At 45.4% G+C, this 53,887-nt stretch overlaps 1 protein-coding gene across 1 annotated transcript; it reads left to right on the plus strand.

Moving 5' to 3' along the window:
* Positions 1–30,817: 30,817 nt before the first annotated feature.
* tcf21 (transcription factor 21) lies at positions 30,818–32,532 on the plus strand. Its single transcript, XM_061243677.1, has 2 exons — positions 30,818–31,370; positions 32,059–32,532. The coding sequence occupies exons 1-2, from the start codon at positions 30,930–30,932 to the stop codon at positions 32,146–32,148; spliced, it is 531 nt and encodes a 176-aa protein (XP_061099661.1). The 5' UTR covers positions 30,818–30,929; the 3' UTR covers positions 32,149–32,532.
* The last annotated feature ends 21,355 nt before the right edge of the window (positions 32,533–53,887 follow it).

Below are 53,887 nucleotides of genomic sequence, written 5' to 3' on the forward strand. Positions count from 1 at the left end.
CGGACGGAGGGCGGGCCCGGCCGCAGAGCGCACCTGCAGCCCCCCGGGGCCCGGGTTACACGCCCGCCGCGCAGTAAGAGGACGTGGATTTACGACCCCGGGGCGGCCTCGTGGGGCGGGGGGGGGGGGGGGGGGGGGGGGGACGGACACGCAGGAACCTCGGGACACTTCTATAAACAAAGATGTGGGAAGCTGTCGGTGTTTACACCAGCCGCGCTGCACAGCCCCCTCCTTACGACATATCGGAGGTGATATCATGAATTACACTAAGCCCCGCACATGTCATTGCACTAAGCTCCGCACATGTCAGCGCTTCCACTGGGCCGACGCTCCCATGATCCCTTTCACCTGGGGTGGGGACCAGGCCTGCACATACAGAGGCCTGCCTCATATGCATATATACACTCAGTGGGCACTTTATTAGGTATTTATTAGACATACACTCCACGGTCACAGTCACTTAGATCATATTTTTCCCCCATTCTGCTGGTTGATGTGAACATTAACTGAAGCTCCTGACCCGTATCTACATGATCGTACGCACTAATATGCATCAGATAATTGCATTAATAAGTAGGTGTAGCAAAGTAAGAATGTTCCGAATAATATATATGATTTTAGACAGCGGTTAGTTTCGGACCGCACATTATGAGTGGCCGAGACACATCCCATGTGTGCTGATGTACAGTACAGCATCACTCTGACCTCATCACCAGCCCAGATCAATCCACGCCGTTTACGCGTAGTACTTATGACCGAAGCACAGCCGTGACAATATGCAGTATAACGGCACTCCCTCTCGTGTGATATTGCTTAAGTGTAATTAAAATGTGTCTTTGATAATGAGGAGCGAATACATTGCATCATCACTGAGCAACTTAATGAGGCACAAATGTGGGACGGGAATTTTTCCAGAAAAGTTTCGGTTTCAACCTATTTTTCGCTCGTTGTTCACTGCTCATCGGAGGGTCGGTGTCGAGTGAAAGTTCATGTCGAGTGGGCCTGAAATATGTCCCAAATCCTCCCGCCACCGCAACTGTCAGCAACAGACACTAAAGTATGCATTTCATTTACATGTATTTACATTTATTATGTTCTCTGGTCCTCGTCTTAAATGCATTTTTTCCTGGTATCTGCAGTCAATTTTGTGGCAAGTGAGGGGAGAGTCAGAGGTAAGAGGTTAGCATTGCTAACGCTGGAATGCAGTAGATTTACACAGCAATAGCAGCCACAGGGGTTAGCATTGCTAACACTGGAACACTGTTGAGTTCCACAGCAATAGCAGCCACAGGGGTTAGCATTGCTAGCACTGAAACACAGTAGATAGCCACAGGGGTTAGCATTGCTCGCACTGGAACACAGTAGATAGCCACTGGGGTTAGCATTGCTAACACTGGAACACTGTTGAGTTCCACAGCGATAGCAGCCACAGGGGTTAGCATTGCTAACACTGGAACACTGTTGAGTTCCACAGCGATAGCAGCCACAGGGGTTAGTATTGCTAACACTGGAGCACAGTAGATTTCCACCGGGATAGCGGCCACAGGGGTTAGCGCTGTTTGCCATTCCCCAGGCTCTGTTTACAGCGCTCATGAGACACCACAGATTGTTTGGAGCGATACTCTTCTCATATCATCCACGAATCCTCCGCATTGTTTGAAAATGTGGCCACAGAAATGCAAACAATTGAAATCCGGAACACAGGCATTGTGTTCTTTACACATTTACATAATGAAACCCACAAGACTGCTGTAAACTCTTTTAGGGTCGTTCACACTGGTCCACGTGAGAAGCAAAACAGGACTGCACTCATGCTGGTTCAGAGCCAGTGTGTGATGTCAGAGGCAAGCAGGCCTGGATGCTGAACTTTGACCTGTGCATAGCGGGGGCACAGGTTCAGCACGGCAATGCATGACTGTGCAGCTGATGCCGGGCATGCAGGCTGCTTCCGCCCAATCAAAACCCTCCCTCTCCTGTAAATGGATCAGCATTTATACAGCGCCTTTATCCAAAGTGCATTCATTCACCCATTCATACACACGCACACACACACCAACAGCAATTGGCTGCCAAGGCACCAATCAGTTTGTCAGGAGTAATTGGGGGTTGGGTGTGTCTTGCTCAGGGACACTTCGACACACCCAGGGCAGGATCGAACTGGCAACTCTCTGACTGCCCTTACCTCCTGAGCCAATGTCGCCCCTGACATCTTGTACAATCAGCTCTGGTACAATCCTGTTTTTACAAATTCCCGGGTTTAAAAAAATTTCCTGCAATTCCATATATTCAAAGCGGTTAGTTGAAAAATAAACATCTTTACTAAATAATTTAGCTACTTAACCTTTATTTTGTTTAACTGTCCCAGGCATCAGTAGTGACCTTTGAACTCGAATGATGCTGTAGAGGATGACATCATGTGTTTCCATGATCACAAATGGAAAAGACAGCTGAACATGCACCTGGAATTAATAGACGTTTGTTCAAAATTTTACGTACTATAAACAGCAAGTGTTAATTCATTTTCTTCACAAATTCAGTTCAGCGATTTCAGCCTGACCACCGAGTTGACTCTGAGTAACGACCAAAACAAACACCTGCATGTGATCGTGAGTCAAACTGAACAGTGACTGAATCCAGGTCCCAGTCTCTCCTGCGAAGAACAAAGAGCCGTAAAGCGCAGGAATGGCTGTCTAAATAAAGACGCGTGACGCTGTTGAAAGCCTTATCAAACCACCGGCCATCACTCGCAGTGTGCAAGCAGTCAAACTACCTGAAAACAAGCAGCCAAACTACGATACATCTCAAAAACATTGTCTCTGACTAAATTAGCTTCAAGTTTGGACCGAATTTGGACCAAATCGTGCTTCAACTTATGGCTGTCATAGTAATCACCTTGCAATACACTGTCATTTCTTTCTGTATTTAAGATTTTAGTTTCCTGTATTTAAGGGCTGGCTAGATTAATTTGGCTTACCATATTGCATATAAGCTATTAGCCCACACCACACATGGACACACCCATAGACACACACACACACCTATGATAAACATACTCAATGTTAGGAAATCTGTTACCCCAGATATTTGCTTCTTCACTCGGTCATATTCTCAGACATAAACATATACACACACAAACACACACAGAGGCACACACACACACACACAGACTCACACACACAGGCACACACACACACAGGTACACACACACACACACACAGGCACACAAACACACACACACACAGGCACCACACACACACACACACACAGGCACGTGGGTCGTATTCAGACATAAACAAGCTGTAATTCTTCCGACTGTCTTCAGCCTTTTTACCCAAAAAAAGCAAGAAGGGAAGAGGAATCCGGACAGATGGGCTTAACCTGTTCCCTCCTCACAAATAAAAACACGTCACTCTGATTCCACACATCAGTATTAAAAAGCACTCTTTTTTCCCCCCCTTTTCCTCAGAGAGGGAGAAGGATGGGTGCGGGGTTAGGGATAGGGACAGGGGCCTACGGTATCACTTGATTAGCTGATTGCAAGACGACCTCGGATCTCACAACAATTATGCGCCTGGTCACCCTCTGAGGACCCCGGTGGCTGGGGGAGCGGGGGCTGGGGTGTTAATCTCACGGTGATACGTCTCTGTCACTGGCCAGGAGGGGGCCGGGCACACAGAGGGAGGCTCCGCGTTGATCAACCCCTCCAGACCGACCCCGGCCTTTCCTACGACGAGCACATATCATGTTTAAAAAGAAAATAACCGTCTGATTTAGGTGGCTCCTCTTACATGTCTTACGCCGACTTGAGGAGCTCTTTTTTCCCCCCACATAGCTGTCTAGCTGTCTCTGCAGTCAAGGAATGTTTTGATACCGCTTACTCAAGAAGGCAAATTTTGACGAGGTCAAATTATTGTAATGACCACTGTATGCCTTAATCGTTTATTTATTTCTATTCGTTTTACACAGAAGGAAGCGTTCTGTTGTGCTTCATGGCTGGTGTTTATGGGCACACAGAAACGTGATTGGTTTGGTTTGCTGAAGCTCGTACTGGAGAAAGTATTGTCTGTTGTGTGCAAGCTCATAGCACACATAACTTACGAAGGGGAAAGAAATGACTGCTGGTTTGTGGTCCGGGTTAAAAAAAGAACGGTTGTGTGAAGATTATTTTCTGGAATTTTAAACGCTCACTTGCTGACACTGAGCAGACTAACTGTACACTGAACCAAACACCCTCCCTCTCTCCCTCCCTCCCTCTCTCCATCCCTCCCTCCCTTCCTCCCACCCTCTCTCCCTCCCTTCCCACTCCCCTCCTCCAGTCTACCCTTCTCTCTTCCTGCTCTCTGCACAAGTCAAGCACAGAGTCACTTCTTCAGCATGAAAGATAAAAGACTCTCCGAATGGTTTAATACACCATTATTAATTTGATATGAAGCAGTAGATTTGGAGGGTCAGGCATTCATCATTGTTATCTAATTTCCCTGTTCTGCTGGAAGCAGTGTCTTAAGAGCATATATGAACGCAGGCCGTTGAACACCCTGCACAGACTGTTTGTGTAGCTATCCATCGAATATGATCAGACAAGGACAGTGTCATATCAGTCAGGGTAATGGGTAATGTGGTAATGTTGCTAGCATGGGACAACCAGGACTAGCTGAAGTGTGGTGCAGGAGAAAACCAGATCTGGTTCCATCTGGCATGGAAACAGTCTCATCCAAATCTGGAAGTCTGCCTCTACACACACACACACATACACACACACACATTCTCTCTCTCAAGCACACACACATTCTCACGCACAGCATGCACACCCACAAACACACATACTTTCTCTCTCAAGCACACACACACTCTCACAGGGACTTGTGTGTGTGTGTGTGTGTGTGTGTGTTTGTGTGCATGCATGATGTGTGTCACACACACACACACTCTCACACACACATCATGCATGCACACAAACACACACACTCTCTCTCTCTCAAGCACAACCACACACACAGAGACAGAGAGATGTATAAATATACATATCATGTATATATAAGCTTTTAAGAGTTTTGAAATCACAGACCAAAAGGTTGGCTAAAGATGGCCATTGAGGGTAGCAATGGGGACTTGAACAGTGCCTTAAGAGATACCAGACCATGGGGCCCATCCACACACTGGAACAGAGCCTTAACAGATACCAGACCATGGGACCCATCCATGCACTAGAACAGAGCCTTAACAGATACCACACCATGGGGCCCATCCATGCACGAGAACAGAGCCTTAACAGATACCACACCATGGGGCCCATCCATGCACGAGAACAGAGCCTTAACAGATACCACACCATGGGGCCCATCTATGCACTAGAACACTGTTAACAGGATGAGCCACCCAGCAGTCCCTGATCTTGACCTTTTAACATGAACTTGCCCTGCACCAGGGACACCAACTGATCCCGCACAGTTAGATATTCCTCCTGACACTGCAATAAGGTCTGACCTCTGCATCCAGGGTTGCCGCTGTGGCAGAAGACCAGCTGAACCTTGATCACTAGCTTAGCCTTCATCATAATGGAGCATCTCCTACTGGATGACTCAACCCTTTGAAGAGTAGTTTTTTTTCTTCATATTTGTGGTCTTACGCAGAGTAGGATGTATAGAATGTAGAATGTGTTCTAGAACTCCAGCAGTGATTGTTACATCAGCACTAGAATAATCAGTTGAGAACATTCTAGTCGCTCATTTGTGATAAGGAAACCGCCAGTCCGTAATGCTGGCCACTAGCAGCGCAGAGTCGGCCATTAGAGGGTTTAAAAACACAACAGCTGCTGGATGCCACCGCAGTGCCAGCCAGCAGGAAGTACGAGGTGCCACGTTAGTGTTCTCGCTCTGTGCGTTCGGTCCAGTCCCGTCCTGCGCGTGTTTTTCCGAGGGAGGTTCTGTACTGCGGAGGTTATGAGCTGCTCGAAGAAAGATGGTCTGCTGACTTTTTTAACATTTGGGATTGCATCGCAGCGCTGGATTAATGGCCCCCTTGGGAGTCAGCCAAAGGTTACGGGCCTTTAAGAAAATATTCTTGGAAAATAGGTTCATCATTACAGACCCCGTCTCATCAGTAACCCCAAACGGGCCAAACGCTTAACTAGGGAAGAACTCCCTGCAGGAGAGACGGCCGTCACGACTGTTAATATCGCAGGAAGTTATTAACCTCGCGCTAATAAAGCACGGCCGTGACTCTGCCTGACCTCCAGGGTGACGAGAGCATGATGGATCGCTCACCTCCAGCGTACGAGCGCGGGACGTGATGCGTTAGCGTGAAAACACTCCCCGGTTCTGACCGTCACGCCGAGAACATCTGCACAGCGCTGCACGGAAATAACGCGTCTCGTGTCTTACAGGAGCTCATGGACTTTTCATCGAAGGATATGAACGTTATACGCTGCAGCGTGCTGGAACCAAAAAATTCCACCGTGACGTAATTTCGGCGAACAGTGTTGATAGAACGTATGAAAATACAAGCCCTCCAGATATGTGAAATATTCCAGTTATTTTAACGCTTATGATTTTTTCGCCCCCCCGTTTGTTTGAAATATCGTGAGTGGCTGAAACGCTTGTAATCTCTGCCGGGAAACTGTGTCTGTAAAGGGCAGACGCTGAAGGAGAATTGTCATTTGTTCTCAGGCAGAGAGCGGGAAGGGGGCTGTGAATCTCCTCCAGTAACTAAACGAACCCAGATGACAACGCAAGCTTTTGAGGGAGGGTAAATATGAAATAAAAATAAAACGGGCAGAGTACACAAGGGCTGTCAGATTAATAAGATAAAAGATTCAGAGATATGTCTGAGGTGACCGTTTGGGCCTTTGATGCAGTCTGTCGTGTGTGGGAGTGTGTCGTAGGAGTGCAAGTACACAATGTTCTGCTGCGTACAGACACTTCGAAAATAGCTTTCCAGTAAAACTCTGGAAGGAAGAATAATTACATTACAATAAATGAAGATATTTATACTGCTTATTAAAACCATGTTGGAGTCCTGTAGAGGAAAACAGGTACACTGTACAGTAGGAAATCACATGAAGGTCTCTGGGGACAGCTTTTACAGATTCATACATGAGGCTAACTGCATCAATTAGTGAATTCCTTTAATAAAATCCTGAGTCTGTCTGGAAACCTACGATCTGTGCATCATGCCAGGATGTCTTATTCCATTGGTGAGAACAATTAAACTGGAATTATGGGTGAGGGCACCGACAGTTGACACTTTAAAAACATTTGAAAACACCGTTTATCAATGGTCCTTCATAAGAGATTTATATCACCTTTATAAGAAGTACATAGCACATTCATAAGCAGTTTATTAACATTCAGAAATGCCAATGGCAAAAACCTCACATTGGCAAATGGTGTGACACAATACTTATTTTTTAGTTCATGATATAAGCATTTATGAATGTTTATATGATGCTTATTAATGTTCTATGTAGTGCTTGTGAAAGAGTTATATCACTCTTATGAAAGGATGAACAACTTTAAGACTGCTACTTGAGCAGCAGAGACTCGGCTGAAATGCACGCCTCCAGAGTCGTTCATACAACACCGGCACACAAGCAGCAGGGCTTGCATCAGCAGCACTGCCAGCAGTATGAACTAATATCTTACTCTTTCAAATGTATTCGCCAGAACATAATAGTTAAAAACTCCTTTTGATGTCGAGTATGATATTTCTAAACATGAAAGCTGGAGGTCAGATATTTTTTCTGGATAGTCTAACATTACATTACAGTTATTTAGCTGACGCTTTTATCCAAAGTGACCTACAGTTGGTTAGCAGGGGACAATTCCCCCTGGGGCAATGTGGGGTTTAGGGCCTTACTCAAGGGCCCAGCAGCTGCACTGATCTAATTGTGGCCATATTGATGCTTGGACCACCAACCTTCCAGGTCCCAGTCAAGCATCTTAGCCACTAGGCTACATGTTATGCCGCAGACTTCTGAATGGCAGCTCAATAATCGCTCTCACTGTGCATTGGTTTATATTGGTTAAACATTCTTACTTGTACCATAATAAAGATCTCCTAATGCATCAACACCAAGACCCTCTCTAGTGAACAGTATTAAAATGAAAGGATAAAAAATATCAACTGAATAAAATAGTCATAATTTCACATTATTTGTTTCTTTGGTTCTTTAAGTGTAATTTTTTAAATATAAATATGATTAATATTGTAGAATATTCTCACTTTAAATGTTTATGATTAGCAACCTGGACTACTGGTGTAAGACTGCATCTTTATTAATATTGCAGCTCTGTGTATATATTACACACACACACAAACACACACATGCGCACGCATGCACGCACACATACAAACATATACACACCCACACTAAAATAAATGATATATACCGCTTTCTTTCCTGTGCAATATTTTTCTTGGTGAGGCATAAAGTTGTGTAATGAATATGTGTGTGGGTATGCACTCCGAGCCAGATTCTGCTGCAGGAAAACATTCAACCGTTTATTTAGGCTGATAATGAAATTAATGTGCGCACAAAATAAATATTTTACTTGCGGTGAAATTTATGAATCGGGGGGGGAAAGCATCTTAAAATGAAAAACAATCAGGTACTGTACTGGCTAAAAACGCAGCATCGCTAGCTGAAGAATGCGTTCGCTGTGTTTTCCTATTGTTTGCCCTCCAGCATCCTCAACTTTCGATCTGCGCTCTCAGGATTAATTTATGACTTTAATAAATGTTTTTTTTTTAGCACCTGACAGGCCCTGCTCTGTGCTTCCTCCTCTTTAACGTGCTCCAGACCGTCAGGGCCGCTGCCGAGCTCTGCTCCGTCTCAAGCGCTCTCCATCCCACCGCGCTGTTTACAGGACGGGGGTTTGGGGGAAGCCCAGTTCGGGCCTGGTCGTCTGCGTGAATTAAGCGCGATGGCTTTTGTCCAAGGGAGCGACACGGAGTGGGGCGCTGGAGGCAAGCCGCAGAGACGTTCATGAAAACAGTATTTTTATGAGCACGGCCTCCCCATTACCCTCTCTGTGATATGTTCTGTGTTTTTCTTCAAACATAAATAAAGTTTCCTCGAGTGGTATTTTGTAGGGAGAGGGATCTGCACTTTTCTGCACTCGGAGGAGAACGGCCCATTCTCGTTCCTCACAGCAGAAGGAGCGCTAAGGCCCGGATTCGATCTTAAAGTCAACGGCTTTGTCCTTCAACAATTTCGGAATCACTGACATTTTTTTATGATTTGTGCACATCATATGAAGTTCAGAATGAAAAACTTGAATATTTGTCAAATTAAAAATGATCATATTTGTTGTTCAGAGTCAAGGATGAAGTATACTTTTGGTAAGGACCTCTTTTGTCATTTCCAAATTTGTCATTAAATTGTTAATACAAACAAATATCTTCAAATACAAACAAGGTCAGAATTAAGATGTTAAATCCGTTGGCAGTGAATCAGACGACATACAAAGCAATGAGTTTGGCAATGACAAGCTGTGCACAGAAAGAGACATGTCTTTGGTTGTTTCGGTTTTTCTCAAAAATTGTGAGATGATAATTAGAAGGTTCTATCTGAGTTCTGAGTGGTTTTGAGATATTGAGCTTCGAAAATTCCAAAGTGAATGGGATCCAAGCAGATATGACCTTTAAATTTAACATTTTATCAAAACTTCACACGTGTATGTAGTGCCCTATGAAAAAAAACACATTTATGACACCAACACATTTTTGTCAATTATAATTATAATTCTCAACTCACAAAATGTGAAAGTCTCTATGAAATGGACGCAAAATTAAAACTAAAAAGTGGATTCCCCCCCCCCCCCCCCCGTGTCCCAAATTCTGATGTCTCTCTGTTCATTCATCCTTAGCTCTTTTTCTCAGAGGTAAGCTGGTTTTTATGGCTGTGGAGTGCAGAACAGAATGACTGTTTAAACACTCTGTTTACAGGTTCCCCTGTCGGAGCCAAAGCTATCAGACCCTCCAGTAATCTGTGCTCATAAGTGCTCCACTCTACGTCTGCCCGCCTGCATCTCCTTGAGTGGCGTACCCCAAAAGTTCAACTGTACCCACAAACATTTTTTTTGTTCCCGGGAATATTCCTGGAATGTCCAGTTTCCTGAATGCTCACAGGCACCATTCCGAAAATGTTTCATTCATTTCTTTATTTTATTTACATGCAGTACGGTCATTGATGTTAAAAACATCATTTTAATTATAGATGGTTTATTGATGATTAATGTTGAGGTTTGCATGCATGCTTGAATTCTTTCATTCAGAACATTCTTAAATGTATTTGACCTGCAACCTCCATGATATTTTTTCGCCAGAATAAATAAGAATGATCATTGGAGGCAGCCAGCGAATTTGTATGCTTGACATGCCTGGAATATCTATTTTTTCTGTGATTTTGTCAGAATTTATTACCAAATGTAATGTTCCCCCAACGTTCTTGAAACGCTTGGTGTTAGTTCTGGTGGCTGCGATACGTCGGCTGAGGCTTTCACCGCTGCACGCTGGACCTTTCCATTTATCAGGTGCAGGAGTGGCGGCCGCTCGGCGCATGTTTGAAAATTCCTTTGGCTGTGCGTTATGCTTGCTCTTTGTTCCTGCTCGTCATTCATCAACGGGGTCCGCTTCCTAGCGCTGTTTTGCTTTCGGGGTCTGACAACAACTTCGCCTCGCTGCCAAGCTCCGAACTCTCGTTCGTGTTCATCAGCAACTTCCGCACGCTTTGTTTTTTTTTTTTTTTAAAGCGCTTTCATTAACAGCAGTTCGGGATCGCGCACAAAACCGCTAATATGTATTTTGAGGCCCGTTGGAGGAGCCTCGTTCTCAGGTCCGTTCCCATTTGGCTGGGAGACTGGACCATTTGCTTGTTTCGTTTACGCTACGCGGGCCAAAAAGAATCTAAGGCTTCACGTGTGTGCTGATTTGTTTTGATGTATAGGTGAATAGACCAGTGGCGAGAGATAATGGAATTAAACCCTTCCCTCCAAGACCCGTCTTTTCCGTTGCTCCTCACGTTTAGATTTGAAATACTCTCGACCCCTTTGCGCGAGACAAATGACATATTGCTATGTGCACTGTCTAACGCTTGCGATGTACTGTTCCGTGATTTATTCTAAAGCGCCGGAGCATATATTTTCTTATCGTGATTAAAGGCATTTTGGAGGACATGGAATAGCTAAATCACAGAACAGGATGGTGAGGGGGGACATATATGGTTATCTAATTATTTTAAATACGGTAATCAAAATATTAATGTACAGGATATATGCTGACAACGCCATTCAGGGGCATGGTTTGTGGTGGTATTTACCATGAGATAAATAATAGAGAATATGAGATGAAGACCGAGGTTTCTGAGCATGAAATCATCTGCAAGATGAAGTATGTTTTAAAAATGCAGTTATGAATTATAAGTGCAACCAGCGCTTTTTCGTACGACGGGGATGTTGTTTGTTTAGTAATGGCGACTAGGAGACCAGAATCAATAAGCCCAAACCACTTTATCTCAATATCAACAGAAATCGGAGGTCAGAGTTTGAGAATTTAAGAATTTAAGAGAGGAAATAGCCTTTGCATTAAGAAAATGGAGGCCTGGAGCCAAGCACTTGAGATTTCAACACAAGTGACCATAAACAATTTCTGATCGCCTATGCGCTGCCAAAACAAATAGTCAAATAAAGCGCATGGGGAGGGCAATTAATCTCAAACGACTGTTTTTCCTGTTTGGGCAGAGGACAAGAGAAAACTACAAAGCGTATAGATTTGTGAGCTGTAAAGTTTTAGATGGGGAAGCCTGGAAGAGCAGAGATTTCAAAGGGTCCTTTTTGCTTTAATTCACTCTGTGCAGGCTTCCATGTCTGACTCACTCCATACAGTGTGTTGCATAAGAAGAGTCCATATTATACTGTTATATTATTAAAAAATCACATGTGGACACCCAACATGTGAAGAGTACACATGTGTACTGTAAAATGAGTGTACTCATGAATTTCAGGTTGGACAACATAATGACCATTTCAAGTCAAATTTCGTGTTCGTGTTTCATGTCCCATTTTGTCAATGACGTCAAAATGTCCAGTTGCCATTTTCTGTTCACATGTCAAATTCAAAGGCACATTTCACATGATATTTTCGTAAGGGAAACAGCACTCATGGTGAGGTCTCTCTTCATTCTATGCGCAGATTGTTCAGACCTCCCTTGTCTGCAGTCCAGGATAATCCAGGATTGAGCGCTCCACTCAGTTGATCCGTCCTGTCTTTAGCTCTGTGTGGCAGACATTTTATAAACAACGCTGAACCTTCCCTCTGTGCCACTTTTGTTTTCCTAATTAGCCAATCAGCAGACGGGATCAATACACGGGATTACTCACGGCAACACACGTACTGCAACAACAAACACATTGGGCTGGTTTCACAGACCCAGATAAATCTTAATCCTGGATTAAATGTAATTTTGTATGGAGAATCTGCATTCAAAATTGAATTTAGTCTAGGCCTAGGCTTAATGTGTGTTGGCAAAATGGGTCCATTAGCTTAAATCCTGTATGGCCAGCCACATACATCTCACACCAGCGTTACTCTTCAGGGTGCCTGTGTGTACTCACCATGGCGAATAAGCAAGCCCCTTGGAATAAGTGTTATTTACATACAAGCTGTTTTTATCATGCAGGATTCAGACCAGAATATCCATGCAAACACACATGCTCACACACACATATACACAAACACACACATACACACACATGCATGCAAACACACACACACACACACACACACACACACGCAAGCCCTCTGTGTCCTACAGCCTTCTCGTTGCACCAAACTCAAGATAACAAACATCTCCCTCCACAGAGTAAACACTGGCCTTCTTTCCAGTTATCCCCGGAGATGCTCTGTGATAACGTGGGACGAGGGGTGGGGGGGGGGGGGGGGGGGGCAGGGTGCCGGTTTGGTATGTAGCTGTAACAGCATCCGCAGAGAAGAGCCCCCAAAATTAAGCCCCCAGCTTTTCTGGCCCCCACGTTAAGTGGGCTACCAGCAGAGCAACAAGCGGGGTTGAGTTACAGCACTTGTCCGGGTTCCTGCCCCGGATGGAGGGGTGAGGGGGCGGATGGAGGGGGGTTCCCCAGGGGAAGGGGGGCTGGTGGAAGCGAGTGATAAATACTCCTGGTCACCCCGCGCTTACTTCAACACCTTCTTGAAGATCCTACACCACAACCCCCCAAAAAGCACTTCCTAAGCCTGTTTCTTCCTGTCGCGGGACAGGCTGAGGCCCCATGGGAGGGACCCCCCCCCCCTCCCCCCGGCTCTCCGCACCAGGAGAAGCTCAGCTCCAATCCCAGCGGTCAGCCCCGTATCTAATCTCACACGCCCTTCACCCAACTTTAACCCCGGTGCATGGAGCAGAGAGGCAGAGCGCTTCGACGGTCTCCGCAGGCCGGGGAGAGCACAATCCCGGCGTTTGTTCATTGTCTGAGGCTGTGTATCTCCCCACGCCTTCACGGGCGTGAAACCCGTGTGTCTGTTACCCGTCACGCCAAGAAGAACCAAAAAACAAAACACAGAAACACGGAGGCACCTACGAGAACTAGATCACATAGAGAAGGAATAAGGCTGCTCACGCAGCATTGGAAATTTCTACTGTTTTTGGAGAAACATACCCTTTTCCATTAATTAAAAAAATAACGCAAGGAATACTGTATGATTTGAAGTTGTTATTGTCATCTACAATCCTAGGATTATCTGTTGTACATACTCAGAAGGTGCAAATGCTTGTCACTGGGGTGGGAGACTAAAAGCTACATAACACTGTACCCCCTAGCAAGCCATATATAATTAATCTGTACCTTTTTTGCTTGTAAAAGATGCTTAAGAAGAGTCCCGTTTATATTGTCCCTTTCATGTTCATGAACACCCAACAAGTGAAGAGTACACATGGTACTGTAAAATGAATCACACTTATGAATTTAAGGTTGGACAACATAATGACCATTTCAAGTCATGTTTCATGTTCGCGTGTGAAAATGTGGTATTTCATGTCACATTTTGTTTTTGCCTGCAGAACTTTTAAAAGATGCTTATTACTACCCCAATAGAACATTATCATCCTTTCATTGTGCAAAATGTACATCCACAGTGCCTTCATTTCTCAGAATGTGTCCGAATCTGCACCCCTCAGACAGATACAGTTTGCCACTCAGAAATGCATCCTTACAAATTCCTTCAGCTCATCCATCTTCTGTTCTTGTTTGGATCATTTCCTCAACATCATTGTCGGTGAAGAGCAGAATTACTCTGTTATCACGTGTTGTGTGTGTGTGTGTGTGTTGGGGGGTGGGAGGCATGGATAGCTCTTACAAACAGCTTATAAAACCGCTGAAATGCAGACTCCTGGAGAGGATTTATTTTACAGCAGTCTGTTCCCACAGCCCGCGCTGTTGGGCTTGAGAGGTGGCGACGGTCGGACAGACACAGTGCAGGACACGCAGTTTACCCTTCAGATGAGATACAGGCCACTTCAGCCCATTGTACACACATTCAGCATTACGCACACAGGGATAACAACACTCGCGCACACGGACCAGACATGAACTTTTCCCCGGAGTCTCACAGTTTCTCAGGGTATGGCTAAGCAGAGCGGTCAGGAGAAGTGATTTCTGGAAAGCGCACTTTCCCCCCTTACCCCTGTTTGTGTTTTCTCTTCTCCCCGGGTTCGGTGGGGTGTTCTGAAATGTAACAGGGAACAGGGGCGTTCCCCAGGAGCTGACCAGCTGAAGGTTTGTCATCCTCATTCTCGGTGATGAAGCTCCTAACTCTGGGGATAACGCGGTGTGTCCCCCCCAAGACCGCCGCGGCCCACACCTGTGTAAACAAAACATTCATCAGGCCTGTGTACAGCAGAGAGGTAGCGGAGGCTGGTACCAGATTATCTTACCGCCAACCTGAGGGAGCGCTGCACTAGCTTCGCTTACTGCTAACCTGAAGGAGCTCTGCACTAGCTTAGCTCACTGCTAACCTGAAGGAGGTCTGCACTAGCTTAGCTTACTGCTAACCTGAGGGAGGTCTGCACTAGCTTAGCTTAATGCTGACCTGAAGAAGCGTTGCACTAGCTTAGCTCACCGCTAACCTGAGGGAGCGCTGCACTAGCTTAGCTTACCGTTAACCTGAAGGAGGTCTGCACTAGCGTAGTTTACTGTTGACCTGAAGGAGGTCTGCACTAGCATAGCTTACTGCTAACCTGTTGCAGCTTGCTGCAGACTCTCTGTCAAGTAAAGCATGATAATGTTTGTTTAAGATTATGAGCATTATTAATATTTCTGTCACTTGTTATCATTATTATTAGGATTGTTATTATAGGTCTTTGTCTTTGTTACTACTACTAGTTAGATCATAACTGATTTGTGCATGGCAGTGCAGAGGGTCGTGGGAGGGCTAAGGTCAATTGATGAAACTAACACTAACACCATCCAGAATCATAGAAAGCCAGAATTCTCCCAGCTAAACTCACCCCATAGGAAGGATCGTTTTGTTTGTTAAACAGTCGTAATAAAACTTGGACGGCCTTTACTCTGCAGAGCTTTTGCACAAACAGCCGTGACCGTCTGATCTTGGGGGGTGGGGGGGGGGGGGGGTTCTGGGGCTGTGGGTCACATGACGCAATCTGCTTTCCCGGGTGGCGACCACGGACAGCGGGAGACGTCTCCGTATCGCCGTTATCGTCGTTATCGCGAGCGCGTTCGGGAACCCGGGAGTGAACGACGGGTCTGGGGCCATGGCGTTGTCTGGCCTCCCCTCCGTATCTCTCCCACCGGAGGCCTGTGGCGCAACCACACCGCCGATACGCCGCAGTACTGATGGCGCCCCCTGGGGGTGGGAGGGGGAGGGGCGAGTGACATGGTGAATGTCATCCGGCAGGAAGCGGAGATTTTTCACATTGAGTCCCGTCAACACGTCGGGGGTATATCGGCGGATTGCGAGCGTTTATCTGGCCACGGCTTTGAGCTCATAACTGGAACGGCACCAGTTCCGCAGTGCGAGTCCTCCCCAGCATGACACGGCCCCCTATCGCAGGGTCCTGTTCCCCAGAACACGGCTCAGATAACGTTTTTTAAAAAGTTCTGTTTCCTCTCTGCGATACGCTAATAATTAAGACAGTGTTAAACTGGGGCCGTAGAATATTCCAGATTAATTCAACTCTTTTATGTTGCGAATCACACGTGGGAACTGAGCGAAAAATCAAGGAACTGCTTCCAAAGAAAATAAACATATCTGCCCGTATGGCAGACAAGCAGACCAAAGAAAGAAACCAATTAAAAATGTAATAAACTCTGCTAAAAGTCTGATAAGCTAAACTTAGTAGAAGTAAAGTAGGCAGTAAAATCATGTGGTTTCGCAGAGGAAAAAAAACAAGTCGCCAGGATTACCAAGAACAGTGCTGCTGGGTAAAATTCCCTGGGCCAGGATGAAAGTATATCATGATATTATTCCCAGGCCCAGGACAATAATATTCACCACAAATTCACAGACCATTGGACCCATCCTCCAGGGCCTGAGACCAGTCACCCAGCGGGCCCGCCCGACAGCGTCCGTGACTATGGTCACCCTTCCACAAACTCCAAGCACAAGCACCCCAATAAGAGTGACATTGTGGTATAGGGGGTACGCACCTGGGGCTTGAAGCCCAAGGTTCTGGGTTCGATTTCCAGGTGGACCCACTGCCACCGTGCCCTTGAGTAAGGCTCTTAACACGAATGCGTCCAGTAAGTGTCCAGCCGAACAGATCGGATCGTATGTAGAAGCATAAGCGTGGGGAGTTACTGGAGTTACAGAAACGGAAAGGGACAGGGGCCCGGGTAAGACACCATTCATCCAGCATCACTCAAACGTTCGGCCGCCCCCTCACGGGCCCTCAGATTGCGGTGGTTTTACGGAGTAAACGCCGCTGAATGGGTCAGGGCCGGCGGAGACTCAGCGAGGGAAAAACACGCCGAAGAACAAAGCGGGAGAGGAAGGACAAGGTTCTGCTAAAAGTACTGGACAGTGTGACCGGCCAAACAATTATGGCAAAATGACAGTATAATCTTTTTTTCCTTAAATAGGTTTTGCTGGCCTAGCTGACTGTATTTCTGTTCTTTATCAGCTTACGGGGCTCAGTTTTCTCTCAAGCTTATCAAAAATAGGAAATGAATTAGAAAAGTTGGTCACACTCCTTTGTCCACTTAATCAATATGGTATTACTTACTAAGAGTGACTCCATTTCTGACAGAGGTAACAGACAATTACTAGTAGTAAATATGTAATGATATTTTTGCTTTGTTTGTCACTCTCTCACACACTCACACTCTCTCACACGCGCACACACACACACACGCACACACACACACACACACACACACACTCTCTCACACACGCACACACGCACACACACACACACACACACTCACACTCTCTCACACACACACACACTCACACTCTCTCACACGCACGCACACACACACACACGCACACACACACACACACACACACACAGTTATCCTACATTTACAGCAGTGATGGCCAGCTCCAGAATCGGCGGAGATGCGATGCCACAGGCTGTCAGACACCGACAGGAGCGCATGAGTGACCAGGAAGCCTCGTTCCCTCCCGTAACTGGTTAACGGGGAAGTGTTCTGCATCCGAGGCTGAGAGCAGAGCACTCTCTGACTGGCTTCATGAAACTCATCCGGTCGGACCGCTGTGTCCACCTCCCACACAAGTCCCTGGAACGCTTCCCCTGACCTGGAGGTGACCCACTGGAGTGGTAGCACAGCAGACAAAAAACAACCACAGCACTTGGACATCTTACCCCCTCCCCCCCCCCCCCCTTCCCCTCCTCAGTGTGTCTCGCCCCCCCTCCCACAACCAAACGGACAACCGTTCACTGAACCAACCAGGAACATCTCCGGCAATCTGCACTAATGGATGACATCATCTTAATTCTTTCTGCAGTCCCTCTGAGACAGGATCTGCTTTTCCTTTCTGATATGGAGTTGGAGCGACATCCATTCTCACATGCTGTCCAACACTTTCAGAGTTGGAGCTACATCCATTCTCACACGCTGTTGGTCGGTGCTTGATATGGAGTTGGAGCTATCAATCTTTGAGCGTGGGAAAATGCACGTACTTGGTCCATCTTTGAGCATGAAACGATACACATAGTCGGTCCGTCTCTGAGTGTCAAAAGATATATACATAGCCAGTCCATCTTTGAGTGTGGAGAACTGCACGTACTCGGTCCGTCTCTGAGGGAGAGCCCGGACTCACAGCCCCTCGGCCTACACTGGCTCAGGCCCGCCAAACTAACTGACAATAACTCATCCCTGTGAGGGCAAGAACAAATGCCAGAAAGCACCGTCAGTAAGAGAGAAATCAAACGAATCACCGCAAAAGGACAAAAAAATAAAAGGGTCTTACAGCGATGGGTCTGCCAGTAAACATATGTGTATTCTCACGAGTGCATCTGGCACCGGGCTCCCCAATTCTACCCTCCCCTTGAGAGCGACAGCCCTGACCACCTGAATGTGCTGGTGTCTGGCATCCCCGCCTGCTGAATGACACATCACCTCCACACACGTCTTCGCCTGCGGACCAGACACAAAGCTACGTGCTTCTTTTTCTTCTTCTTCTTCTTCTTCTTCTTTTTTTTTCATATTTCAAGTCGACTAATGTAAACACCGGGGGCCTTGCCTTTCAAACAGCCTTCAACAAATGGAGGGATGACACAGGGCTCGAGCCAAACCCTCGCAAAAATACAGCTTATGCGGCTGATTCGCCGAGGCGATGAATCCTTAACGCCAGACAGGCGCGCGATTGCAGCCGCTCGGAGAACGGCCGCGTGAGCAGCGGCTACGCGCTAACCTCCTCGGCGCTAAATCAGCCGCGAAAGAGCCGCGCTTTCTGATCGCGCTTTCGATCCCCTTGATCCCCTTTCGATCCCTCCTGAGCTAATGTAAACCCCGGGAGTCGAATGAGCGCCGAGCTTTCTCGTGTGTACGAAAAGGAATTATGTTCGAGTCGGGTGTTGAGACTGAGATTCGTATTTGTTTCCAGGAGGGCTGTATGCCTGGCGCTCTGCAGCGCGGCTCTGATTGGATCCGTTATACGGGCACTCGCTGTTATCAGCCAATCAGGATCAAGAGTCTGCAGGGGCGGGGCACATGGAGACTCGTCCCAGGCCCAGAGAGAGTTTAAAGGTCCCACATTGTACACCTTTGCAGCGGTCCTGATATCCATTAGAAGACATTTGTGTGGTTTGAGCAGCTACACAAGGACTGTACCTCTTTTTCAACTCCCGTACGATGAAAAGTCAGTCAAAAAACAAAGAGAATGTTCGCTGCGATTACATAACCGACATGGTACATTCGCCACGTCGGATATGAACTTGCATTTGCAAACTTCGGCTGGAGAGATCAAAAGAACATGGCCGACGCAGCGAAACATCAATCCTGCTGGAGTCCGCTCCGCTGTGACAGAGTGCCAGGAGACGCTCACTCCCTGCACCGGAACTCTCCCGTCTGCAAACGTTCCGGAACGTCAGAGGAACTCTAGAACCGGGTTATCCAGCGTCCGCCAAGCCCCTGTCTCCTCAGTGGAGCTTCAGTTATTCCAGCTTCTGACAGAGATCACAGCACCGTCCACGAGACGACCGGCTCTGTAGCCCCCGGTACCTGGCACACACCTGGGTCCGAACAGTGCTTGTATTGGCTTTGAATACTTTAGTAGTTTCAATATAACGAGTTGCTAACAACGTACTTTTTTAAAGCATATAACAACTTTGAAATTCATGGTTGTGATATTAAAGGATGTGATTTAACTCACAGAACGTGGACGGGACCCATGGAGGAAGAAACTGTCAGGTTGGTCTACAAAAACTGAAATTATCCCAAATGTTGTAAACCCTGCCCATCTGCTCCTCCTTGCAGGCTTAAACGAATCGGGCAAGATCAATAGCGCCCCGAAAAGTGTTTGAATCCAAACCAAAACAAGCACTGTACAATTTTTCAACCCTGGTCTAGTACCTCACTAAGTTTGCCTGGTGTATTGCAACAAATGAAATGATCCCGAATGTGTAAAATCCGCTCAGCTGCTCCACCTTGCAAGCTCACCTGAACCAGGCAAGATCCGCAGAGCACAGAAAAAGTATTTGAATCCAAAACAAATACTATTTCACCCCAGGTCTGGTACTGTACATCATGCCCCCCCTTCCCTTTCCCACTGATGTAATCCTTCCCTCCCTCCTGATTACCTCCCTCCCGGTGTGGCCTCCGCCTTCCCACGATGCACCTCTCCCACCGAGGGATCTCCTCCTCTGCTTTCTCTCACGGCGGCGCTGACTGCAGTTTACAAACACGTCCCGGGGAGCGCGTCAGGGCGCCCGACGCTTCCCAGGGGCCGATAAAAACTCAAGAGCCTCGCTCAGCTAGGAGGGCCCGGAGCGAGGGGTCCCGCAGGACGACACCGCTAACCGTGCGTACAGAACCGCCCGTACAGAACCGTGTGTACGGAACCGCCCGTACAGAACCGTGCGTACAGAACCGTGCGTACAGAACCGCCCGTACAGAACCGTGTGTACGGAACCGCCCGTACAGAACCGTGTGTACGGAACCGCCCGTACAGAACCGTGTGTACGGAACCGCCCGTACAGAACCGTGCGTACAGAACCGCCCGTACAGAACCGTGCGTACAGAACCGCCCGTACAGAACCGTGCGTACAGAACCGCCCGTACAGAACCGTGTGTACGGAACCGTGTGTACGGAACCGTGCGTACAGAACCGTACGTACAGAACCGTACGTACAGAACCGTGTGTACAGAACCCCCCATACAGAACCGCGCGTACAGAACCGTGTACGGAACCGCCCGTACAGAACCACCCGTACAGAACCGCCCATACAGAACCGCCTGTACAGAACCGTGCGTACGGAACTATACGTACAGAACCGTGTGTACGGAACCGCCCGTACAGAACCGCCCATACAGAACCATACGTACAGAACCGCCCGTACAGAACCATACGCACAGAACCGCGCGTACAGAACCGTGCGTACAGAACCGCCCGTACAGAACCGCGTGTACCGAACCGCCTGTACAGAACCGCCCATACAGAATCTCCCGTACAGAACCGTGCGTACGGAACCGCCCGTACAGAACCGCCCATACAGAACCATACGTACAGAACCGCCCGTACAGAACCATACGTACAGAACCGCCCGTACAGAACCGTGTGTACGGAACCGCCTGTACAGAACCGCCCATACAGAACCTCCCGTACAGAACCGTGCGTACGGAACCGCCCGTACAGAACCGTGTACGGAACCGCCCGTACAGAATTGCCCATACAGAACCATACGTACAGAACCGTGGGTACGGAACCGCCCGTACAGAACCGTGCGTACGGAACCATACTAACAGAACCGTGTGTACGGAACCGCCCGTACAGAACCGCCCATACAGAACCATACGTACAGAACCGCCCGTACAGAACCATACGCACAGATCCGGGGGCGTACAGAACCGTGCATACAGAACCATACGTACAGAACCGTGTGTACGGAACCGCCCGTACAGAATCGCCCATACAGAACCATACGTACAGAACCATGGGTACGGAACCGCCCGTACAGAACCGCCCATACAGAACCGCCCATACAGAACCATACGTACAGAACCGCCCGTGCAGAACCGCCCGTACAGAACCGCAAATACAGAACCATACGTACAGAACCGTGTGTACGGAACCGCCCGTACAGAACCATACGTACAGAACCGCCCGTACAGAACCATACGTACAGAACCGCGCGTACAGAATCGTGCGTACAGAACCGTGTGTACGGAACCGTGTGTACGGAACCGCCCGTACAGAACCGTGTACGGAACCGCCCGTACAGAACCGCCCATACAGAACCATACGTACAGAACCGTGTGTACGGAACCGCCCGTACAGAACCGCCCATACAGAACCGCCCATATAGAACCATACGTACAGAACCACCCGTACAGAACCATACGTATAGAACCGCGCGTACAGAACCGTGCGTACAGAACCGTGCGTACAGAACCACCCGTACAGAACCGCCCATACAGAACCGTGTATATGGAACCGCCCATACAGAACCGCGCGTACAGAACCGCCCATACAGAACCGCCCGTACAGAACCGCCCGTACAGAACCGCCCGTACAGAACCATATGTACAGAACCGTGTGTACAGAACCGTGCGTACGTAACGCCAGACCAGCCTGGACACTGTTTCTGCACCTCACACATTCAGTAACTGCTCATTCTGGTGTGAACCCTGAAGCAAGCCAATTACTTATTTATACACAAATACGTATGCACAAGAAGTAGGCCCAGTGACTTACTGTGAGATACTGCCACTGGTGAGCTATGTTCACAGGCATGAGGACAAAGACCAACTTTGAGTGTATTACTGCAACTACACAATAGTTTCACCAACACGTTTATAAATAATATAAAATAAAATTAAAGAATGATACAGTGTAACTCAGGTTCAAACTAGTTTTCAAAATGCCATTTTAACGACAGGATGGAAGGCCTCTGAAGTGTTGCTAGGCTACTAGTTTGTGATATCTCTGATGCAATGAATCAACCCAACGTAAACATAGCGGCTTGGTTTTGCAAAGTTAGGAGTGACTTATCGTGAGATAATGTCACTCCTTTCAATGTGCCTCAGCCAATCACAATGCGAGCTCAGAACTTACGGTATAATCGGTCACATGAGGCAGAATAGAACAGAAAGCAAAACAACAGTGTTTGTATTTTGTTTCTTCTTCACACGTGGAACTGCAGGCAACTCCACCGCAAGAAAGAGAACCTAGTGTTAAAACACAGTTATCCCTCTGTAGCCTGCCTCGGTCTGCGATAAGGGCACATGTCAGAGACACAAGTTCAGCACGTCTGTGTTAACATAACGGCTTAAAAGCTCAGACTTAAGCTACACACCAACGTTCATGAGTATCTGAGACGATTGTTTACTTGCGAGTTTTTCCCGTAATTCCAAACTCTTAAAATAATTAGTTACAGCAGCCTTCTTCCCGTAAAACACTTGCAGTGAGCTGACTCTCGTTGTGATGTCATCACAGTGCTTCTGGTTGCCAACGCAGCCCCCGCGTTTCTGCACCAGACTCGCGTGGGAACTCATTTCCTGCGGCTGTTTTTAACGCGCACTGAGTGGGAGACACGAGTGGCGGCCACGCGGTAAACGACGACCTCGAGCGCGACCGACCCCGCTCCCAGCTGCAAACCCTTCCGCTGATTTCTGACAAGCCACTCGCCATCAGAACGGGCGCGCCTTACACGCCTGTGCACCCCCCCTCCCCCCCCTCCTCGCCCTGACCGTCACCCCCCCATAATTACCCCCCCTCTCATGACCCGTCGACAGGCTGCTTTGTGTTTTGCGTTTGGGGGGGGTCTGTGGTTGGGGGGGGTTTGTGTTTTGGGGAGGGGGTTTGTGTTTTTGGGGGGGTCTGTGGTTGGGGGGGTTTGTGTTTGGGGGGGGTTTGTGTTTGGGGGGGTTTGTGTTTGGGGTGGTTTGTGTTTTGGGGGGGTCTGTGGTTGGGGGGGTTTGTGTTTTGGGGAGGTTGTGGTTGGGGGGGTCTGTGTTTTGGGGGGGTTTGTGGTTGGGGGGCTCTGTGTTTGGGGGGGTCTGTGTTTGGGGGGGTCTGTGAGGCGGGGCGGGACACTCCCTCCTGGCCCTTTTCAGGTCTCAGCACATTCCTGAATCCATCGCACGCCGCCTCCCTCACAGCCAGAGAGACCGCCCCCTGCACCGTGCTGCTCGCTGGCCGAAACGTCGGGACACGGTGTCGTTCGCACAGACCCTAATTGAGCGGGGCTCTCTCTCTGTCTCTCTGCTATCCTCCTTTCTTTACTCTGCCCCGGAGTTACGCTTGGAATTTCCTTTCGTCCCTTACAATGTGTGAAAAACACAATTGAAATGAAATATGCCCCTACTGTACTGCCTCCCACTCCTGTACAGTGATGCATAACTCACTTCTGTGGCTGGAGCAGACGTGTTCCTGTGTGCGTAATCTAGGGCCTGCGCTCCGCTGAAATCTGCACTGCAATGTGCTTATAGTCACACAAAGGGCCAACTGAGAGTCTTAGCCCGTTAAGGCGGGGATCAGGAACTCAGTCCTCGCGGGCTGAGGACTACTGGTTTTCCACCCTCCGTTTACCTGGAACTCAGGTGAAAAGATGATCTGACCAATCAGTAGCACTAATTACCTGAGAGAGAGAAAAACAGGGCTGTATTTGGATTTGAAGGGCCAGAGTTGATGATCCCTGCTTTAAAATAATGCATGAATAGAATATTCACACATCACATTCCACTGCTGATGTCACAATCACTGCTGGTGACTGAAGATAGTGGAGTTCTAGAACACTGACTTAGAACTTTGAGAAAACATTCCAAAAACCCTGCTCTTGAAGAGGTGTTGCTAAGTCACCAGACTGAGTGACAGCCATGGCCTCCGACAGGTACGTCAGAAGCGCAGGAGGTCCTGTTGACCAGTCCTTGCATCTCCTCCATCCCCAAAGTGTGAGGTTCCACAGAGGGAGGCTCTCGTTTCCAGGGAGACGCCCACCACAGAAACAACCAGAGCAACATCACACAGAGTGAGAGAGAGAGAGAGAGAGAGAGATAAATAAACAAACATTGAGAAAGGCTAATTTCAACCTTCCTCCAGGGGGCAGCCATTGTTGCGACATCACAACAAAACTGTGTTTGGGGACTACCCCACATTGTGGTGCAGTATGCATCAGATGTTCCAGAATAATTTCATTAGAACTTTGCCTTAGATTCTTATTGCTTTCTTTTTTCTTTCTTTGAGTCATACACCAAACTGCATTTATGTGGAAAATATGAACACTCCTCCTTATCTTTATGCAAACCTGGAGGATGAATGTTTATGCAATCCAAGCCAACGTGCTGAATCAGCTATGAGCAGTTCACACACCAAGCTCTGTTTCAGAGCAAGGAAAGCTCATAGTGATAAAAATGAATTTAATTAAATACCAGAGACAGCAGTCAGGACACAAACAGATGTGTTGGTTTCATTAATATCCAAAAATGTATTCAATGTAAAAAAAAAAAGCCTGCCCAATCTGTGCAAGTTCCTCCATCAATTTGAGAGTGTGGAGATTAGTACACAGATCCTTCTAAAATGTGTGAGTGGCCTGGCCCTGTTTCTGTTCATGTTGCAGCGCACCAGTGCAGTGCTTTGCCATATAGTATGACATTATAAACCCCCAATAGGCTTTCTTAAGAGAGATCATTCGGAATGGTTTTTGGAATGTTTTTATTTTCTAAATTCCAACTTGGAACTCCATTGCATTCAGTCACCAGTAGTGATTGTTGCATCAGCATTAGAATTTCCAGGTAACAACATTCTAATCATATTAAAGATGTAAGATATATGTATGGAAATAACACGTGATTAACACATCATATATGTAGTTTAAAAAGACGATTCAATTCAAACAAAATGTGGATTTTTCCATCGTTCAGGCCCATGACAGGGAGTAATCACTATGTGCATTATTTCGTTGAGTCATATCTGTTCATTTACATTCGCCCATTTTATCACTGGCACTGTGACAAGCCCCAAGTCAGTGTCAGTTCATCAGCACAGATAAGGACCTGCAGGTCACGGACAGAGATGGATGACATCACAAAGCCACCCACCCTGCTTCTCCTGGCCCCTCCCCTTTCCCCCTTATCACTCCAATCAGTGTCTCTGACTCTAGTCATGCTTCTGAGACCAGCACGCCTAATGGCCTCCGCCGGTCTCTACTGTACGTTTTTACACCAAACTCCGACTTAGTAAAATGCCCAGTGTTAACCCTTTAAAGAGTTGATTGTTTGGAATGTCAGTGAATGTCAATTCTAAGTCAGTGTTCTAGAACTCCGTCACTTTCAATACCAGTTGTGATTGTTACATCAGCATTAGAATGTTCAGTCAGCTCACATTCTAATCACATATGTGTGATCTTCCACCTTAAACAGTTCATTCGACTCTAGCAGTGTTCATATGAGTCTAACTGGGACCATTTCACTGCATTAGTTGGGGGGAAAAAAGTATGTTTCCCGAATAAGGGATCATGAGAGTACAGGGATGAGATATGTTCTGCACATGCTAATATGAGGAAATATTTAGTCTTTATTTCCTCAGAACAGCTGCAGTATCACAGAATCTACAAAATCCCGGCTTGCACACCAGAGCCCTGCTATACGGCTGTACAGAGCACTCCCACCTCATAATAAAAAATGTTTTGGCAGAGGTCCTCTTCCTGCTACGGATGTCACACAGCATTTTATACACAGAGCTAAATATTTTTTTTTATTAGTGACAAAAATCTAATGCCGCCATACAGTGAATGTATTATTGTTGTCAAGATTTCCCCATATGGCTAAATGTGTTGCTATTGATAGGATCCAACAATGCCATCGCTTGAGGGAATGCAGAAAAAAAAAGGGAAAAAAACACGTCTCAATACCCCAGAATGTGGATTTTCAGATTATCACTTAACTCTAGACCTTAATAAACAGCTGAAATAATTCCCTGCATACTTCAGATTTCACAGCATATGGAGAAATAAAAAGGGGGAATTGTACTGGACAGTTCAAGCTAATGGAAAGATTGGATCGGCACAGAAACCCATTGTGATGTCACAGTACGCTTCCTGTCAGGTGTCAGGCAACTTGACAATGAGAGAAACCGTTTGATTGGATCCCGGGAATTCTCCGACCTGATGAGCTAATAAAGGCTCTGGATTCAAGATTCCTTACTGTTATTCTTACCAATCCAGGTCGTGGGGGATTCTTGTTTCAGCCCGCAGAATGGGACCTGTTTTATCCCACAGAATGGGAGCAGCGGTCTTTGCTGATGATGACCTGTCTACAGTCGTGTCCTTCAGTCAGCACGAGCCCCGCTCTCCCACAGAAACCCTACTCCCCTGCACTGACACTGACCCCGGAGCGTCCGGTTTCCACCCCGCCGTCCCTAACGCCGTCCCGGGTGAGACCGCATCTGCAGAGGGTCCTCACCCGGCCCCTCCGCTGTTTTTAACACCTTTGACCCCGCCCGGCTAATTAGCAACACATCCCCCCGCCTCCTTCAAAGGCCTTGATAATGAAACTCTGGGCCAATGCTTTTTCCCCACTCACCTGTTCCTGCATGTTAGACATTACCATCCCTGCCCCTCTGCAAGCCCATGAATTCAAGCAGTTCACATATACATGGATTATATAACATTTATGCCATATTTATACCATAGTGAATGTGCATATTAAATATAAATGGCAAACTTTGATTTGCAGGAGAATTTGTGTAGTGAGGAGAAACAGTTTCTCACCCCGCATCAGAGATAGGCGCACACAAAGGATGGAACATTGATGGAACAGTCTATTCGGAGGTAATAAAATGAATAACAAATAATCTCACAGAGTAAAAAAAGATATAATTCATGAAGAGATATAAGCAATTATGTATGAATTTATCACTCCACGCCTCTTGCAGTAATGTCCTTTCCTCCGTCTGCTTCCTCTTTAAAGCTATAATTACTAGCATAACAATAAAGACTTATGTTGCAGGCTGATGGTCCGGTGCAGATGTAAGCTTTCAAATAAAGTGAATAAAATTACAGGCGGCATTCTGGTGTTAAGAAAATAGGCTTCTAATTCCACCTTTCCCCTCGAAATATTTGTGTAAGATAATAAGGAAGTGCTTGCTTTGCATGCAATGCAAATATGCATGAGAAACTAGGCGCGTATCTGGCTGTTATCTTTTTTTAAAAGAAAGGAAAAACCGTTCCCAATAATTTGTCAAAGTAATTAATTTGACGTCTTGCATATATGCGGTGCGGTCTCTGATTCCAAGGCCACCCAGGAGAGCGGCATTTGCCTGGTCCAATCGCCCTTCCCTCGTGGGTTTCGCATAACTACCTGTTGTGTCAGAGACGCGCGTTTCCAGCGATATAATATCGACAGGATATTATACAGCGCCTTTACAGCAGCGGGAGTTTCAAGAAGTCGTTTCGCACGGGTGAATTGGCACGCACATTGTGTGAGATATGCTTGTGGTGGTTTGTTTTCGGGGGGGGGGGGGTTCCACAGACGAGTAGAACTTACTGTAACACGAACGTGAAGGTTGTCCGAACGCTGTCGGTTGTGGTCTCCGGGCAACCCCACTCCACTGACCGTTGAAGCCGTTGAAGGCTCTCAACAAGATTAATTTCAGGGAAAACAGGGGTTCTTCTAAGATCAACATCGCTGTGCTCCAACGCCCTTAATGCCATTAACTGAGCAATAGGCGGAGTCATACCTTCCGGTAGGCCTGTGTAAGCTTTCTATGAATCTTAGAAATCACATAGAATATCATGTGTATAATTCACGTGCCTGTGACCGGATATGCAGATTATGCTGGCTTGTGATTTATTTGCCTTATTAAGATGTGGAGAGGTACAGTAGGAATAAACAGTTGCCTGGAATTTGCATTTCCCTGTAACCCAGAGAGAAACTGTTGAATAGTTAAAGCGTATTTACAGCATTTCAATGGAAATAAAAATGATTAAGATACATTCTCTGATAGTTTATATTATTGTGTTTTAATTTGATTGTACATTGCCTATGCTAAACTGGCTGTCTTCAAATGTATTTATTTTTCACACTTTTATGGTGTGAAGTAATTGAACTACAGACCGCAAGGTCGCTGTCCAAGTCACTGGTGAATCTATTGCCTGACCTTTATATCAGAGTTTACTCACAGCACTCGGCTGCTCAGTTGAGTGAACAAATACGGTCTAGGAGATATAAAATCTTAAACATTCGTAGTTCTTCAAAATATTAATAGACAATTTGTTGATCAAACAAACAATATCATAAAGGCATATTTTTGCATTTGTTTACAAAATTACAATTATTTCAGCAAGGGCTAAAAATGTTTTTTTGTTCGTTCTCCTTTAAACAAGCTTCCTGTGGGACGCATTCTTTCTTGTTTGCTCAGGAAAATAACGGGCGTTTTCAAAAACTCAACAGAACTCCCGTGCGAATCTTAGCAATCATCAGCTCGGACAAGCTTCTCCCGAAATCCCCTTAACCTCCCACTTAAGGTCCCCAATAATTTGCCTTGTTTTGTCTTTGGGGAAAGGGGGTTGCTGGAGACGCGGTGTGGAATGATATTAAGAGCAAAACACTGGTTTTGGGGACGCAGGGTATCGGTTACACTCGAATTTCCGTAGGCGCCAGAGGGCATTTGAGACCCATTAGGGAGGTAACCGTGCTGAAAGTCGGGGACCCCCACCAAACTCAGTCAGACACTAAACGGACAGTGGCTAACGGATTATTTCGACAATGTCACAGCCCGGTTACTTTGGAGAGTACCCACACTGTATAACGATATTTATTTAAAAGACATCATCCGCCGTGCAACAGGTGCTGCGCGGTGGAATCCCATAACCACGGACAGGTGCCGAGAAATAACGCCCGACCTTTAAGATGCTTTTCTGCGTCATCCCTCAGCAGAACCCTCGACATCGAAGATACAGGCCTCATAGAAATAAATCTAAACATGCTGGAACGAGAAGTTTTATTATTTCCGCGAACAATAGAAAAAATATCAACTAATATAAACTATATTTACATATAGCTGAATCAATATGGTGCCAATGGCAACAACAACGACAAGAACAACAACAACAACAATAATAATAATAATAATAATAATAATAGTCCAAGTAACTATAACATCAGAAACGTGAACGTAAAAGACATAAGGTATTGCTTCTAACTTAATCTGCTATAACGTGTGTAGCCTAAAGTAATTACATTAGGCCTATTTAACATTTAAATTATTTAACCAATGAGTATCTGTACATTGAACTCATCCTAATACAGGACAACATCTAAGGCCAATGTCAATTTAAATAACATATTTCCATATCGCCCGATTAATTTCCCAATTATAATGAGTAGTTAATAATGCAGAACTATTCACCCATTAGCCGGATGTGGATTAAAAATGGAAACCGGTGACTGAAATTAAAATGTTTGTACAAATTTGTTTAAATAAGAAACCAAGGCAGAAAGCTGTAGCCTAATTTTTCCCGTTTTGCTCTGTTTTGTTTCTGTATCTAATATGCCTTTAAAAAGTCTAGCCTATATTGAATGTACATTATTTTTATTCACTTTAATAGCGCACATCCACAAACGTAGATGACGAAACGTGATGTCACTGTAGAGCCGTGTAGGCCTATGAAATGTGCATGCCGGTGCTAGCTGAAGGATGCCTCAAGCGCGCGCCAGATCCCTGCGTCACAATGGGCTTGTGTCAACCTTCTCTGGGATTCCTGCAAGCATAAGGCATTTGCCATATTGCAGTGTATCAATGCAATGTACGCATTTACGCAGTTGCAAATATGGGCACTAACATGGTCAATGTTTAGCCAACTCTTACATTGTACTACATGTCGTCCCCGTTGGACACGTGTACTCTGTCAGGGCCGAATTAACACCGGACATTTTACTGTGTAGATTACTTGCATTCTTTTAGATATTCGAGCGTGGAATAATTGTAAATGCATTCATAAAATATAATATTTATTGTCGATTTGAGTGGGTTATGGTTTTGCGTAAAACACACGGTTATCTCGAAAATCCTATTACAATGGTACCCTCCCCTAGCGGATAGTCACGCCCATGCACAATCCAGATAAATTGTCAGCTCCCAAAAACCAGGATTTCAGAGCACAATTTGAAACGCGCGGCACATGTGTAGCCCCCAAAAATCCCAGCGGGACAGCTGACTTCCCCCCAAAAAAGCTACATGCTCCTAGTTTGCGGCCGCTCGCAGGTAACTGTCTAGCGATCATGTCCACGGGATCCATCAGCGACGTCGACGACTTCCACGAAGCGGAGCTTCTGGACGATATCCTGAAGCTGGGCTCCGGCAAAGACTCCAACACGGAGAGCACGGAGGAGAGCTCCAACGGCGACGCCGGCTCGGCAACAGAGGGGAAGACGGGCTCCGGTAAGAAGAGGAAAACATCGTCCAGGAAGAACACCCTGAACGGAGTAGCGCAGGAGGGCAAGCAGGTACAGAGGAACGCCGCCAACGCCAGGGAGAGGGCGAGGATGCGCGTCCTAAGCAAAGCCTTTTCCCGGCTGAAGACAACTTTGCCGTGGGTGCCGCCGGATACCAAACTGTCAAAACTGGACACGCTGAGACTGGCGTCAAGCTATATCGCCCACTTGAGACAGATTCTTGCCAACGACAAGTATGAAAACGGTTACATCCATCCGGTGAATTTGGTAAGCCGCTTTCAACACTTATGACTCATTGTAGAAAGTTATGTGAGATTATAATTTTAAATAAACACATGTAGTTTCACACTTCTTCATTCTTCGGTTAGGCTGCATTTTATGCTGCCTAGGTCGAGGAAAGAAATTGTTAAAATAATAGTAATGTATATGGCCGAGTATAATGTATTGGCCGAGAGCCAATCTACATTTACATGCACGTGATCTCACGGTGGATAATTGCATTATGACTTTGCAATGCTAAGTAGGTTGAAAACTATTTGATCATAGCCTAGTTCACGGTTAATGTTATTTTCCTATACAAATGAGAAATTAATCTAATTAAAATTGGTGACATTTTCAGTCCGTATAGGGCGTTTAGTAAATTGATAGTCACACAAGGGGACGGGAGACTTCAGAGCCTTTAGGACATAATTTAATTTAATATTTTTCCGTTCCATTTTAGTCGTTTCCGCTGTATTTTGGCTGAATAATTGTTTTCAAGTTTATATTATTTAGCCCCAAGAGATCATTTAAGATGTTCATTTATTGCAATGTTTTTTTTTTCCTTCCGATAAAATCTGCAGAACAGATATTTGGTTGTAAGCACCGTGTAGGTTCGTGTAGTGATGTGTAATTGCTGAAACGGTTGTCATTATGAATAACAGCATTCTCTTGCTTTTTCCCCTCTCCTGTTTAGACCTGGCCGTTTATGGTGGCAGGAAAACCTGAGAATGAATTGAAAGAGGTCCTGAACACAACACGGTTATGCGGGACTACGGCCTCTTGATCTAACTGAAGGACTTGGTACAGTAAATGGGAACAATGTATAGCTTATATTATAGGGGTAAAGGGGAAAAGACGCATTCTTCAAATAGAGACGCACGAGGGACCAGACGCAAAAGGGGACCAAAACTTCTCACTTGTTCCTCTCCAAAAGAAGCGACATATTTAAGGTGTTCACCATTATTTGCCCTGCTGGTTCAGGGCCAATGGGATGTCTGTTAACCATTTTAATTTTGTAGATTCTTTATAAAGGGGGTGTTGTTAAGTAGCTGCAGATACTTTTGCAGGTGACATCGATTGTCATCGCTGTAAATATGAGCACACAAAATATACTGTGTCCAATTTTATTTAGAATTTATGTAAATAAAATTGATTTGTATTACTGCAATTTTTTTTCGCCTTACTTGCACTTTTGTGGCTTTTGTTCAGGTTAAATACATAGACCTACATACCCTATAAATGTATTCGTGAACATTATTAACGTAGCCATTTGATTTTACGTAGTGACAAAAAAATGAACCCGAGCAAAACAGTGCCATCAGTGAGAAAGATAAGGGTATTTGTTTTCTTATTTAACAAAAGCAAGCAGAAATTACCATCTCAACTATATCTGCCTTAAAATAAACAAACATCTGTTATCAATTTGCTCATGGGTCGAGTGATTAATTAGGGGTAAAAAGCAAGTTATGCTAACAACGTTAGTGTTCAAAGTACCTTTTAGGTATAATTTTTCATATGGGCTACAGCAGGCCTACAAGTAGATAGGGGCTTTATTTTCAAAAGCGATGAAACGACAGCACCAATTCCGTGGAATAACGAACTGGATTAATAATGGTTAAAGTAAAGAACTACGCGGATGAAGATACTCATTGTTTACGCTGACATATTCTGAAAATTGTAAATCTGCACGGCTCTTAATCCCGAGCCAGACTCGTTGTTTAATACTGAAGGGTTATGACCGCAGTGTTTATACTTCGCGGACAGTTATTTATGCAGTGCTCCTTAGAAACTGGAGTTACAAGGCAAAGGCAATGTCAGAGAATACGCTCTGACCGAGCTTTAAAACATGGCTGGATGCAGGTGGAGAACCGTTAAACTACAGAGTTGGACTATCAAAGTGTTCTTTATTAGGGGAAAACGTATAAACAGGTATTTTCCGTTACAAAGAATTGTTGTTTTAAAGATAGGGTCGCATATCTCCATTCAACAATTCAGTATAGCCTAATTGGCGGCTGGAAAGATAACAACTTATTAGCCTTAGCCTATTCTTAAGGTAACAATGGCATTTGGTTTCAATTACTATATTGTGTATTTTTATAATAAACTATATTATCCTTTATTCACAATAACATAACACGCCTTAGTCTACCACGGAGGAAAAGTCGTTTGAAATAGTTAAATTAAATTAAATAATTTTAAAAATTAAATGATTTGCAACATTTATGAAACGGCTGCTGTCATATCTATTACACTGTCAGGGCTGTAGTTCTTCCATCTTAGGAGCAGTTGAAATTTGATGTGTACCAAGTGGAATTCATTCACGAGCACATCTCGGCCTACTAATTGGGATACAATGGTGTGCTCCTAAACTTCTCAACTTTGGAAAAATGCTAGCTAGAATGACACGCTAATTGTGTGCATTGTAACATGCTGTCCAAATGAACCCTGAGAAGAGTCTCAGATTATTTCTTCGTTTATTATATTATTTAATTTAATGTCTCTTGAAAGATGTATGGGCTAGCTGCTAGCACTTTGTATTTACTACCCTATGTCGACAAATGAATGAAAATGAAGCGGTAATTGATAAGATATTCTGTAATATATTAATGTGATTCTACAAAAGATAATTAGCTCAAGGTAGATTTTTTTTGTTCGTCTTTTTGTTTGTTTGTGTGTGTGTGTGTGTGTGTGTAGCTCATAACACTTTTTTGGGAAGTGCTTGCATTTATTGGACTCTAGCTAACGAATTAACGGACAGACCTAGGGATAGATTAGGATAAGAAAAAAGTCCTACAGATTTTCGGAAAAAGTAGGTTATACATGTGCGACATACACAGCTACGGCATCACTGTCGAAAGGACGCATGCCCCTTTCAACTCGGTAGAAAAAGAACAAAACAAAAAATCACTACACACCGTTGCCTTTAGGATCCAGAGTGTTGCAGAGACCGTTACTTGCCCTTCCTGTTAAAAGGCCCTCGCGCTATACATCAACCGCCGATGTGGCAAGCCGCTACATCATCGTGGCCAGACCACCAGCGAGAAAATAAACTTGGACGCTTTAGCCGGGGACAGCTGAGCAGCTGCCCGGGATCTGCAGAATGTTGCGCTGGAGGAGGACGGCCATTAATGAGATAGAGGGGCCGGGTTCCCATGGACTGAGGAGATGGTTAATTGTTTTGTTGGACCGCTGCCCAAATGTTTTCAGATCCCGGGTCCTGAGAGAACATTTACATATCTCTACGCTAAAAGAGATTTTAGGGAGGTTACTGATTCGGTGCCCATTTTAATATCGCGTCAACTAATTACTTGCGTCAGAGAGACAAGATAAAAAGGGGAACAAATGTAGGCTACAAACATATGAGGTAAGATTTGCCGTTAGAGTGTATTTGTGTATGGAGCGGTTGTGGAGCAGTCCACCATATCCAAAAATGGCACTTCACTTCACTATCAACCGTGAGGAATCTGGGTTCACCTCGGTTGAGCTTTGATTGTATTTTTATTCTGGTATTTGTGAGTGTGGCCGTTATTTCCTGCATTGGGCTCATAGGCCTATACAAAGGCTATGTTATGAAAATGTTTGTATTTATTTCTATTACAACCAGGTCAATTAACCCCGTTTTCATTTTTTCATTGACTTGAATCACTGCTCACATTAAACTATCCATACATTTTTTTAACGCCTATTCGATCTTTTCAACCTTACTACATCTTAGGCCTGGATTACGTCAACATTTGTGTCATGGCTACTTTGGCGCAAAATGAAATGCAAACGTTATTTATTTAATTATTTACCAACAAAAAAGGTTTGCTGAGTTAGTTAGTTAGTTTTAATATACATAGAATACCTCACCCACGTGAATAATAAAAAAAAAAAAAACACTTGACTTGGGCGTGTAATTGTAAGCCATGGTTACTGGAAGGACAAATGATTATTTAATCCAGGCTATTAAAAACTTAAGCGCAAGTGTCGGGGGTACCATTCAACCCGTGCGGCGCGTGCTCTCTATCATACAGTACATCCCGCCTGCAGTCTCCGTGACACTGTTCAATCTAACCTCAGCGCGCTCTGTCCTTTCAGAAACGGGTCAGAGAAAGCGTCTCTCTGGAGTATGACGACGAATAAACACGCAGGCCAGTGTGAAAGCTGGTTACAGGACACGTAGGGTGGAAATGATCGATGTCCATCCCTTTATAGCTACTTTTTAAATGTGTATTTTAAGTGCAGTTATTGGCAGCCATGGGTGTATAACGTGGAAAGATTTCACTGGTCATTTTAATAAAATGAACTAAGAGATAACTATTTCACAGATGGAAAGTAAGGACAGATCACACCTTAAGCGGAATGAAAGGAAACAGTTGTGCTGGTTGTAAACGCACGTATACACAGGCATACATGTTTGTGTGTGTGTGTGTGTGTGTGCGCGCAAAAGTGTGCTTATATGTACGTAGAGGGAGTATAGTTTGTAAACTCTGGATGTGAGGTTTATGTTAAGTTATTTTTAGCCCTGTTGTTTAGATTTAAGGCCATTTTCTCCAGAAGGTGTAAGCACTACGCTCACTCCCAGCCAATGGTCTGAAGCTGCCACTTATTCGCTCACATTAAAACTGAAAGAAATACACACATATAAACGTTTCACTTTGCCCCTCTCACTTCAGTTAAAATTATTTACCTGAGTCTAACCGAAATCTCACACGAAGCTACTGTTTTGGTCAAACCCGGAGCTATTCTGTTGCCACAAACAACATATTAGAAAAGGAAACTAACAGTTTTTTCCCCCTTGGAACGTATATACATTTTTTGACATACACTCAGAAAAAAAGGGTTCTTTGGCTTGTCTCAGCAGAGGAACCTTTTTTAGTTCTTTATGGAATCCTCTATCATAGTGTGAAACCTTCCAGACAAAGAACCATTTTGCCTGAAGAAGAACCCTTGAACTAGATAGGGTGATTCTACGGAATCAAAGGGTTCCTTTGGAACCATTCTTTTCTGTGAGAACAGACAGGACGGTAAGAATGTTGGAGTAGACAATTGTGTCACTAAAGAGAATCTTTGGACGTGATCAGCCGAAGATGGTTTACACCTGCTGAGTGAGGAGATGCTCACCAATACTGAACAATGACCAAACACCTACAGTAATGACCACAAGCACCTACAAGAGGCAGAGTGAGAACACACAAGTGATAAAGTACTCTGCCTACAAAAAGGACTCACTCAGGAACAGAGTATTTTCCTAACTCCAGCTTCATTGACGATCAGTCATCAATACAGGCCTTTGTGAAAGTCAGCCATTCCCCTACTGCTGGTCCGGGATCTCTAAAGCACCAGAAACACTTTCCCACACAGTGCCCCAATTAATGAGCTCTCCCCAACGGGTTAGATCCTTCTTTATACCAAATACTTAATGAGTTGAAGTGGCATATATTAAATAATACTGTGCACAACCACTGTACATATGGCTGCACCACCCCAAGGGACTCCAAGGGATCTGACATGCTTTAAAGGTGGATCTCAATCTAAAGAGTAGAACAGAGCAGAACTTTATTCTCCAACAAAGGCAGGAAATGTGTCTTTGGTCTAAACTCAGAAACCTACTTAAATACTTGAGAACAAAGTACAGTACAATCACACAGAAAGGTAAGGTAGAAATGGCATGGTGTATGGTCTATAAAAATGTGATTATACAGTATTAATGCACATTTTTCGATCACATTTTTGGGCTGGCTTTGTTGTTGTTTTGCCAGGAGATAATTTCATTATTCAACGGATCTGAAACATCAAGATCACCAAGCAAGGCTAAACACACGGTGAACACCAAACCAAGGCCTTTAAGCCACTCAAGAAACCTCAGATTTATATTTAATAAAGAGCCAATGGGCCACTAGCACCACAGATATGAGAGCGTGTCCTGTAATTTAACAGGATGAATGAGATTCCACTCCCTGCACACACCAAGTGTTTCTGGAGCAGCTACGCCCAAGACTGAACAGGCGCTGCGTGTCATCCTGATGTTAACCAGCAGAGGGGGCTCTCACCACTGTTTGAGGGTTTTTCTCCCCACGTTTACTTTATAAGTTATCTGGGGGCTTAGGGTTGACATTTTTTTCCTTGTCTGTAATTCTGTAAAGCATCTCTCAGACAGTATTCTGTGAAAAGCACTTTACAAGTAAAATTGAATTGAATGGAAACCTTTAGCTCAGTGGGAAGGATCACCACTGGTCCAGATTGGTGAAGGTACACTGTTTGAGAGGGGCAAAGTGATACCATAGTAATAGTAATCTACATTTCTGCACTTGTTGAATACATCTGCTATCCGACTGTCCCTAACACCGCCAATAAAACCACCTCTAGAACCACATTCAGACGTCACAGCAGAAAAAGGTTTTATTACAGCAATACTGTATTTTACTGTATTGCGAACAGGATGGAAACTCAAAGACGATGCATGGGAATGATGCGAACCTTCACTAGATCAGCGGTAATGTAGCTACTCCAGAAGGCTGAGCCTGGGCTGATCACCTGCTGGCCTTGTCCAAGTCAACCTCTATATTCAACACCAGGCGAGTGTGCTTCATGGGTGTGCACGTCTGTAACGAACGAGGCTTCGAACTGTAACGTAATTCAAGTTTACTCGATTTCTCCGTATTTAATTATTCTTCTTTCATCTTTTCCTGGCCTCACCCGATGGTGAGAACAAGGGGCAAGAAACGGAGAAAATAAAAGAAAAAAGAGGAGAAAGAAAAGGGATTTGAATGAGCCCACTAAAGGCATCAGGCTTGTTCGTGGTCCAGAGGAAACAGTGCCCTCTACTGGCCATTCAGTACAATGCCCACATCTACGAAATGAATTGGGCCTCGTCCACAAATGCCGATCCATAAATACGTTTCCTGGAGTTGATTCCGGGGACATTTTAAATAAACGAGCGATCCGAAGCACAGCTGGTTTCTATGGTAATGTCCTGAGTGCGTCACAGTGTCCTGAGTGTGTCCGTTATTATTCACAGTTACTGTAATGTCACGAGTGTGTCAGTTATTATTAACAATAACGGTAATGTCCTGAGTGCACCAGTTATTATTCACAATAACTTTAATGTCACGAGTGTGTCAGTTACTATTCACAATAACTGTACTGAGTGTGTCAGTTATTATTCAAAATAACTGTAATGTCCTGAGTGTGTCAGTTATTATTGACCATAACTTTCTGATAGTCTCTGAGTATAGGCAGGATCTTTAAAATTCAGTGGTACATCATTCATTCATGTTAACAACTATGTCAGTTATTGACAGTTATTTTGTTAATGTTTAACTAATTACCAGTTCATTCTATGGTTTGTTAATGTATAAATATATAATATATATAATAATATGAGTTGTTAACAAATAACAGTAACAAATTAAAAGTTAATTTCGTGCTTAATTCATGTTAAGAGATACATTAGTTGATACCAATTAATGAAGCTTATTGTAAAGCGTGACTGATGCCTGACTGTTATTTCCTGTGCATGCATGGTGACTGACCATTGCTTTTTTCATTACTAATGAGCAATAAAACTGCGGTTTTGGAACGCTCGTTTTAGTGAGCAGGTATGAGTACTCTGGACGCCCGGTTAAATTTTTTTTTTTTACATTTTTGTCATTTGGCAGACGCTTTTAATCCAAAGCGATTTACAAGTGCAAAAATAATTCAGGAGCATCTGAACTGTAGGCCATAAATGCAGTATGGTGAATGGTACTTTAGAGGACTTGCATTTTGCGAGCGCTTATGCATTAGGCTACTTGGGCTTTTCAATGAAATTGTGTGAGTTTAGTCATAAGTCATATGAAAATATCCACTTGTAACTGGCTGTAGCGTACGTTGACCACAAGGGGTCGCTAGATGATTTCCATTCGTGTGATCGAAGTGTTGAAAAGGCAATATTCCCAAGGGAATTGTGAGTGGCGTGTACAGATACCTAGATACATATAGAAGGACAAAATCAAATACGGCCCCAATAATCCTACAAATAAGAAACATTCAGCAAAAAAACTACTAATAGATAAATCATCTCAACTAGAGATATGGTATCAATTTTCCAGCATAACGTGTTCCAGTTCCTTCCAAATCCCCTGGCTGCAACTGTCAATAATTCAAGCCAGGATGGCATTTCATACGACATCCATATCGTCTCATCAACATGTTGTACCTGACAGCTAACCTATAAACGATCACATGAAAGCACCGCCGTTTCGTGTTTTTTTTTTTTCCCTCCCTGCCATCCGCAGTCAACGCGATATTAATGGCAACGCATCCGCTGCAGCATTCGTACCGGCAGTGCCGAGATTAGAAACAGATCCCGGTCAATTTGTGGTCTTCCAGCGAGCTGGGCATTTCTGCACACGGGATATTGGGCTTTGAGGGGCGTGGAGCCCGGGATCGGCAGCAGCTTGCGAGGGGAGACAGGTGCATCCCTGCAGTTGGCATCGGTCGGCGCTGTTGTCAGCAGAGCGGGGAAAATGCCGAGGATTTCTGGGGCCTGCCCGCTCCCCCGAGCCCCCTAGATGGCGGTCCGGGCACGACGGGGCGGGGGCGATGATGCGCGACGGGGGCAGATCGCGGGTCGCGGCGGCATCGCTGCCAGCTGCCGCTTGCGCACCTGCTGCGGGGATAAAGAGATAACCCCCGGACCTCAATTCTTTCACTGTATAAAATGATTAATTATATCTCGCATAAATAAATAAAAAAATCTGCGGTAAATGTTATCGTCCTAAATGAATAAATAAAGTTTTAAAAAGTCAAATGTTCTAAAAAGTTCTAAAAAATTTCAGGACTATTAATATCGAAATGTGTGCTTTAATCTCGGAAATAATGGCTTTTAAAAGCTATATGATCGTTTCCGGATCCACATATTTTCATGGTACAGAACAGATATAGACATACACGTTCAAAACAACACGTGAGTTTCCGAAAGCAATGAAGCACTTCGATATTTCACTTAAATGAAACAACATTTAATATATATAAAAACTACTTAATAGCATTAATTGAATAAAAAAAATATGTCGGGGTGCAGCAAATAAATAATAGGCAAATAACCCCCAGCAGCTTTTAGGTTGTCTGCGCTTCACCGAGTCACCAGCAGGTGACAGTGTAATTCTAGCGACGCCCCTGGTTCCCAGTTTAGGGTTCGGTCTCCGGGAAGAGAGCACTGGAGACATATGGGAGCAGGTGCTGGAGAAAGGGGTGGTGGTGCTGGCGGTTGGGGTGGGAGGGGGTGGTTGTTGGATGGGTACTTCCTTGTCCAAGCTCTACTCAGAACCAAACAAAACTAAAGAGGTGTAGCAGGTAGGCTACAGCGAGTGACACTCTTTTCCATGCTTCTTTCCTTAGTGTTCCTCTATTTTATTTTATTTTTTTCATTTTCTTGTTCAGGTATTTACACCAAGACGTCCTGTCTCGTAAAACAAAAGCGGGTCAAAAGTTTCTTGTTTTTTATGGGCCGGTTAGAGTAAGTGCATTGGAAACGAGGCCCTTTGATGTGCAGCTGCTCAAATAAACTCAATATTAGCAGCTCGTTGTAGTAAAGTCGGAGTAAAACCTTTTTCCCTCTTAGGGGTTTTTATGTTCCTGAATTTGGGTTATTCGTAGTCTACTGTTTAAAAAATCACGAAAGGTCTGAATAATGTTCCACGAATTAAGGAACAGCGTGATATGATGTTTTCTGCTCTGCATTCCAAACCTAAGTTTGGATAGAACAATAAAAAAACAGACCATGTGACCATTTGAGAGAACCTCTATAACCCCCAATCCAGCGCAAGTATGTATATAATGGTATGAATGCATTATATGCACGCCTGCATTGGTGTAGGGCCAAAGTATTTTTTATTTTTTATTTCAGATGTCTTCAACTTAGAGGTGCCGTACTTACTAAAATGCCATTCTATCAAATATTTTTTGTATGTACATCCCTGCTGAAAAACCCCCCAAAAAACAGCTCAAGCTAATTTTTGAAACAGCTGGTTGACCAGTTCAGACCAGCGCCATACTTAACATGGTTTGACCAGCTCAAGATATGTTTTGAAACAGCTGGTAGCTGGTACTTCATGCTGGATTTTACACGAGGGATGTGAAATGCGTAAAAGCGAGCGGCGCGTGTTGTCCTCCCGGGTCAGGCGCAGGTTTGAAGGGTAATGGGCTGTCGAGTGGAAGTCATGGACGGCGAGGTTTAATTTCAGCGCACACCCCTGCGACAGTCTGAGCATGATTGGGCAACCCTTCAGACTGTGGGGCTGGAGGTGGGTTTTTTTTTTGGAGTGATATATACTTCTACGCTGTCTTTTCAGTGCTTAAATAAAGAGCTGTAAATTCGACATCAGACACAGATTGCATTACTGAAAACATGCCGCAAGGGAGCCCCGTCTGAAAAGGCCTTAAATTTATGCGCGGCGATATCACTCGAGTTCACCAGACTGAAGAAACTCGCCATGCCGATGCTTCGGTCCCCCGGCTTCTACCGTGCCCAGAATGTGCTTTCTTTAAATGTGATATACGCCACCTTCTCACAGATGTGCGAGTTTAATTAAAATGGATGTTATTTCTTTTTCATAAGAGAGGACAGAGCGACCCGTGAAACTGCGCGTCGGTGTATAAGCTATAGGCATATGTTGCTTATGCTTTAACGGGAGGGCTTTGGCCATGTTCAAAATATTCTGATGTTATTCGAAGTTGTCGGCAGAACCGCATAATTGGGTTACGTGTGATTAATTATTGGGGCTCATTTAGCATCGCAATTGACTGCTTTAAGAGACCGAAATGTTGGAAGTCTGTTGTAGTTTTGCGTTCAAGTGACTAAATATTTCAGCTGATCACACAAATGTAAATGTTAGCAGAGGGGGGAAACGGGAGAAATTATGTTTGTCCAGGTGGATGTAATTACCTTTGAGGGGCGGTGGAAGGAGGGCCCGAAAAGTGGTCTTAGAACCCAACATAGAGACTATCCAGGTTTGTTTTTATTCGGAAGATATGAATTTGAATAACACTAATTTCCTTTCTGTTGGGCACTCTACAACAGCCCTCTACAACGACATCCGTCCCCCAAATCCCATAAACCGAAATAGAATTAATCTTTATTGACCCAGCTAACAAACATTCTGGTCCATCGAATTAGAACAGACATTAATTCATCTTTTTAAGACAAATTGTGTTTCATTAACATAAAAATCCATACAGAAATGGTTGATTTTTTTTTTTTTTTGTTTGACCATAAGAATGTCTCTCCTGACCACCGTAGTTTACATTGCTGGCGTCTTTCCTTAAAACCAATCACCCACCTGCAGCAATCATCCGCTCAATTTGAAATAAAATGTAAATTGCTCACAAATTAAAGTGTTTATTTTATTACAATTAAGCGACATTTTTTCTCGCTGAGCTTGACCTGCAGAGCAGGGAAACCATCTGACGTGCGTGAGGTTTACAGCCAGAAGGGGGTGTCCTTATTGAACGGTAATCATTACAAAAACATGATTTAATAGTGAAGTATACCGTCGTTTAACAATATGTCATTTTTATTTGCACTTCAAAATGGACGTCTCCCAGAAACACATGGATCCAATTCGGCCGAGGAATGCTTCGCGTAAAGTTTGAAATAATGAAAATATCCCGGTGCTCCAGTGATCTGGGACTCTTCCTATTGCGGGTGTCTAGAGTGTGTACAAAGGGGGAAATCAGCACTTAATTAAGAGCAGATTTGTCCCCTATCGTCTTTATAGAATCTATTTAAATGTTTTTGTTTTAACTAATAAATATCTCATATGCGAATTTTCTTTAAACGAAATTGTACGCAGATTTTATTTGAAGCAGCTGTCACAGGTATGGCCGGGAAACAGCGGGAGGTCCAAAGGGAGCAAATGTCAACAATCTTCAGTATCCACCACGCCTAAAACTAGCAGGCCAGAGAGAAAACGAAAACATTTGAACACTCAATTAAACCCTGAAGAATGGTTCGAATGTATAAAAACGAGAAAGATAAATGTGGACAAGACAGTGGATTTAAAATGTACGCTGTAAATAGTACACGCAAAAGTAAGCAACTGTGAGCTGAAGTCTTTGTGAATGTTCGACGGTCACTGTGAAAGATTCAGCCAGGGGACGTTTTTTATTTTTTTTATCTCTCTCTCTCTCTCTCTCTGACGTTGTTCGCACTGGGGGGGAAAAGTGCGGGCGGAATGGCCTGCCTTCCATTTTGACGGCGACAGGTGATACTCGAGGAGGGAGGCCAGACATCGGCGATTAACGAGCGCGAGCGCGCCCGCGGCCAACGCTGCTGCCTGCTATCGCCATTACAATAACGGACGACCCCGCCACGCACAACTCCTCCGCGCCTGGCTGGTCAGGCTGCGCACCTGGGATTGCTGCACGCTGTGTGTGTGTGTGTGTGTGTGTGTGTGTGTGTGTGTGTGCTTGAGTGTGCTGCTGAAGAGAGTCCTTTCCTTTGTTTTTAAATTGGCTCCCTTGCTGGCCTGTCGACCAACACCCCCAGATGCTGACAGATGCAGGACCTACAGATGAAACCTCCGCCCATGCAATGCCACAGGGACAACAGACATGTCCATTTGCAGCAATCTTTATGTGTATGTCTAAAAACTACAGGAGGAGAACAGTCATTTATGAGGTTTCCGCATCTCTGGTCTGTTGTTTTCTCGACAATAATGGGGCGGCCTGTTGCGTAGTGGTTAAGGTAAATGTCTGGGACAGGCAAGGTCGGGGGTTCGAATCCCAGTGTAGCCACAATAAGATCCGCACAGCCGTTGAGCCCTTGAGCAAGGCCCTTAACCCTGCATTGCTCCAGGGGAGGATTGTCTCCTGCTTGGTCTAATCAACTGTACGTCGCTCTGGATAAGAGCGTCTGACAAATGCCAGTAATGTAATGTAATGTAATGGTTGGCATTTAGTACGCCGATACAAAATGGACAGCTTGCTTGAGCTCAGCCACTGCAGTCTACAGAATGATCAGGCTAGGTCGTTCACAGTGATAAAGCATTCAATCAACATTGGCCCTCGACTTTGACTTACAAACTAAATCTGAGTGATGTTTATTGTCCAGTTCATACACAAATTATATTTATTGAATTTGGTGATAGCTAAAGTTGACAAACAGCTTTGTGAAGACCAGAAACAAAGTCTAACATTTAATTGTAAATGAAAGTTAAGTAATGTTGATTGATTCTAAGCCAAGTCTACATTTTACTTAATGGCTTTCAGCTAGCCAAGCGTTGAGGTGGGTATTTAACGTGGACGGTGTTTTAACTGCAAACGTGATTAATCTCGAGTTACACATCCTTACAAACATCTATATACAGAAACAAAAATCTCAATCAAAATGTGCACTGAGTCACTCTTCTCTTATCCAATGAGAAAATGATTATTAAGGACTTTATATCATACTTGTTATATAAAACGTCACAGGAGAAACAATAAAAAGGACATGTCAGAACATTCCTTAGAAGACAAATTTCATGACTAATGTTTTCCCAGACGAGTTGTTTTGAGTGTGTATATGCGTCTGCAGGTGTATTTATATAATTGAGTCTAGCAAAGGCCGCATGGCTTACTGGCAGCTCGGCGCACGTGTGACCGGGTTCCTGGTTCTGATTGGATGAAAGTCTCACGTCGTCGCGGCAACATGTGGCGGGGAGAGTTACCGGGTGACGAACATCTGGAGGGGAACGTCAGGAACGGTTGGGAGAAATCCAGCCCCTGTAACTGTCGCGAAACAGCAGTGTGACAGATTTATCCTCTGCGAGGAGAGCTAGCAAACCCAGCGCACTGCGCAGGGATGACAGCGCGGGACGGAGCCAAAAAAACGCCCCGCACCCTCACAAATAACGGCGCAACGGAGGGGACATTTCTGTTCTCCGAGGGTCAAATTTCCCGAATGTGCCCCTGAAAGTACAGTAGTGTTCTCGTTCTACAAATGAGTACGTTTTCCAATCAAATAAGGTACAATTTAATTATATATTGTTGGCTAGGCGTACCGTTTCATGTAGGCTACCTATGGGCACCGCCGCAGCGACAAGCATTTGTACATTTTTCGGCCCCCTTTTTTCGTATCTTTGTTTTCCGAGATTGCCGCTGATTCCCCTAACCTCTAACTTTCTCCCGGGGCATGACATTTTTGGATAGTTTAAAAAAAAAACAAAAAAAAAAAAAAACGCTCCTTCGCTGGGCTGCATATTGTTTGTCTATCGCCGATACTCCGATGCCCTTCAGGATATATTTCACCCAACACCAGAGAATATCTCCATTGGCCATAAATATTTAATCAGGTCGCCCTCCGAATGTACCGATGATTTTTATTTTTGATCGGCGAAAAAGCTGAGTCAGGTTGCAGCCCAAAGAAAAGTTGCGCGGAACTAAAACGCTGAGCTTGTTTTCGGGGTGGTCGAATTCATATAAAGAGGCTTCCCGGCCTAGGCCATCTCGCCCATCTCACCTATGGACGTGTGCTTTTGGAAATGTAGGTAATCCTCCACTTACACACTTATCACATTAACTTAAGTGCTGACAGGGGGAATTGGCCGGCACGACTTTCATTAATTCGGGATTAGCCTCGAAATCACGGGCTGCCGGACCACCAATAAGCACGGCCTTAGACAGGCCTACTGTTTTAGACTTTAGCTAACTGTACTCAATATTCTAATCTGTCTGGCCTCAATAGTGCACTGTTATGACTGACTTACTGACAGGACGGCCGAAAAGATCGGGTGAAAAATAAAACCTGATATTAAATAACCAATTTTCATCCTTTTTACATTGGAACTGGATTTAATTTAAATTTCCAATAGAAGAGAGCATATTCAGGTGTCCGGCGCAGTTCTTGAACAGGGTTTGTTCTTCTTTTCTTTTGTTGGAACGAACAATTTGCTCTCGTTAGCCTAATTGGACGCAAGTGTCATGTAGGCCTAGATGTTGAGGATTCCCTGAAATATGACTAATTGCGACTATTATGACGCCAACTTTGGGCAGGGGAAATATCCGTTTGCCTTTCGGCTGGACTTACTAGACATTAGAAATCCAAAATCCCGAAACACAGGAAATGGGGGGAAAGTGTGTCTGGAAAGGAACGTGTTGTAAGATGTGCTGTTCAAGAAAAAAAGAGAAAAAGTTGCAGGCTATGAGTGAGATTGATGTTGCTAGCCGTCTGGCTTTCAGTGCCGCATTAAATGTGTCCGATAGCTGAAAAGCGGATGCTGTATAGTTATTATAGCATAAAGCCACACTGAATATTCTTTTAGTAAAGACACGTATATTCTTTGATCTATGCTTTGGCCTACAATATGGACCTTTTTTTCTTTCTTGTACCTCTCCTGAGAATGAACATTTACAAGACATTTACCATTTCTTAAGTGGCTAAACCATCCCTGTAAAAATTTTTTTTAAAGTTGATGAAAATTTTTATCTTCAACAAATGAAGTATGGTCTGAGTATGTATTACTTTTTCTCAAGTACTCCCACTCCATCACACACTGGGAAGCGCACACACACACACACACACACACACACACAGCCACTTGCAGTATGGTGGTGATTTAGCATACTGCAGCTGCATGTTGGGGCACTGCAGTCTGTGTTCTGATCAGCCCACAAGGCGCAGATAGACACCCTGCTCCTGGACACCTCCGTTACCGACCTTTCTGCACATCTGCATATGCGCCCAGCCTGCCAGGTCTTTGGGCTTCTGCCTCCGCCCAAGCCCCAGAGTGCCATCCTCAGAGCCAGCAGCCAGTCTGCAGGGCTTCGTCAGGCAGTCTGCAGGGCTTCGTCAGACAGTCTGCAGGGCTGCGTTCAGGCAGTCTGCAGGCTGCATTCAGACAGTCAGCAGGCTTCGTTCAGCCAGTCTGCAGGGCTTCATCAGACAGTCTGCAGGGCTGCGTTCAGACAGTCTGCAGGCTGCGTTCAGGCAGTCTGCAGGGCTTCGTCAGGCAGTCTGCAGGGCTTCGTCAGACAGTCTGCAGGGCTTCGTCAGGCAGTCTGCAGGGCTTCGTTAGGCAGTCTGCAGGGCTTCGTTAGGCAGTCTGCAGGGCTTCGTTAGGCAGTCTGCAGGGCTTCATTCGGGCAGTCTGCAGGGCTGCGTTCAGGCAGTCTGCAGGGCTGCGTTCAGGCAGTCTGCAGGGCTTCGTCAGGCAGTCTGCAGGGCTTCATTCAGGCAGTCTGCAGGGCTTCGTTAGGCAGTCTGCAGGGCTTCGTTAGGCAGTCTGCAGGGCTTCGTTAGGCAGTCTGCAGGGCTTCATTCGGGCAGTCTGCAGGGCTGCGTTCAGGCAGTCTGCAGGGCTGCGTTCAGGCAGTCTGCAGGGCTTCGTCAGGCAGTCTGCAGGGCTTCATTCAGGCAGTCTGCAGGGCTTCGTCAGACAGTCTGCAGGGCTTCGTCAGACAGTCGCTCAGGCCCCGGCGATCCTCGCATGTTAAGGGTAATTATTCACCCACCGGGCCTCCGTGACCTTGTCCTTGAGCCTGTCCCTAAATTATTCATTACGTAATGGAAATCCTGCGCAGTCTGGAGATGGGTTTCCTGTGAAGCGGCGATGGGAAGGGGGGCGCCGTGGGGAGCACTGGACCGTGCACGGGTGTCCAGAGTGACGGGGGGGGGTCAAATCCCCCGACGGGGGTTATGCCGTTATTCCCACTTAGCCCCAATTGCTTTACATCGCATCCTGCTCCGCAGCCCGCTAGTCTGTCACCCAAGATGTCCGCAAGCCATCGTGACCTCCCTGCCCGTTCCCTAGCTCCGGCCAGCCTGCCCAGAGGTCTGAGTACAGAGCCGTGTCCCGCCAGCCAGGATGAGTGTAACCGATCCCTCCATTCTGTGGATCCCATGTGAGGGTTGGAGAGGACGTAGGTGTTGGAAGACTCGCCCACTGTTCCCCTGGTTAACTTAGCAGAGTAATGACACCGTATTGATCATTTTTCCTCTGCGCGTCCAGAGTCGTTTTGTATTTCATGGAGCCATTACTGCGTTTTTATTATGCTGCGTGTGTGTGTGTGTGTGTGTGTGGAGGGGATGCTTTTTGAGAAATCGTGTAAGCAAGTGTTGGCTACAGTTCTTAAAAATCTTCATACAAAAACTCAAGAAGCATTCCTGGAAGTGTGTAATTATTTTCACCTATTGGAATTCTGTTTTTTCATTGTGCATATCTATCTCTGTTTGTCTGTCTATCAATCTATTATGCTGGCTTCTTTAGCAAGGTCTACTACATTTCAAAGGGATATTCAAGATATAAATAAACATTCAAATGTGAAAAGTGCAAGGCTTGAAAAACTGTAATGCAGTTTTCGTAACGCAAATAAAGTCCAAACTCGGTCCAAGGCCCGGTTAGAACATTACCCTTTGACCTTTTAGTGACACGTGATGTTCTTCAGCAGCACCTCCTGATTTCAGACCTGGTGTTATCTGTTGCCATGACGAGGCCCAGGTACAGACCTGGTGTTATCTGTTGCCATGACGAGGCCCAGGTACAGACCTGGTGTTATCTGTTGCCATGACGAGGCCCAGGTACAGACCTCGTGTTATCTGTTGCCATGACGAGGCCCAGGTACAGACCTCGTGTTATCTGTTGCCATGACGAGGCCCAGGTACAGACCTGGTGTTATCTGTTGCCATGACGAGGCCCAGGTACAGACCTTGTGGCGTGATCTCCGTCCAGCTGCTTTATGGGAGAAGGCCGTTGGTGGTCTGTCTCCTCTCCGGCTGGTAAAGTTCAGTGCCAAAGGAACCTCTGGAAGAGAAAATACACTGAAGATAAAGTAAATTAGGAGACCGTATTAGACATAATATTATTCCAAGGGCCCGTATGAGGTCCGTTCACATTTGGAACGAAGCAGCAAAGTGCTTACCACGTCCAGGACGGGTGAGAACTCCACCGCAGCTGAAGAACAGGTATGAAGTGGCAACGTGGCCCTGCAAATGCCAACGAATGGAAACTCTTTTTGGCACTGGGTTGTCATCAGAGGGGACAGAGTACACCGGCATGATCAAGTCCGGAGAACAACGACAAAATTTAAACAAAACAATTGAACAATTGAACGAATTCCTCCGTCTCCAGCCAGTGGCACTGTCCTTAGGTCTGAAACTAGCAGCCGCCCTCCCTTGGAGACAGAATGGTGGCTTCTCTCACCCCTGAGTGGGCATAGAGCAGGCAGGATGACGGACTTACCCGAGTCAGAGACAGAGGTAGGAAGTCCAGGGGTGAGAAAGGAAAAGCCCTGTCACCCATGAACTCAGCTAGCAGATTTCAGTAATTATACAGTGGAGGATTTTTACTTTCTGAAGCTGGATTTTCCACCTGGGTTGACAGAGCCCTGTGGACCTCAGCTGGTTTTACTGGAGCTGTAGGCCTCAGAATGGCTTCAGACCGATCCGGGGGAGGGCTGGCTTACGACCAAATCGCTGTTTTTCACATACACACACAGCACCGCATACAGGTCTGTTCAATGGGAATTCATATCCGAGCACATCACGTAAAAAACCTCATACCGGGGGAACTTCACCCCAAAATCAATTTTGATGGTAAATGTATCCATCTGTCCACTGATAATATGGTCAAGATGAACATGGCAAATAAAACCTACGTTCTAATAAATATTCATCCGATGTCCTGGAAAGATCTACCTCAGCGACGCCGCCGAACCCGATTTCAACGTCGTAGCAACATATGGCTGAGTCAGAGGAGGGTTTTGAACGCTGTGCGCAGTGAGTAAGACATCCAGACAGCCACAACTCAGACAAATATGACTTTTTTTCTCCAGCTTTCCAACAGTGGTGGGATCAATAAAACACAAATAACATTGAATTAGGAGGCAATTTTGCTTGAAGAAATATCACATGTAATATAAATGTCTGCCTTTAATAGCAGTGTCTTCATCTTTTAAATCCACTTTTACTTTAAAAGGCCCACTTACCGCTTTTTACCCCATATGACTTTAATCCAAAACATGTTTTTAGTTTTATTCCAAAAACAGAACTATAATAGAATGTTTTCTGGTGGGATGAGGACACAGTGTAGCAGTAGCTGAGGAAGATAATGTTTTCAGATGGGTGAAAGCAGAATGCATGCCCGGGGACTGTTAAGTTCAACAAGTTATATTTACCAAAGATTAAAAACAGTTCCTGTGGTTATGTGCTGTTTTGAGTTTGGAATACTTTTAAAATATAACATGACCACATAACAAAATCCAGTCTAATTCATAGAATAAATTCCCACTTCTCATAGCTTCATTATATCTGCAATTTTTTAGAAAGGCAGCTGAAGGATGGTGAGCCTTTTGTTTACCTTTTAAGGTGCAGACACATGATTAGAATGTTCTTAACTGAACATTCTAATGCTGACGTCACAATCACTACTTGCAGCTGAAAGCAACATAGTTCTAGAACACTGCCTCGGAACTTCCGGAAAAGCGGACTCTTCAAAGGGTTAATCGAGAACTCAGCCATGTTCGCCAATAAAAGCTCTATTCCTGTGTTCCTTGCATTAGAATTCCCCTCCAGACTGTGTCGGGAGAGTGGCAGAACAGGCTACGCTTTGTTCCTGATGGACTCCAGGTGTTTATCACTCAGACACTCTAATGGCTTGAACAAAAAGAACCCCAAAAAAACCGTCACCGTCCAGCAAAAAACACAGAAGCCAGTGGTCTGAAAGGGTTCCCAGTCTCACTTCAGCACACCACAACTTTTTATGTACTCTGTGCTTTCCAACCGAGAAAAGAACAAAACAACCTGTCCCCGATAATATGTTTGTGTGTGCTTAAAATTTTTTTATACATTCATACAATCATTCCACAAACTCTTCGGCCAGAGCCTAAACCCAGAACCACCGTTTAAGCTGGTGGCAACGTTCACTAAACTCAATGCTGTAGGGAGCACATTATTTAAACATTGTTAGCATTTTTTCCCCACCCCCCCCAAAAAAAAATGTTTTTGGTTTAAAAAAAAAAAAACCGCAACATAAATCAATAGGACCGCGCACACGAGAAATGTAGCAAGTGGGGAATCGGAGGTTAATCGGCGGGGCGCGCGTGTGTTTACCCGACGCGGGCGTGTTTACCTAAGCAGCGCCGGGGCGTGTTGGACAGCGGCGCTTAGCGCGCCCTCCCGCTCCAGGGCCGGCCTGCTACAGAGCTCACCATTGAGCGCGGCTGCCAGGCGCATCTCCGTCAGCCGTGGAGTTCGGGGTCCTCGCTCCCGAGGCCGAGTGGGAGCGGGGCGCAGCGGCCGCGCCGGGGGCCAACAGTAACAGCCCCGCCTCGCCTGCCGAGGAAGTGGGGTATAATTGCAGTAAATAAATCACTTTCCCACATTTTCGCCGATTGCCGGGCCGGCGGCTCCTCGCACTGAGGGAGGGAGGACGGAGCGACTGAGAGACCGGGCGGGGAAAAGTCAATAAAACTTGTACTTTAATTCCCCCCCCCTCCCCCTCCCCCCCAATGTGAATCAAAACACACCCTCCACTCTTTTTCGGTGGAGTAATGTCAAAAATGTTTACCTGATTGTGCGGACCGCTTACGTTCCTAGGGTCTAGAGCCTCTTCTGTGAAACACGCGCTGAAAGCGTCTTCAAAAACGACCACGCACATGCATGGGGCCTCATTCGGCAAGCGGTTGGTTCGAGCTCAATCATGTAGGATTTCAGATTGAATTCAACGAAAAAACCCTCGCCCATGAATGAATGGAGGTCAGACAGCACAGAAAGTTCTTCACACATAAAGCAACATACCGTGCTGCTTTCGCATAGTCTGCTTACAATTTTCTTTTCTTGATAGGCAATGAAAAACCACCAAGAAAAAGCATGGATAACAGTTTAAGTTCACCCTCACTGTTTACCCTCAGAGAATGCAACCTTCTTTTTATACCATGTCTGTCAGCGTTTGACGGACTGTCAGTGCAGTGCACAGGGTGTTTTTCTCTTGAAGAAATCCAAGTCCTCCCCGACCACTAGCGTTCACTCATCGAGCTTCGAGCCCACACTCTTAAAGGGGAGCGTTTGAAACCATTCCAAACTTCTGTAAAACTCTGACCTGCACTGAGTGACTGAGTGATCCCCACGTACAGCAGAAACTGCTTCCAGTTTTTCAGCCTTCGCCAGATGTGAGAGACGCAGTGTTCTGCTCAGGCAGTGGCACACAGCGCTGTGCGTGCAGAGCCGCTCCTTAAACGATGGGTCAGGACCCAAAATTGGGGAGCAGGCGTGTATGAGGTGGGTCCCAAAATGGGTCTGCATGGCCCATTAGGACAGGGTGTATGCAACCCGGGTCCTGGTGAGCAACACGCTCTGCTGCTTTTTGTTTTCACCTTTAAATCAGCACCCACTTCAGACCCAGGTGAGCAGGTAAGGCGAGTTAACCGTGTAATCAAGTGCTCTAATGAATTAAGTGCAGAGTAGCAACAGAAGCAGAAGCAGAGCCTGTGGCTCTCCAGGACCAGGCTGGCAGACCCCTGCGCTAGGCTATGCTAGTGGGGCAGAGGGGTAAAGTCCAGGGGTCAGAACGTAAACGTCCTGCCGCGTGTTTCCTCCAAGCCGGCTGATTTCATTAGCTCTGCCTCCTGGCTGAAGAATTGTGCCAATTACCAAATCCAGGTGATGGGAGCAAAATACTGTGGAGGACTTTTTAACTTTCTGAACCTGGATTTTCCCACATCTGCTAGCATTCCACAGGTCCCTGAAAGGCACCAGATTCCTAAATCGGGTAGTATTTCTAACTTCGCTCCCAATACCGAAAATCTCTTTAAGACCCAGCTTCTGGAAAAGGAAAACCACCTCAACCTGACATGTCACTCACGTCTCTCTCTCCCGACGCAGCGACTGAAGAAGAAGAAGAAGAAGAAGAAGAAGAAGAAGAAGAAGAAGAAAAAAAACCCCAACGATTAAAAGCGTGCGCTGAAACACAAGAGGCCGGCCTGTCTTGAACATCTCGTCGGGGTATGTGGCAATAAGCGGCCGGGTTTCAGTCTCTCTTGCATCATATAGTCCTTCATCATCAGATGATACTCAAACACTTAGCCTGTAAGCGATCTGCTCCCGGCAGCCAGGCCAGCAGCCTCCCTCCCTCCCCGGCTGCCCGCGGCTATTTTAGATTATGACCTACACGGTAAAGTGAGGCGCTAGCCGCGCGCTGTCCCACGCAGCGGCACCGCGACGCCGGTCGATAGCGCGGCTCTGTAAGGCGATCCGAGGGATGACATCACCCCCCTATTTTATTATTACATTAACTTATCGCAACCGCGCCCCCCTGATAAAACGATCGCTTCATTTTCCGCTTCCCTTTGCGACAAACAGAAACGGTAAATAAAGGCGGGAAATGTTCTTCTTTTTTTTTTACGCCAAACAACATCCATTACAATAGTACATCGCAAATCCTCCTAAACTATGGAACGCCTTAGTGTAGGTCATTATAAATGCACAAACACATCTCTTTGAAAGACATTTTATTTCATATTTCATCAATAATTTAATTTTATGTCGCTGTTCTACTTTTTGATAAAATTTGTTGCATTACCTT

This window comes from Conger conger, chromosome 5 (genome assembly GCF_963514075.1).
Source record: "Conger conger chromosome 5, fConCon1.1, whole genome shotgun sequence".
NCBI lineage: Eukaryota > Metazoa > Chordata > Actinopteri > Anguilliformes > Congridae > Conger > Conger conger.

Excerpts from the sequence above, each read along its gene's own strand:
- tcf21 (XM_061243677.1), top strand. The coding sequence starts at position 30,930 with ATGTCCACGGGATCCATCAGCGACGTCGACGACTTCCACGAAGCGGAG. Across the intron at positions 31,371-32,058 it reads ACATCCATCCGGTGAATTTG|ACCTGGCCGTTTATGGTGGC; the intron begins GTAAGCCGCTTT and ends TCTCCTGTTTAG.